The sequence below is a fragment of the Dipteris shenzhenensis genome, chromosome 3 (assembly GCF_047967505.1).
Source record: "Dipteris shenzhenensis isolate YYH24624 ecotype China chromosome 3, Dip_SZ_1.0, whole genome shotgun sequence".
Classification (NCBI taxonomy): domain Eukaryota; kingdom Viridiplantae; phylum Streptophyta; class Polypodiopsida; order Gleicheniales; family Dipteridaceae; genus Dipteris; species Dipteris shenzhenensis.
The window spans coordinates 29338031-29410119 of NC_141598.1; the positions used below are offsets into that span (position 1 = coordinate 29338031).

The 72089-nt window shown below is 40.6% G+C and overlaps 2 protein-coding genes across 2 annotated transcripts; one reads left to right on the plus strand and one right to left on the minus strand.

Annotated features, from left to right (window-relative positions):
* Positions 1-15987: 15987 nt before the first annotated feature.
* On the minus strand, positions 15988-19712 carry LOC147903628 (pentatricopeptide repeat-containing protein At2g03380, mitochondrial-like). Its single transcript, XM_087400242.1, has 4 exons — positions 19481-19712; positions 19275-19354; positions 18943-19145; positions 15988-18764 (listed from the first exon to the last, which is right to left on the minus strand). The coding sequence occupies exons 1-4, from the start codon at positions 19665-19667 to the stop codon at positions 16364-16366; spliced, it is 2871 nt and encodes a 956-aa protein (XP_087256368.1). The 5' UTR covers positions 19668-19712; the 3' UTR covers positions 15988-16363.
* A 7956-nt stretch (positions 19713-27668) lies between these two features.
* Positions 27669-48711, plus strand: LOC147903629 (phragmoplastin DRP1E-like). Its single transcript, XM_087400249.1, has 17 exons — positions 27669-27838; positions 28083-28288; positions 28426-28489; positions 28573-28677; positions 29052-29153; positions 32826-32876; positions 32968-33029; positions 38103-38193; positions 43076-43140; positions 43998-44192; positions 44314-44433; positions 44602-44672; positions 46969-47194; positions 47395-47445; positions 47576-47804; positions 47934-48073; positions 48169-48711. Exons 2-17 carry the CDS (start codon positions 28160-28162, stop codon positions 48295-48297), a joined length of 1830 nt encoding a protein of 609 aa, XP_087256375.1. The 5' UTR covers positions 27669-27838; positions 28083-28159; the 3' UTR covers positions 48298-48711.
* The last annotated feature ends 23378 nt before the right edge of the window (positions 48712-72089 follow it).

The window sequence follows — 72089 nt, forward strand, 5'->3', positions numbered from 1 at the left end:
CGTATCCTTGGAGTTGCTGAGGGACACGACGCGCGATCAAGGAACGGCTATACTCGAACAATTCATGGAACAATTTGGAGGGACGCACGACGCGACGCACCCGGTGACGACAATGGAGAAGCTTACATATATTTTCGACAGGGACTTATATGAGGAGCGCTTCGGTATTGGAAACGATCCTTTAACACCAACAGAGAAAAACCAGGGCAAGTAAATAAATGCATTCTATTATGGACATCAAACGAAAAAAAAAAGACCGAAAACCTCGATGACTAACGTAATTGTCAATGTTTATGCAGGTACGACATTGAAAGACGCGAGCCTCCAGATGGAGGAGCCTCCACTGAAGCGCCCGCGCAAGGGAATCGTGCGAGCTCGTCTACTGCATCACGTGCAAGCCCAACAATAGAAAATACATAGGGAGCATGACGGACCTGCCGCGGAGGATCAAACAGCACAATAAAAAGCCACTGGTGAAAATGAAAGAGGACTTGTAGCATTACAAGCCCTTCAAAGAAAATTTCGAAATCAAAGTTTTGGAAACAACAGACAGTGTAGACAAAGCACGAACTTTAGAGCAGTACTACATAAGGAGCCACAACATAGTAGGTCCATTAGGTTACAACATGCTCGAGGGCCATCCGGCTAGAGCGCGGAAGTACTATTTCCTAAAGCATAGGAACATAATTTGACCCAAAAAATAAACATTTGTGTCTTCGAAAAAAGGGATCCAATGAAGTTGCAAATGGTGCTGGAACTTTTGTCGTACATGCAATGCAGCTTTGGGTTTCGATTATTCCTGTCACAGTTGCATGCTTCTGTCTCAATTTGGTTTTGATTTATTATTTATACATTTCTGAAATACATCTCCCCGTCGTTCGCTCGAAGTGGAATGACAATAGATTTGCTTACAGTGCAAAGAATAGGAATTTGTCTTCCTCCGAAAAAAAGAAAAACTACGTTTTACTGTCGACATGAACAACATCAAGTGCAAGCAGGACTGGATGATAACGAAATCTCTACAAAAGGTTGCATGCAATTGAACATCAATCTTCTGCATCATTTCTGACAACGTGACTCATGTGAACCTCAACAAGATAGCAAAAGAGAGAAGTATTCATCAAGAGCCCAGGTGGCCAAGCAATCTAGTTAAATCATAAGGACCAAAAGTAGGCGGCCACATTACCAATGACAGCATATGTGGGTGTTGTCCTCGTGATAAACCTCTACCTCAATGTACTTTCTAGTACCATTAAGTGAACACCTGCACCGTGTGCTTCAAACTCAAAAAGAAATTTGATGACATGAAGAGACGACTTGCCTCGAACCCATCCCTAAGCGCAAGACAAGGAACCCTTGTCCTTACCCACTCATCTCGGGTACAGTTGTACTCAAGGTTACAACACACATTGTTCCAAAAGAGGAGTACCAAGAAGCTGCAATCTAAAGCTCTGAGGGTCATACAGCCTTCCCTCTACTCACAGTGTTCCTGCTGCAATCTCCAGTGTTCCGGCTACAACCTCCAGATGTTACTGCTATAGTCTCCAGATGTTCTTGCTACATTACTCTTGCTATAGATGTTACTGCTACACTGTTCCTGCTACAATCTTTAGATAGTTCGTGTGCCGAGAAGATGTATAACTGAAAAACTCTTATTAATATAAACCCTCATTTTTAGAAAAAGAAAAAAAAATTGTAAGGGCATTGGGAAGAAAATCATCAACATGATTAAAGAGAAGCAAAAAGGATGTAAAACTTAAGTAGCATTTGCTGTGTCTTGTTTTCCCAATTTAATTTAGTGAGGTCATTTATAGGCTAACATTTTCAAAAGTTGTCCAATTGAAAGAATGTACACATATAAGGACTTATATGTATGTTCCAAATACACATGATTAAATCCGAACAAAAATTAAATGTGTCTTGTTTTCCCAATTTAATTTTAGTGAGGCCTTTTATAGGCTGACATTTACAAGAGGTGTCCAATTTATTAGTCAATAGTGTATTTGAAGGAACGCTACACATGTAGCAGTTATATGAATGGACCAAATACCCATGCACATAGACATATTTTTAAGAGCCCCCACATGCATGTGATAGGGGTGGTCTCTAACGAGTGAGGCCCCTAGGGATACATACAAATGAATCCTTCTCCATTACACACATTAATTCCAATTATTTATTTCTTATAGTATATATGAGTGTCTCATATTCTTGAATATATGACGACACAACGGGAAAATCCAAAGCTAGAACTTTGGAACAAATAGGTTTTGCTCCTAAGTTCAAAAAATTTCCCAATCTTAAAGGAAGGGGCACTTCAAGAAGGAGGTTTCTTAGGTACCTCCTAAGAAACCTAAAACACAACGATCTCCTGTCCTGAAGAAAGAGGATTATGAAAGGGCCAATCAAGAAAATTTTTGCTTCAAATGTTTAGGCAAAGATCACGTTGCTTGGAGCTACCCTAAAAACAAACAGGTGGAGCTAAAGCTCCAAATAAACCTCCACAAAAACAAGTGGATTGTGCTTCTGGTTGAAGACATTACACAAATTGATTTTTTCCTATGTTTCACTATAGGAAATGCAAATATTTTGAAGAAGTATGATTTGGCGACTTAAATTGAATTATAGAGTCAGTATTAGAAACAACAGCTAAGGTTCTCTTTTTTATGTTTTTTTTGTGTGGAACGTTTTATACCTATAAAACAGCAATGAACTCTCTGAATGAATGAATGAATGAATGTAGTTATCATGTAGCATATCATGACTCATAGAAGCATTTTTATTATACATAAAGGCAATATTAAGATGATCATGTCAAATTAGAATATCATAGTTTACACACTTAAGGATTAGCAATTTCTTAGTTTATGGTATGTTTAAAGGTACAAGCATGCATATGCAAAAGCACACATGCACACATACTCATAGGACTTCACTTCATGCTTTCTTCTTCCCCGTATCTTTATCTTCTGCTCAAAATGTCCAATGCCATTGTTTATATATCCTTGTCTTAGTAAGCACATGTTTTGAAAAACGAACTCTAATGTTGTTTGCACAACATCAATAATCATGTTTGAATACAGATGAGATTTGTGATCGTTGCTTAAATTAATACATTTTTTCAAAGCGTAAAATACCCCTTTTCAAAATTATCTATTTGGAGTTCCTATGATGTTTTATTTTTTTATATTTATTCGGTACCTTCTTCTCTGTCTCTTTGTAAGATTTGTGTTTTGTGTCTAGATACTTATTCATTCAAACGTTTTATCAATAATATTTTAAGGCTTTTATTCAAAAAGCTACAAACAGGTTTTCAAGGTCAATGGCATCTTTTTAAGACCACAACACAATGATGTTTTAAAATGATTGTTTTTGTTTGAATAATATGGGAATTTTGCATCCTTTTCAGGGAATTTATAAGCCTAGAGTCCACATAATCCCCACAAAATTTTATTCCCTAGAAAGACTACCACACTAAAAGCTTTATAGGCTATACTTTGAATTGGTCAATGTACCATCATATGTCTTCTATAGACTCTTACCTTGTTATCATGGTGTCATGTACTCCATACCTAGAAGCTTATAGATGCTCCTTGTAAGGACCATGACCTCAAGAGGTATCTCTATATCACTCTCAAAATATGTTCCAACCATCACAATAACTCTCCTTGACATCTTGGACTCAATGCTAATGAAGTCTTTTCACAATTGATTCACATATTGGGTTTGTACCATTTTTCCACTTTCTACCTTACAACAAAACTTAGTTATTCTTTATGTTATGCATGTGTAGTGTGGTTGTGACGGTAACTTGTGTGCACAAATGTAAGAAAATTGAGGCCTAACTATTCATTAGTGTGGCATTTGGATTGAATATCCACATGTTCATATCTATGGCAAAAGATGTGCGCATGTGCATTTGTGTGTGCATAAGGGGGTTTGGCTATGAGGAGAAAATCATGTCAATCTTCCCCTTCTAAGCACTGGATAGGAAATTATTGAGCATAAGTAACAATTTTATCTTTATAAAATAATCACATTGCTCTACGAAATTGGGAGTGTCCATATCTATGTTTGGACTAACATGGCAAAGTAAAATACATGGAGGTGATTTCTATTCTAGAAACCAAACCCACCTAACTATTTGTAAGTGGGGACACCCATTTTTTGGAAAAAAAACTCCAAGACATTAAGGGAGCTAAACCTCTAAGTAGCGAAAAAACAAAGATCTAGGAAAATGATTCAAGCCAATTAAGTTAGTTTCTTAGATAAATAAACCTTCGCATATATTCATAGTTTTCCAAATTGGCCATGAAGTTCAAGAATATGTCAAGATGTAGAATGAACGGATGCAAGGAATTATCATATCTTATATTCCAATTGCTAGACAAAAACAACATCTAAAGACTCCAAAGATTCTCCACACAAAGTGGCTTTGAACTTTTTTTGACCCAACCTTATGCTCTATCATAGTCACTCCCCTCTACCCTAGATAATCCATGATGAGAAGCCATGTAAATCCATCAAATATATAAAAATACAATATTTTCTTTTCTTTTTAGAGACTGTAGAAGGTTTCTTACTTTTTTCATTCATATATTCTTTCATTAATATCATTTTTTCCATTAATATATTCTTTCCTTTCTTGCCCATGAAAACTCACATAAAATAGATTGACAGAGACCATATGAATATAAGAATCAACTTTCTCTATAATAATAATATTGTTACATTGGATGGATAGAGAAGATAAAAGTTTTCTCCCAACCAAAACTGTTATGTTATTTATAACCATTGGCTTCTATAGGTGAGCCATAGGGTATGGGGGAGCGAGCTAGATAAGGCTCTAACGCACCCACACTGATCTAAGGGTCTAGATCTGTGGATAAAAAAACACTCAAGAGACAAAGACCTATATAGGTCTATAATAAATGATTATACAAGAATAGTCGTGGACCAAGAATTCCATGAATGTGAATACATGTGTGCTACCTAATAGGGGTGGCCAAGGTCCATGTCTTATGAAAGTAAAGTAACTCCAAGTTTATCACACCAATGAGGAAATTTGAGCTTCTCTAAGTCCTTTTGTAAATATGTCTGTAGACATCTGATCCATTGGACAATACTCAACCATGATGGAAACTATCTTAACTTCAGGTCAAACATACTCATAATGGATAGGAATATGTTTTGTTATGCCATGTTGACACATTCCTTATCAAGACTACTACTTAGAGGTACAGGCTCACCAATATTTGAGAGTCGCTGCCGTAACCAAACAATTTAGTGCTAAAGAAGTCATGACGTACATGTTTTACTTCAGCACTTGAAACTGTTAGACAATGTTGTTCCTTATTGGCCAAGAAATAACACATCTATTAACAAAGAAACAATTGCCATTTGTAGACCACACTAGCCCAGTCATCATTGGAGTACCCAAAAAGGAGAGGACCAAGGATGATTGATATGGATTGAGGAAACCAAAATCTTTAGAGCCTTTCAAATACTTTATGATACAATCCAATTGCCACAAGAAGGCTTTGCAAGATGTTGTCCAAGAAGTTTTGTAGGAAATAAAATGTTATCCTAACATTTTATTAAACCAACAAATCCTAACCGAATTGGCATAAGGAAAGTTGTCCTATAAGGAGTCATATTTTGAAGGTTGGTTTTTAGTTGAATTCATAAAAATTGGAGTACATATTGGGTGTGCATCTATTAAATGGAAAATTTCAATAAAATATGTTTTAAACTTTTTTTTCCAAAGAAGTGATTAAAATTTTACTCAACAACGTTGAATTTGTATTCCAATACATGAGTGTATTTCATCAACATTCACCATAAAATTTGTGAAGGTAAGAACCTCTTGATGTATGTAAGAAAATCCAAATCATTTGCAACGAGGATAGTTTCATCACCACATAGAGCAATGATGATCAAAAGATGATGTTTTCATCTCACATGTAGATTTGGAACAAAGTGCAAGAAAAAACTTGTGACCAAAGGAATGAATCAATCTTGAGACACCAAGCACACTAGGCTTTCTTCAAACCATGTAGATCTCAATGACGATGGTGCCTAAGACTTCTTTTCTTAAAACAACAAAACCTGGTAGTTGCTCCATATATGTATAGCCTCTTTCAAATCTCCTTTAGAAAAGCCATTTGGACATCCATTTGATGAGCTTTCAAATAAAATGTATGGAAAAGGCTAGGAGAACCCTAATACAGTCATGTAAACAACAAGAAGAAATGTGTCATGGCAATCAATTCCTACTATTTGAGAGTAAGCCTTGGTGACAAGATCAGCTTTATACTTGTCAAAAGAACCATCAGCCTTGACCTTTGTTTTTGTACACCCATTTACAAAATAGGTGTTTGTCTATGAGGGAGACCAATTACAATCCATGTGCCTTTACATATAAGAATCATATTCTTCCTCCATTGCTTCTTTGCATTGTTCCTTTTGAGAGGAGGACATGGATTGTTTGTAAGTGGAGGGATCGTCATCAATAGCCATAGCATTTATTTCAAGGTGATGATCAGTGCAAAAGATCCATTCTGAGATCAAAAAATATGTTTATGTCATCAAGAGATTCATAGGGCTTAGTATGACAGTGATCAATGTTTTGAGGAGGGGAGTCATCCAAAATAAAAGGGAAATTTGTTAAGATAGTTGTGGATTATTAACAGTAGGCCAATCACCACCCATGGTTTCTTCATCGAATTCACGTCATGGTCTTGGTAGCGAGATCATAAAAGTTGCAACCTTTCATATTTTTAGATATCCACTAAAGATAACCTTTTGATTAGGAGGGTCAATTTTTATCCATGTCTGTTAGGGAACATAAATATATAAGCAATGCACCCAAAAACTCGTAAATGGGAAATGAAGGTGTCTCACCTATCCAAGTTGTTATTGGAATGCTACCTATAGAAGCATTTGTGGGGTAAATGATTATGAACGTACATTGTCGTAAAAACTGCATCTACCCAAAATATCTTCAAAAGTATAGCATGAATTAGAAGACATCTCATTCCATTGTAAAGTATGATTCTTATGTTTTGCAACACCATGTTATTGAGATGAGTATCAAATAGTGTATACATGATGAATACATTGAGTTATACAAAAATCCTCAAAAGCCAATGATGTATATTCTCCCCTATGGTGACTGCATAATATTCTTAATGGATGACCAGTTTGACATTCAACAAGCTTATGATATTACTAAAAGATGTTGAATTTATGCCATAAGAAGTAAACATGTCTAAATAGAGAGCAATCATCAATGAATGTGAGAAACTAGTGGCATTTGTTGTGAGATGGAAGAAAGACCACAAATGTCAAAGTGAACAATGTCCAACAAATTGTGTATAGTTAGAATCAGATGAGAGGAATAATGTCCACTGGTGCTTTCAAAGCGCACAATGTTCACAAAGTCCAAACCTAGGACACTCCTCATTATGGGAGGAATGTGGTCCCACGGACATTTTGTAAGCTATCCATGTCCACTTTCCATGTCCCCACTGGCATTTTGTTAGCTATTCCCAACAAAAACCATTTCCAGATGACCTATTGCACCGTGGATGTGACCTTAACTTAGGCAAGTGGTTCTATCCCTAGGCAACCCATGTACTAGCTTCTGCCTCAATCCATCCCCTTGGATTACCTACCTGCTGATGTGTCTCTCTATGATCATGCCTATCACGAGTTTAATTTGGCAATTAAAGAAAAGTCCAGACAAGAGCAAACAACCTCCAACTCCGAGAGGCAGGCTGTCGTGAGAAAATTATGTGGCTTGCTAGGCCAACAGCACAGACATTGCTCGTGTATATGCTCAGCTCCTATGCCTCATCGACAGCTTCTAGCGATCACCATCCCGGAGGCCATCAACATGTGGCACCACTTACTGAAAGTTTGCAGAAGCCCGATTACCAAGTGGACGAAGCCACAGGTGCAATTTAAAAGGTATACGTTTGAATTTGCAAAATTGGGAATTGTAGATCTGTTGTAATCCAGGTGGTCGAGCAGTGGAAGGAACAGTGACACCTGCACCTCATTCACAGGTGGTGTTGGAAGCATAGGGTCAATACCTCATATGTGAGCCCAAAAATGAGGAGAGTAACAGGGTTTGACACCAACTAGACAGTGGGTTTAGGTTGTGGGATATGTGCACAGAAAGGGACAGTGAAAGGGACTGCCATATGTGCAGGACTGCACAGGTGCTGCCATAGGCTCCGGAGGAGTGGCAGATTCGTGGGCTGGTGTAGGGCCAGAGAAGGTCAAAAGATTGCACCAGTACGTGGCCTATTATAGGCCGGGAAAGCAGGCTGGTCGGCAGTCCAGAGCAGGGTCGGCAGCAGGAGGGGTAGTAGCTAGGTCAAGTCGGCCTAACCTTAAACAGGTCAGGATGACAAACTGACACCAATCAGCCAGTTAAAAAGGGGTTCCCCCCATAAGACCCCATGCTGGGGGCTACTCATAGTATTTGCAGGAGCAGTCCTCAGCCTGTATGGGGGCAGACCTCGGTGCACACATTCAGCAAGAAAGAGAGCACAAGCCTCCAGGAGGGAGGCCAGACCTCAGCATGTGTTTGCTGCAGGTGGTGGAACATATCTTGGAGCTTCGCGTGTATGATTTTCTCTCTATAGATTCGATGTATTATGGCTGTACATCTGCGTGTTCTCTCTCAAATCTAATAATGTTCCCTATCTCTTCTGCAGAAGTCCATAAGCAAGTTCACTAAGTGTTGTACTCTGACAAACCTTCTGCATTAGATGTCTTGCTCTCTCAGTTGATGATTGCAAGGACGTTGCTATGACTACAGGGTGTATATAGCAATTAGCATTATTACCATATGAAGCAGGAGTCATTAATAGTGATTTAATATGATCTAGCAATGTTGTGTAGTTACTATCAATCATATAATAGGAAGTGGCACTGCTATGAAGTGATTAGTAACCTTTGCATTGGATTAGCAAACTTGCCATAGCAATGCTATGTTTACTACCACTTTTACCCTTTGAAACGGTATAGCTTTGTTATTGGTCACCATTGTTGTGTCATAGTAATATGTCGTTCTTGAAATTATAAGCAACAGCTATCATTGAAACAACATCACTATGTATTGATGTAGGTGGTTCTTTGGAGATTACTCTCGCCCTTCTTGTATGTAGATGTGTTTTCCAACCGGCTAACCTCAGGCTCCTTTATACTGGATCTATGGCTAGGTGGAGAGCTCACCAGCTCCCCCAAAATGGTCCTTATAAATGCTTTTGCAGATTAGGAGCTCCACAGATTAGATTGGTCCAGGATGTCATCCAAGTTTGCACTAAGCTATCCCTCACCTAGGTGCATGTTTCAATGGAACTGACGTGAAGGCTTTGAAAGCCCCTTGAACCATGAACGGAATTACTCGAGGAACCAAATAAGGATTATCTTCCTGGAGTCTGCAAATCGTCTCTCTTTCCTCTCTGAGGATCTCTGTCCCTCTATTTTTCTCACTCAAACAATACAGAGAATAAGAACACTCAGATTTCAAAGAAACTTAACTCTCTTTCCATAGCTCGAAAATGCTGAGTTTTGCAAAGCAAATCGCAGAGAAAAAGAGTGTATCAATGGAAGCGGAAGATGCCTCAAGAGAAGGATTGCCTTGATGAAAGAGAGGGCTTGACATCATAAGAGAGGATGGAGCACCATATCTCTAATACAATGTTGAAAGAGACGTGGATAAGATTCCATCCAGATGCTCATAATAAGATTACCCCTTATCTAGTGGAATTCATCCTATGCTCTAGCAGGGTAAGAGGTCCAAACATGCACTTCTTGCCTATAGATCACTCTCCTGCAGACCTTTCACAATGATTATCAAAGGACAAACACAATGCTGTGCATATCTCCATAGATCACTGTACATATCCTCCAAGCCTTTCAAAATTATCACTAAATAGATGCAAAATTGAACCAACAAATGTCTCAAGGTCCCTAACAGACCACATCAAGGAAAAACTGATTTCATATGTCCTATGGTCCATCTTGTGCAGTTGATCTTGATTATGGGGGCAGAAATATGTTACAAATTTCTCAGCAACATCCAATGGAAACCATGTGTAGGTCCCAATTAAAACACAGCTGGAAAACAACTAATTCATAAATCCTATGTGCCATGTGAAGGGTTAGGAAGGGGGAAGAAGAGCAAGAGGGAGAGAGTGTGAGAGAGAGAGAGACTCAAATGTGCGGGTGTGAAGTGATGAGCCACACCACAAACTCATTAGTTTTATTAGGATTAGGTTTTACCCTATGACTGTCATAGGTGTCCTATCTTTAATAAAGGGGTGGCAATGTGCCTTTACTCCAACAACCTCCCACCTAAAGGCCAATGTGCCTAAAGGGGAGAAAAGAATAAAAATTATAGCAATATACAGTTACTGTATACAAGACCATAAAATAAGAATGGTCTTATCCTAATCCCATGATGTGGCGGCAATGTGCAAACCGCTCTGTAGGCAAGCTCTTAGTGAGCAAATCTGCAGGATTATCATCAGTGTGCACTTTCACAAGCTCGAGTCGCTTGTCTTCCAGTACCTCCCTGATGAAATAATATTTCACATCAATGTGCTTGGTCTTTTGATAAAAGACCGGATTCTTTGCCAACATGATAGCACTCTGACTATCACAATGCAAAACTGGCATATCTCCTGTAATGCCCAAATCTCCCACCAGCCGAGTAAGCCATATTGCTTCCTTGCAAGCCTCAGTGGCTGCAACATATTCAGCTTCAGTGGTTGACAGTGCAATGCATTTCTGCAACCGAGACACCCATGATATAGCACCTCCTGCAAATGTGAAAATATAACCGGTAGTAGACTTCCGGTTATCTGCATTCCCTGCATAGTCTGAAACTGTAAAACCATGCACCAATGCATCCTGCCTACCATAGCATATGCACAAGTCTTTGGTACCCTTGAGATACCTCAAGACACCTTTCACTGCTTCCCAGTGCCTCTTGCCTGGATTTGCCATATACCTGCTGATGACTCCCACCGCAAAAGCAATATCCGGACGAGTGGCAACCATGGCATACATCAAAGAACCAACTGCAGATGCATACGGAACCTTGGCCATTTCAGCCTTATCATCATCTGATCTGGGGCTGTCCTTACTGCTGAGTTTTAAATGTGGAGGCAACAGGGTACCAATAGACTTCCCCCCCTCCATTTTAAAACGCTGCAGTACTTTGTCAATGTACTCCTTCTGTGACAGAAACAAAAGTCCCTTGGACCTGTCACGAGTAATCCGCATGCCAAGAATATGATTTGCATCACCCAAGTCTTTCATGTCAAAAGACTTATGCAGTTGTTTCTTCAAAGCACTAATCTCATGCTGAGATTTACTGGCAATAAGCATGTCATCCACATATAGAATGAGTAGCATCAAACTGCCATCCTTTGCCCGTTTGGTATACAAGCAATGATCGGTCTCACACCTATGATACCCTTGGGACTGCATGAAGGCATCAAACTTCTTGTACCATTCTCTTGGCGCCTGTTTGAGTCCAAACAAGCTCCTCTTGAGCTTACACACAAGCTGCTCTTTCCCTTTAACAGCATATCCCTCTGGCTGACTCATATAGATCTCATCATGGAGATCTCCGTGAAGAAAAGCTGTCTTCACATCCATCTGACATAAATCCATGTCGTCATGAGCAACAAGAGCTAACACTGCTCTCAAAGTAGTCATCTTGACTACAGGGAAAAAGATCTCATCAAAGTCAATGCCCTTCTCCTGCTTAAATCCCTTGGCAACCAATCTGGCCTTATACCTCGGTAAAGCATTTGAATCCACTTTGACTTTGTAAACCCACTTGCATGGCAAAACCTTTCTGCCTGCAGGTAGCTGCACCAAGTCCCATGTATCATTTTGAAGTAGGGAGTCCATTTCTGACTGCATGGCTTTCTCCCACTTCTTTTTCTTTGTTCTTCCTTGAAGCTGGAAGGCTCACCACAATCTGTCAGCATGATAAAATCAGCCACATTATTGGCTCCTGGAACAAACCTGGCAGGAGGCCGTTGTACACGGGTGCTCCTCCTAACAAAATGTTCCGGATTAGGCTGCTGTCCAGCCTGTTCGTCATACATGACGGGTGGCTGTACCACCATATCTGGCTATTCTACAGCCCCATCTGCTGGCATATCCAGTGGTGCATCATTGGCAAAATTATCTGGCTGATTTTCAGCCTGTATACCCTCTTGAACAGGGTTATCTGCAGCAGCCTGCTGCTGCATATAAATGGGCATTCTTTGCTGTCCAACATCATCATAAATAACCCTCCTGTATTCCACAGGTTGCACGGGTTCCTTGTGTACACTATCCTCTTTAAAGATGACATCATTGCTGCGTATAATCTTCCGTTTAGCGGGATCCCATAACCTGTATCCCATTTCACCTTCGTCACCATAACCCATAAAGATGCATCTGATAGACTTTGGATCCAGTTTGGTGCGCAATTCTTTGCGTACATGAGCAAAGCACTCGTAGCCAAATACACGTGAGTGCTTATATGAAGGTGGCTTACCAGACCACACCTCCTCTACCACTTTCAACTCCAAAGCCTTGTTTGGCGACCTGTTAATAATGTGAACTGCTGTTTGCACGGCTTCTACCCAAAAGCCATGGGGTAATGCAGCATAAGACAACATACATCGAACCTTCTCCTGAATAGTTCGATTCATCCGCTCACTTGCACCATTTTGAGATGCATTATGAGGGGCTGTGAGTTCCTGTTTGATGCCCTTAGCTTCGCAAAACTGCACAAAAGCATGTGACACATACTCACCCCCATTATCGGATCTGAGGCATTTCAGCCTACGACCTGTACGATTCTCAACCTGAGCGACAAACTTCTTGAAAGCATCTAAGGCATCGCCCTTATGCTTCAAGAAATAGACCCACACTTTGCGTGTGGCATCATCAATGAAAGTAATAAAATATTTTGCACCCCCTAGTGATAACTATGGCATCTCACACAAATCAGTGTGCACTAGATCAAGCGGTGCTCTATTCTGGGGAGTTCTCTTATGAGGAGTCACAGAATGCTTGCCAAATATGCAATGATCACAAGTAGGCAAATCTGAAAAAGAAAGAGACGGCAGATAACCCAAACGTGACAGTTCTTGCATTCCTTTAACAGACATGTGTCCCAACCGGCTATGCCACAATGAAACCTTTGGCAGCTCGGTTATGGCAACAACATGATTACCCACACTGGAAACATAAAGAGGGTACAAGGTATCACTCTTATAACCCTCAGCCACTACAACCTGGCCATCAGTAATCACCCATTTGGAATCCCCAAATGTGGTGTGGTAACCACTGTCATCCAACAAGCCAGTGCTAATCAGATTTTTCTTGATTTACGGCACATGGCGGACACCATCAAGCATAAATATGCGTCCATCAGGGAATACTATCTGTATACTGCCAATCCCTGCAATCTGACATGCATAGTTGTTCCCAAGATGAACAACTCCATAAGTACCTGTGTAGGAAGTAAACCACTCCCTATGAGGAGTAACATGAAAAGAAGCACCTGAGTCCAAGAGCCAGGTGTGCATGTCATGGCCATCAATAACCAAAGTATGTGCTATTACAGCAGAAGAGCATAAAACATCATGTATGTCACTGTCACTGTCCTCTGCTGCAACATTCACTGCATCCAAGTCATCTGCCTTGGCCTTGCCTTGCCTTTGCCTTTGCTTCCATTGCCTGCATCCTTTGTTTCAGCCTTCTTGGCTTTCTGATCCCGTATGAACTTGAAGCACTTAGACTTCACATGTCCCTTCTTGCCACAGTAAAAGCATTCAATATCCTTTTTACCACGGGACTGACTGCGGGATTTGGACTTACCAGCAGATCTGCCCTTCTGCTGAGTCCTGCCTCTATCCTGTACCTGCAAGGCATTTGAAGACTTGCTGCTCGCATTATTCTTCCTGCTCATCTCCTCCATAAGGAGAGAGCTCTCTACATCAGCATACATAAGAGTGACATTCGAATTTGACAGGGTGGTCTTGAAAGTGTCCCAACTCTCAGGGAGGGTATACAACAAGAAAGTAGCCTTGAACTCCTCATCAAGGTTCAATCCCTGTGCAATAAGCTGTGTAAAGATGGCATTGAACTCACTCAAGTGTGAGGTCATAGCTGTACCTTCCTTCATGCGAAGATCAACCAGCTTCTTCAACCAATAAACCTTACTGGCTGAGCTCTTTTGGGCATACAACTCTTCTAGCCTCTGCCATAGGCCATAAGAGGTCTTTTCAGCCTGAACATTGAACACAAGAGTATCAGAAATAGTGAGCATGATAGTTGCCCTTGCGGACAAATCAAGCTCTTCCCAGTCATCATTTGTCATGTCAGATGGCTTGACACCCTTCACCCTTATGGGCTTAGAAATCTTCTTTAACAGAAGTACATTCAAACACTGTTCTGTCCATAATGCATAATTGTGTGCCCCTTCCAACTTCTTTATGTTCAGAATTGATGATTCACTTCCCCCTGATGCCATATCAGATAAGGAAAGTGCCTGATTCCCTGGAAGTAAAAAGAACTGAATAAAATTCTGATTTCTCAGAAAAAACCTGCTCTATCAAGAGCCAGAAGCACTCACAATAGTGTTGTTTTTACTGTCAAAAGAATCTGCAGCAAAACAGTAAATTTCCTCCAGTTACTGTACCTTCTGACACACTGTACCGTGCTCAAACAGGCATAAAATTCTGATTTCTCAAAAAAAAAATTTCAGAATGCTGCAGTTGCTCCACAAGTGCTTTAACAGTGCATCATCAGCTGACAAAGCACAAAACACTGCTGTAAACACTACTGTACTGATCACTTCTCCCACCTCAGATGAGGTATTGCACTGATTTAATATGCATAAACCACTTGGCATACACTGTTTTGTTCACAAAAAAAAATCAGACACTTCAGCCTGTCACAAACCTGCAACAGAAAATGGGATAAATCCCAAGCAATCACCCTTCTGCCAAGGGGATAAAAGGCATCTGAAGATCTCTGACAGTAACCCAAGTGTTCTCAAGCAAAATCTGGGCAAAAGCCCCTTGATCTGACACTTGTACCAAGTGAAAACAACCTCAACAATGAGGGATAAGGCATACAATGTGCAAATCTCTCTGACAAAATCAACTAACAGTGTAAGCAAATACTGCCCTGTGTAGAAAAGGCATACACAGATCCCAACGTACAAACACTCAATGAGGAACCTTTTAAGCACTGTCAACGATGGACAGTTAGGGACCGAGTAAACTCGATGCGCCCTGGCCAAGCATGGCTCAACTGAGGTTCTCTGAGTGTTGCACAAGAAATGTGACCTGCATGAAAATGTCACCTCCACACTGCAGAAATCGAGACAAATGTGTGCTCTCTGGCACCACACTACCTCAAGGCATACAAAGCATCAACTGCCAGGCAAAAGCCCTATGATCTGCTCACCCGTAAACTGAGATTCAAACCCAGTAAAAGCATAAAAGTCCTCTGCAAAATCAAGGCATTTCCTTCATGAAAACAGATAACTGTGCAATCAACCACACACTGTGGTTCTGTTCACCTCAAGCACGAGGGAGATGAAGGTACTTAATGTACTTTCAAGAAAACACAGTTTTGAGAACTGAAAGATGATCCTGAATGAAGAGCAGAGTGCTCTTTCTCCTTCTCTTTCTTCCCCAAAAAAAAGATGTACCTGCTGTACTTTCGTACCTGTGTACCTGTGCACGGTACAAATGTACCTGCTGTACCTGTGCAGGGTACAGATCCAAGGAGAAATGTACTCCTCTGACGCAGATCCAGAAAAAAAAAATGCGTATAAGTGAGATTATAACAAAAGCTCCTAGTGCAAAGCAAATTTTACCTGTCGCATCTATTTCTAAAAACCACGAAGAAATATTTATTAACAAACCTTATTAGTTGAGTGTAAAATGTTTCCATCTCTGATATTTCGATGGCAATAATATTTACAAGAGCAAGCCCCATTCTGGAAGTGGTGTATGCAGTATGTATCTGTTACTACAATCTCTCACATCTCGATTTTAAATATTAATTTGGTGGCACTGTGGCAGTCAGCACACATTCGGAGATTCTTTGACACCCGAATTGTTGAGCCTTGTGGTGAACATATGAACCCAAAAGCTATGGCTAATTTCTCAGAGTGACCACAAAGCATCTTCCTTCTTATCATCGGACATTGAACCAAGTACCAAATCCACGTGGGGAATATACCCTTCTTTCTTCATTTGCATGCTCAATGTCTTCAGCTTTGCATTAATTTCAGAGCTTCGTGGATGCCTTTTGTCTCCTACAATGAAGTCATCTGGTTGTCTATCTCAATAAAAGCCTGTGCTGGCTTCTTCCACCCATTCCCACATCGTCTCAAAGCTTCTATTTCCTCAGCACAAGCCCACATGCCCGCATGAGAGTAGATGTTCGACATAAGCACATAGCCAGAAGAATTTCCAGGATCCAATATAATGACACGATCAAAGCATCTTCTTGCCAGGACCATACTGGAATGTGTTCTGCACGAATTAAGCAACGATGTCCACCCCACAATATTGGGTCCAAATGGAATCATTTCCAGTAACTCTTCCGCCTCATGCAAACAACCTGCATGGCCAAGAACGTCAACCATAGAGTTCCAATGCTCGATTGCTGGGATGATGCCATGGTCTTCTCTCATGGACCTAAAGTGCACACACCCTTCATCGACAAAGCCCTCATGACCGCATGCTGAAAGAAGGCACAGAAATGCCACACTATCTGGTTTCAAACCTTCACATTGCATCGCCTTAAAAAATTTCAAGGCTGAAGAGTAATCACTATGTTGGGCATACCCGGCAATCAAAGCACTCCATGTCGCAACATCTCGCTTGGGCATACTGTTCAAAACCACACATGCATCCTCTATGCTCCCACATTTGGCATACATGTCAATGACGGCATTGCCAACCAGTACATCAAATGCAAACCCACTTTTAACAATGTGAGCATGAATCTGTCTGCCTTGGTCTAGGGCTGCTGTGCTGGAACATACTTTCAAAATATAAAAGTATGTGACAGAATTTGGCTCCATGCCTTCTTGCTGCATTTGCTCAAAAAGTTGAACAGACTCTGAAACCTGTGCATGTTGAGCATAGCCTCCAAGCAATGCACTCCAGGATGCAATATCCCGTTGGACCATTTTCCTAAACACGTTGCATGAATCTTCAACACTCCCACATTTTACATACATGTCAATAAGAGCATTGCCAATAGAAACATATGATTCAAAACCACTTTCAAGAGTGCGGGCATGAATCTTCCTACTCTGCTCTAAGACTCCTAGCATAGAACATGCTTTCAGTATGGAAACAAAAGTGACCAAGTTTGGCTCAATGCGCCTCTGCTGCATTTGTTCGAAAAGCTGGAAAGCCTCTTGAGCATGTCGATGCTGGGTGTACCCTGCAATCATTGTACTCCAGGTCACAACATTTTGCTCAGGCAATGTTTCAAACACAGTGTGTGCATCCTGAAGACTCCCACATTTGGCATACATGTCAATGAGTGCACTGCCAATAAATAAATCAAGCTCCAAGCTACCCTCCATGATGCTACTATGGATCTGCCTACCCTGCTCTATGGCTGATATGCTGGAACACGCTTTCAGAACGGAAATGAATGTGACCTCATCTGGTTCCACAATCTGCTGTTGCATTACCTCAAAAAGATGGAAAGCTTCCTGAGCATACCCCTGCTCAACATATCCTGCAATCAGTGAACTCCATGTCACAACATTCCGCTTGGGCAACTGATCAAACACCCCATGTGCGTTCTTCAAGCTCCCACAACTGGCATACATATCAATGAGAGCATTACCAATGTACATGTCCGAAACAAAGCCACATTCAATGATGCGGTTATGTATCCACTTTCCCTGCTTTAGAGCTGCTATGCTGGAACATGCTGTCAAAATGCAGACAAATGTGACCTGGTCCGGCTCCGTGCCCTCTTGTTGCATCTTCACAAATAGTTGTAGAGCCTCCTCACCATGACCATGATATGTGAACCCTGACATTAACATGCTCCATGTCACAACATCTCGTTTGGGCAATCTGTCAAATACCTTTCGTGCATCCTTAAGGCTGCTGCATTTGGTATACATCTCAACGAGGGAGCTGCCAACAAATGCATCAGACTCGAATCCACCTTGAATAATGTGGGCATGAATCTCCTTTCCTTGATCCAAGCTTGCTATATTTGAGCACGCTTTCAGGACTTCAATGAAAACATACCCATCTGCTTTCACCTTTGACTTTCGCATTTGGTCATACAAGTGCATAGCCTGCTTATCCTGCCCAAATCTGACATGTGCTGAAAGGATTGCACACCATGAAAACACATTTGGTTCAGAAAGTTTGCTAAACACCTCGTTTGCTTCAAACAAATTCTCGAAAAGTGTAAACATCCGGATTAGGTGGCTCCCAAGAAAGGCATCTGCCTCCAGTCCACTTCTCTTAATAAGGAAATGCAATTCTCTTCCTGCGGCCAGGTTTTTTTCATTGATGCACCTTCGCAGGAGATGAAAGAAAAGGCTACTACAAACATGATTCCCGTGCAGTTGCAGACGGTTCACCCCCTCAAGTGCATTACTTAACTGTAGCTCACCACAAAATGTACTAAGAGATCCAAAGGGCATAAAAGATCCGTGATTCGTTGTCACCCTGCATGTCCAAAGCAATTATAGGCATGATTAATTACTAACAGATGATGAATATTACCTCGCACTTAAAGCATCCGTTAAGCATCACCCCAGGTTCTTCCGTTTCCTTCTTGTTGATTGCCCACTCACCCGCAAGTTTTTAAAATGTTCCTCTCTCAATTCCAATTTGAAAGATATACTTTTTAAAACACCTGAGGCCTGGCTCCCTATGAACTCCACAACTCTCAAGGGGATTTCTTGAAAACGCTCCTCCAACTTCAAATTGACCGATTCCTTGCTTGAAAGCAACTGAGTTTGTTTCTCCTAACGTAGGGGTGGACCAATCTATAGCTGGAGGTGGCTGTCTTGTGCTATGAACACTTTGGGGGCAGCTTGAAGTCCTCTGTCACATCAAATGGCATTTAAGTGAGGAGCGACATGAGAATGGATCGAGATAAATAGAGGAGCGTCCAGAGTTTCACCATCACAAGTATTCACTCAAGGAACAATCATCAGCAGCGGCAGAAGATACCTTATTGAGCCTATCGTAATACTTGAGCGATGGATGTAGAGAAGAATTTCCCCATGACTCTTGCGTTCCCAGCACTTTATCTGGCACGGAAGAACAGCAGAAATATCACACTCTGGCACGTAGAAAAAGCAAACCAGTGTTTGTAAATATTCAAAACATGGGTAGATCAGAGGAAGAATGGTTGAGCTGCCGGGCCAAACACGCGCCTTCTTTTGCGCTGCTTTCGATGGGGCGCAGACGGTTTTGATATATGGAGTAGTACGCTGCAAGTGCAGCAGCTCTGTCGCATTCTACGATGAAATTAACTGGGCCGCAATGCAAACAACAGCAATCAAAGCTCCTACAAGCGGGAATCCATCCACCAAGAGGGGAAATTTGCACAGGCGATAACATAATGATCGCAAGTTTGCATGTTCCCCAACACTGCAAATGGATCTCCTCCCACGATAGCTTCCAAAGGGTCCCATGCGTGCGAGGAGCCGCCCACTCCTCTCAAAGCCGGCTAGCACACACGTGTCGCATCTAGATTCCAGTCCTAGGCGCATTGCCGCGGCGGCCGCACAACATCAGAGCAGCTCCCCGTATAGCACCTGGCCCTACTGAGATGGCTAGCCCCGTGGGCAGTTGGCACGGCACGGACAAACCACATCCCAGAAGGGATCTCGACTTCTAAAGTGTCTGCAACCTGTTGGAGAAGTCTTGCGATGAATGCTTGTTGTCATCAAGTTTCTCATCTCCTCTATCCTTGTGCGACTATACTCCCATCAACTGGAACAACGAACTATGGGCCATGTGTGATCATGCCCTTAAAAGATTGACATGCATCTTGTTACAGACACACTACCCATGACCAAACCTTCTAGTCCTCCATGGATTCCTCACCCTACCATCTCCAAGCTCCTTCATGGCCAGCCAAGCAGCGATGGGACCCTTCAAGATCCCACAAATTATTGGTGGTTTCTTTTAATTACAAAACCATCCTTGGGTGGCCTTTAGGCAATGTGTAAAGGAGGTAAATCCACAATCGGCAACATGGGGTGCACCCATTCCAAACTGCCCAGGACTCTTTTGGGTCACCCACACGTTAGACTCTGCTTGTGCACTATTTGACAATGCGTAAAAAACCTGATTATACTTGGTGGTAAGTGGAGTTCCTAGAGTTCTTGATTGTAATCTTGATCGATTTGCCTATTAGTCGTTACTTAAATGTTCGAACTTGTTTGGCCCTTCGATCAAGGCCTGCTTTGAACTTGAACTATGCGAGCAAAGTTGTTATCGATGCTTTTGTTGAGCACTATGCTCACTTTGCAATCTTGCATTGATCGATTGCCATTCGATTCATCTGGTAATGCATTGCCTTGAATCATCCGTTTGCAACTCTCGAGTAGAGAAGTGTGTTTGTCACTTCAGTTCAAGCATAGAAGAATGTTTGAACCTTCATTTTTTTTAAACCTCATTTTTTGGAACTTTATGAAGGTGACATGTATAGAGAGAGAGCATCGAGTCTAGAGAAAGAACAATGTCAGTTATATAAACTATAGATAGCTCCATGGCTATTGCTTTTGTGCATATGCACGTCTCCTCTTGTGCACACTCACGTATATGTGTGTGCACTCGTGCTTGCATATCACTATATGATGTTAGCCCTTATGCACACGCACAGATACACACGTGTGTGTGTGCAGGCATACACAGCATGCACTTTTATTGCCAAAAATGTGTGTGTGTGTGTGAAAAAATAAAACCTTTTAACAACACAGCACACGAAGCTAAAAAAAGGTGGATAAAAATTTGTTTTGTTATATGGGTGTACATGAAATAAAGGTTGGTACAAAAGTGTTGAATCCATAGGTAGTCCAAGGTCAGGGTCCACTTACTTGCCACCATCCAAACCAACCAGTTGTTAAAATAATGAAGTTGAATTTGGGTAGACAAGTAATGTCTGTATCCCCTGGCTTGTTATCACTTTACCAAAGAGCATGCACAAACCTTTCAAAATTCTAAGAGAAAAAAAGGAGCCTTAAAGGAATTTAAGAACATGGCAAGGGTTTTCATTCTAAAGAATTCCAATAAAGTGAAAAAAACCTAAGGGGGGCAATCCACACCCAAGAGTGAAAAAATGCATATTAGTTAAAGAAGGGGGGTAATCCTCGTTCCTGAGTAGTAGTTGAGGGCCAAACAAATTAGTTGGATTAAACATGGGGGGTACTCCACTCCCATGAAAGATAATTAAGGGGAAATTTGAAAATTAAAGTAGAGATCTAAAAAATTGAAAGCTTTAATTACAAAGAGCATCCACATGGAGGGTAATCAATATGGGGTACTCTACATTGAAAATGGGGGGTAATCCTCACCCAAGGCAATTAACCAGCACCATTAAAACCCATTTTTAAAGTGTCGAAGCACTATGAGTGCTAAAAAGTAAATGAAAAAATAGGTCTATTTAACATAGATTGAAAAAAACCATGGTTCCCGCTCTCCAATTCAATGTATTTAAAAAACATGATTGAATGATGCAATTGAAAACAATAAGCAATTTTTTGTAGGAACAAATATAAGCACTTAAGCAATGAATAAACTTTAAGTGAGTACAAGTAGACAATTTCTACAAAATAATAAGAAGGGTTGAAGGACAAATAAAAAATTAGGAAGGGACAAGAAGGTTATTTATGGGACCCTTATGAGTTTTCAATATAGAATATAAATGCTAGCTAAGGGGGCTTTTAATAAGACCCTTAAATAATAAATCATGAGGGCCATCAAAACTCACACCAACACCATCAAAAACGGGGATATAAGTATAGCACCAACATGGAAGACTAGAAGAAGCAATATATAATTAAGCTTCCCTTTTGAATAGTTCATTAATGCTCAATCCTATTTTGCATTATCACTTCTCTTTTTAAAAAAATACACAAACCTCATTACTACAAAGGTGGGATTAGTAAGTGATGACAAATAAGTAAAAGCTTTCTTATCATATATATACATAATCATAAAGAAAAGGACAAAATGTAAACACTATACATATATCAATATATAATTGAATATATAGTCAACAAAAGTAAATAACTAAATCTATATCTAGAGAAAAAACAAAAGGGAAAAGCTTAAATCTATATATATATTTATAAAAATAGCAACACAGAGCATACCTTGGGCTCAGTTCCCTTCAGTAGCAAGATCAGTAGATCAGTCTTCAGGACATTTGAGCACTAGCTCAATCATGCTGCATTGCATCACCCTTGGATCCAGTTATCACCACCTCTTTCGATCAACAGATCATTCCTTAACATGAGGATACCTATGCATCAGTGCGGTCTTGCCCTAGTGTAGTAGACATTATCAGATTCAACCATAGCGCATCTTGGGGAGACTTAGTGTTTCAACATGCACTTATGGCTATCATATACAGTCATTGGTTGGATCCATGACTTTAGATCGGTCCCTTCATCAGCATTCGGCACCTCATATGCGTCAGGAACATCTTATGATTTCTTGGTTGTATTTCAAGCTTCTAGGCCTTTATATTGTCAGCTCCACCTTAAGTGCTACATCCCATGTTGATGGATGTTTACACACATCAGATGACCTTCATCTTATGACAGTTGAGTATGCAGGTTCGATAGGGTGCCATTTCCAAAGGAAGATAAGATGGCGATACTCTGGGGAGCCCAATTGGAGAAGAAAGACACCTTTCCCATACATGGTGACCTCTTGTTGAATGTGGGCACCCTCTAAAGCCAAGCTCACTTAGATCGAATCCCGAACTTGGCTCCTCATATGAATGAGTCCAATGATAGGCCTAACAGTACTCTATCCTGAAGAGTTGAATGGAAACCTTCACTTTTTGTTCGTCCATTGAGGAAAGTGTAACTCAAACTCCAAAAGGTGTGGAAGTCAAGGGAGCTGCTATGAGATCCCCTCTAGGTTTCAGCCCTCACAACCAAAAACAAAGGCTATGTTTCCTATCGAGAAGGAGGAAAGAAGAGGTAGGGAAAACACAAAAAGGAAATGGAGGGATAGGAAAAGCAAGTAAAGGAGGAAAAAAGCTGATCTACAGAGAGCAACAACCCCAAAAAATGGGCCCTAAAAACAAGGAAACTTGAGCAAGGAATAGTTGCCCTGCTTATAATTTCTCTCCTCTCTCTTCTCTCTTCTCTCTTTATGTTCCTCTCTCTCTCTCTCTCTCTCTCTCTCTCTCTCTCTCTCTGTGTGTGTGTGTGTGTGTGTGCACTTCTAGCTCTATTTTCCATGCTATTCATCCAATTCATTTTATTTTTCGATCTCGGGCAGAGGCCTTATGAATGATTCTCATAATTCAACTTGTTTTGAATCCACTACCTCAAAATGAGAAATTTATCCTTGCTTTCTCATTCCAAGAAGCCTGATCCCTCAACTTGGCAACTCTGGTTGCACATAATAATTAGTGTCGCATTGAGCTTGTCCTTCTGAGTTGACTTCACCTACTGTGTGGGTTCGAAAAAATTGTCTAATTTTTATGCCGAGTACTTCAAAAAGTACTTGTTTTCATGGACTGCACGGATTGGAACAGAAATCATTGATAAGTTTGCAAGCTGAGAGGATTTCCAAATTGCATTTGAAACATTTCTTCTTCTTGATTTGGGAATCAGGAGTTTTGTTTGGTTTATTTTGCTATTTATGAAACTAAACATTCAAAACTGTGTCTAATTTAGCCACACAACAATGCTCTGATTTGTACCATTGGTAGCCTTTTTGGACAACAATGGGAGGAGGGAATTCTTCTTGTGTAGGATGGCCATTGAATAACCAAAGGTTACTTATCACAAACCATTATTCACCCAATAACAAGCCCATGTGAAGGACCTAAGGAGTGGCCACAATATCTTGGATAAGACTCAAGCAACGATTGTGCAAGGACAACATTGTGGACATCCAGAAGCTCAATAAACATAGCCAACAATTCAACAAAGAGAACTAGCTCAAATAAGCAAGTGATGGCCATTTCCTTAGCATTACTGGCAAAGTACTGCAAGTCTAGTACAAGGATGACCATATATAAGGGAAGCTAAGACTTGAGTGTGCAGTATGTAACCATGTTCTATGTATGCACATTTTCCACTTGCTAAGACTCAAACGAGCATTGTGATCTCATAGTGTGTGGATCTACCAATGAAAAATAATCCATTGTTGTCAACTTTTGTCTCTCTTAGTAAGCCCTTCCCTATGCATGTCTTTCACAGGAACATAGTGAAACATTGTATTCACACTTGCAAAGCACACTTAATTTCCTTTAGCTCCAATGGTTCTTGTAAATAACTCTTACCACTCCATCTATAACTACTAGTTACGAGATATATGGGAGTGTTTATGAATTTTATTAATTCTAAAGATTAAATGGTGTTCTTTGTTTTCTAAAAGGAAAGGGAATTTAGGTGGGTGGGTGGGTGTGTGCGTGCGTGCATACATGTGTGTGTGCATGTGTGTGCGTGTGTGCGTACATGCGAGAGAGAGAGAGAGAGAGAGAGAGAGAGAGAGAGAGAGAGAGAGAGAGAGAGAGAGAGAGAGATTCTAGGGTAGAAAATAGTAATTGAAAGTTGGTGAATGTCATTCACTGGGCTTGCCTGAAATAGAAAGAAGAGAAAAACATGGAGAAGATGGTGGAGATCACATGGTCCCAACCAATCACAAAAAAAGCAATGAAAATTTACGAAAAAATGAATTTTCCCTTTCGCAAGGGAGGGTGCCTTTACTAAGGTCTTCCCTAAAGGGCAGGCCAAAAATTCCATAGTTCAAAAGGGGATCCCGTTGTTGGATTCATGCCATGCATGATGATTAGTAGTAGTGGGAGAGCAACAATGATTGCCAAGTGGAAGCACTAGAAGATGATTAGAAAATGGCTTGAGTAGTACAATCGAAAGGAGTAGCAGAAGAATAGTTCTATCCAACCAACCTGCTCTCTGCAGACCTCCTGGTAGCAAGATGTCCAGCATGATCGTAGCCATGGCAAGTTTTATGGGTTATGGTGTCTATGACCTAGAGCTCACTGAAGTACAGACAAATGTAGAGCTTCGCAAGCTCCTTATCGGGACAACAAACAAGTCAATTATTATGACAAACCGTATAGGCAACATAGATTGCTCGTTGAAGATCAAAGACGCGACAAAGGGAGTTGAAAGGAGAACTTGGTGTTGTTGGAAATCCTAATGGGGAGCAATTGAGTCATATGACTCACGAAAGGATAGTGGAAGCTTAGCAAAGAGGAGATTTCCATGGAGGTGGAGGTTTAAACAGGCCTTGTCAACAGTCGAAACTTGTCAACCCAATAAATTTATTTAAAAAACATTTAGAATATTTTTTTAAAGCAATAATAGAGTTTACCTATGGCACTTTGGTAGCCGAAACACCATGTGGCATTTGAAGTGCCACTTGGCCTTTTCATTACAAATCTTTAAAAAGCCATGTGGCCTCCCCTCCACACCAACCGAAAAAAGGAACCATTTTGTATTATTTCTTTCATTTTAGTCTCTTTTTTTGGAGTAGTCAATCTCTTTTAATGTTATGACATTTCATCTATTAATAAAAATATAAAATTATAAATGCGAAGTGGCTCTTTTTTTTTTTTAATACCACGTGGCAATGGTGTACATACACAAAGTGTGCCACATCACCTATAATTTTGATCAGTCCTTTTGGACAATGTTTTGTAAATCTTCAAAGTGCCATAACTTTTGATCCATAAACATACAATCGCTCATGGTCAAGACATTGACCATCTTAAATCTAAGTTTTGACATACTCACAATATATTTTTTTGGGGGAGGGAAGGCGACATTGTAGGGGGGAGGAGGGGGTTGAGGGGGGAGGGGGAGGGGGGGCAATTGTCAACTGACTTCACGTTGCCATTGATGGATTAGGATTCATGATCCACATTTAGAGTTCCAATTGCCTATTATTGGCTGGGTTGTTACATGATTGTAGAGGATGTCATGTTGATCATTTTGTGTTTTTCACTATGATTCCACCTACCCAAGAAATTATGATTCGACCTACACATGAAAATTATGGCTATGTCATTCCTATGGGCTATAAGGTTGTGATCGCCTTGGGTTGGTTGGATACCCAAAGTGAGTCATACTGCCTTGGGTTCTGACTTGAGGCATTAGATGGATTTGTCTTACATTAGGTATGATTCCACACTTGCGTGCTTGAATTGTGGTTGCTAGATTGGTTGTTCTTCATACTGTATTTACATGGTGTAGGATCCTTGGTTTGGAAGTGTCATCCTTCCTTATACTCTGGCACCTTTGGAGTCTCACGTAGGGGCTAGACATGGGTGGAAGACAATTACAATGAAGTGCAGTCAATTGTCTAATTTTTATATACAAGGGCGTTTGGTCTGACTATCAACTCTCTCTCTCTCTCTCTCTCTCATGATTACTCTAAGGAAAAAGGTTGTTCAAATAGAGGTTGAGTGCACTCCAATGCTTCACTCTCATTTTTGCATAAGGTGAGTGTAATGGATTGATTGATTGTCAACAATAGGGGGGCCTTCAGGAAGATCCATGGAAATGTATCATTATGTGAGAGTGTATTCAACAAAGGGCCACCTTTCACAAGTTTTTGAGCAAGTAGACAATTGTTGGAGAGAAAATTAGAACATTCTCATGTGGCGGTGGTGTTGCACACAAATCTTCATTGAGATTGAATTATAAAGTCCTTGATGATGATATTTTAGCATGGTGTGGAGTTGAAAATGATGTTGACTTTATTTTCCTTTGTTGTGGTCTAGATGTGCTAACACGTGTACAAAGTGATGAACGGCCTCTTAAATGTTTGCTCCGCAAGGTGGGCGTTACATGTATGAATGCAGAAAGCACCTCTTCCCTAGTGAGATTGGTGGCATTGGTGCTTGTCCTAGCAGTCCAACTTAGGTTGCTTACACCAAGTCTGGCAGGTAGGGGCATTTGCTTGATTGCCTGCCACATGTCAAAAAAATGACAGGTTCTGTGCTCAGGGGATGGGTAGCCACTGTCCTCCGCCCATCGCCCGTCCATATCAGAGAAAGTGTAGGTATAGGAAACGAACCCCTACCACCACCATGGTCTATAGGAAGAAGGCATTTTTAGTAACGTGTGCAACCGAGCGCATCTCTGTTTTTTTCGCCGCGCAGTGTTTGGGTGTGTTCCCTTTTCTTTCTGGGCATTGGGGGCGGGGTGTGTACACGACGCGCAAGGGGGTAACGTTTCTAGAACACGTTTGCAAAAAACAAAACGTGTCGGTTAGGAGGCGAGATGGCGTGGAGAGGGGGATTATTGTGGGTAGTAGAAAAACTGATTTTGAATTTGAAAGAGAGGCGAGACTTTTTTCCGTTTTTTTTTTTGTTTTTTGGTTTTTTGGGAGGCACCTACTTGTGAGTTGTTGAGCTGTGAGCTCTTACGTGAGCTTTCATCGCCATTTTTCATTTCCTTTCCTTGCGTTGCCCTTCCTTCCTTCCTTCCTTCCCATCAATCCATCGATCGATCTATATCTGAACACGAATTTCTTCTCTGTACCTCGTCATCATCCTCCAAACATCTCAGGTTTGATTCTCCTCGATCTCCCCTCATCCGCATCTTTCATACATCCGACCTCCATGGCTTAGCTCCTTACCTCTGCGGTGCCTGCATCGAAATCAATCTCTCTCTCTCTCTCTCTCCCCCTCTCCATAGCTCAGCATGATCTATGCTTAGCACTCCATTTGCCACGCACTTGCATTTTGCTAATATCTCCTCCCTTTTGATCTGCATCATACCTTTCTATCCAATTTGGATTCTCTGCTTCCAGTGTGATCGTGTCTTGTGCACACCACGCCCTTACGACAGTACGATCTTCCAATCGGCGCACAGACGGCTCACCCCGCGATGGAGAATGTGATTGGCCTCGTCAACCGAATACAGAGAGCTTGCACTGTGTTGGGGGACCACGGCGAAAATAGTGCTCTACCCACACTATGGGAGGCTCTTCCCTCAGTTGTGGTCGTTGGCGGGCAGGTTTGTTCGATCAGCACAAGTTTCACCTTTTGTTTCAGCTTTCAAAGGACGATTCTCTTCCTATTGTAGTAACGGTTGTCTCTTGCTCTCTGGATTGGTGCTTAAATAGTATCGTAATGCCCTTGTATTTTGCACAGAGCTCCGGCAAGTCGTCTGTGCTAGAGAGCATAGTGGGAAGAGACTTTCTACCTCGAGGCTCAGGTAGATCGATGGCTTTTTACATATCTCTGGTGCTTTATGAATCTGAGCTCAGGAGTCCTGAGCTCCTGCTGTTCTTTGGTTAGGCATTGTGACAAGGAGGCCGCTCGTTTTGCAATTGCACAAGTTAGACAGCGGGACAGAATATGCCGAGTTTCTTCATCTTCCCAAGAGAAGGTTCACAGATTTTGGTGAGTTGATCGGAAGATTTTATTAGAGTGCATCGCTAAGGGTGGTGCAAAGACTTGGAACTCGGTTATATCGCATGTTTTGTGGAAAATCTTTACTAACTTAAAAACAAGCTGCCATATCCATACACAGTATAATGCTGTCTGTATTTTTGGGGGGGGTTTGGAGAGGAATAATGCTTGTATACCCACTAGACAATTGTATAAAAACCGTTCGGTTTTGTCCAGGTTCGTTATGAAACAAATTTGAAACTTTAAAAATCTCAGTGATCGAGCTGTAACTATGTAAAGGGGGAGATCATTAATTGATTTGCTTGGCGGATCTTAATGCTGCCTTCTTCAAGTTCAGTGAACTCTACTGCGTGAAACTTTTGCAGCCGCTGTGAGAAAAGAAATCCAGGATGAGACCGACAGAGTAACAGGGCGAAGTAAGCAGATATCACCTATTCCAATTCATCTGAGCATTTATTCACCACATGGTAAGCAAAAATTCCTTGTTAATTGCAGCTCATTCTTGCTTACCACCAGCATCACGTTTTCTCAACAAGTTGGAAGATGTGGCGACAATTTACTTCTTCATGAATATGAACCGTTGGCTTATGATTTTTTAGTTAGTGATTTTTTGTATGGTTTTTGTGTATTAAATGATTGATGATTGCAATCGTGATTTTTGCCAATGGATAATTGGATTTTGAACTATCGAGTGAAGTTGATACTACCAACAAAGGAGACGTTTCTTATTGATGAAGAAAATCCACTTTTTAACGCACCTGATGCATACATACATGCCTGTGCCAATTCATGCATGCAATATTTCCAATTTTTGTGTACTTAACACACATACATACTTCCATTTATGCATGCACGTGCTTGTGTATGTGTGTGCACGCGGGCGTGCCTGTTTTGAAATTTACATATTGAGAGGCACACACCTTGAAACAATAATATGTAATTCTGAATTATGAGACTACGTGACACTGCTGAATGAGGAATCATTGAATGAGTGGTTTCATAAATGGCCAAGGCAACGTGTGATTCCTCCAAAGATACATGCTACACCAATTGACAAAACTATTCTAAACTAGCCAAGGTCATATGCGATTCATCCAAAAAGGTACTCAGAAGATCAATTGACAAGATCCTTTTGACATTCCACTAGTACTCCTACAAAAAACTGATGAGTTGATGTGACCTGGTTGCTCCAAGTCTTACAGATCTACTTGGCTTTTTTGATGAAATGCCGCAACAACCATTAGCAACAATCATGGTCAGCCATAGCTCATTCACCATTCAGCTTTAGGGCCACATTGTATCCACTTGCTAAATGCTTTGCTTGCACCAACATAAAATGGATCGTGGAAGGCTAGAATGAAATTATGATCTGGCTGAAAGTGGACGAAGCAAGGGAAATAGGAAGGTGGATGATAAATAGCCCAAGAAAGGGCTCTAATACCAATGTAAGAAAAGCAAGTATCTCATGGATGACATCCCCACTGAAATGAAATCGTTTAGACTTCACAAGCAGTTGTAGCTTGAATGAAGAGATTTTGGACTACTTTTTGATTATCCTTCTCCTTTAGTGCTAGCCTTCCTCATGGCTGAGTTTGCCCTTCACCTTTGGAGTGCTGACAAAAACTCAGTACGAAGACTTTGTATAAAAAGATGCTCAAGTATGTGTGGGTGTGTGGATTTATATGTGTGAGAGCATATTTTTATACGATGGTCTACACCCACTGTTGGGCGTTGATGACGTCAGTGGGGATGTCATAGTAGCTAGTCCCTGCCATGTGTGATGGAGTTTATTGTTTTCAATCTTATGAGTGACTATTGTGAGATTGAAATTGCACTATGTCGTGTTTTTAGAGGATGAGTTTGGGAATGTTCTTGGATTCATCTAGGTATATGCTTCTGCCGTATTAGCGGACATGCAAATTTCATTTTGTGAAGTTTTCGTCCAAGTTGCGGCTTGCTGGTATAGTGATAATTCTTTCTATCTTAATTGGTGCGTTGCCCTATCAGCTAGATTTAGATGCTCGTTTGGGAGAGACTAAAATGAAATCGTTTAGACTTCACAAGCAGTTGTAGCTTGAATGAAGAGATTTTGGACTACTTTTTGATAAGCCTTCTCCTTTAGTGCTAGCCTTCGTCATGGCTGAGTTTGCCCTTCACCTCCGGAGTGCCAACAGAAACTCAGTACGAAGACTTTGTATAAAAGGATGCTCAAGTATGTGTGGGTGTGTGGATTTGTATGTGTGAACGCATATTTTTATACGATGGTCTACACCCATTGTTGGGCGCTGATGACGTTTGTGGGGATGTCATAGTAGCTAGTCCCTGCTATGCGTGATGGAGTTTATGGTTTTCAATCTTATGAGTGACTATCGTGAGATTGAAACTGCACTATGTTGTGTTTTTAGAGGATGAGTTTGGGAATGTTCCTGGATTCATTTAGGTATATGACATCCCCACTGATGTCACCAGCACCCAACAGAGGGTCTAGACCATGGTATACACATATGCTCTCACAGATACAAATCCACACACCCACACATACTTGAGCATCCTCCTTCCATTATGAATAATTGTGTTTTTGTGGGTTGATATCTTTTCAGTTCCATGGCTATATGAATTCTAAGTGGTCATTAAGAACTTCTAAAGTCATGCTCCACATATGCACAACTCTGAAATTTCAAAGCTTGTTTTCTTTCTCGTTGTATGTTTGGTTAACCCTTGCAATCAAGTTCACTATAATTATTATTTATGCTCATGTTTACTGATCACATATGAGTTTTTGTGTGACTTATTGTTTCAACCTGCCGATTATCTTCAACAAATCCATGCATTGGTCTTCTTCAACTTTAGTGATCTCTCCATGGTTTTGAAGGTTAAACATTAAAACATACCACTAGGTGAGATCTAGGTGAAGGGAAGGCTGGAATAGGTGAGCTGAGTTAAAATATTCAGAAATGGGTCTTCAAGAAATAAGGAGAGAATGGCTGGAAAGTCAGTCACAGGTGTTGTAAGAGGTGGGTAGCAACATCAATAGGACGATTGGAGGCTGTAGAAGCTTGTGGGTTTAGAGGAAGAGGACTAGAGTGCTCAAATCTGCTAGAAAACCAGTCACAGGTAGCTTGATAGGGGTTTAATGCAGGAACAAGTGCTTGGAATGCTATGGCAAGATGGAAGCACGAGGGTGCACCTGGGCAAACTCCAAATATTGGTTGAAGATGACTTGAATAGACCATATTAGGAGTACTGCCTGAAGAAAAGCTACAAGTTGTAAGAGTTACGAAAACGTTTTCAAAAGGCTACAGGTTTTTTGAATTGAATAAAAAAGCTGAATAAATTATTAGGAATAATGAAATTACTTTAATAGTAATAATAAAGTATCGAGGCTAAACATAAATATGAAATATTAATAAAATACATTAGTTAATCAGGATTTTGAACACTTGGCTCCATGAACCCTCTACTCATATTTAAGCTAGGTCTAGAATACAATTGCTGAGAAGAATTGTCTTAGTTTTGCTGCTCCTTTTTTGAACTATTTATGCTGCACAGTGGTGCATAAGCAAGCTTCCAGTGCATTTCTCGATGGGCACATGTCTTTGGACTAAGTAAATCCTTACGAGAACAGGGAAAGTATATCAAAACTGAGATTGTTTTCGGGCTCCCTGTGTAAAACTGCTATAGTCTACTTGCCATAACATGGAGTCTTATTATGACGATTTCTTTAACCTTTGTTAGAGTGAAAGGGATATTCACATCTGATGCTGATGAAGATTGAGTCCCTGGCCTCAATACTCTCATAATTTTTGATCTTGATATTTTGGTTTATTTATTAGATTGTGCGCCTGTCTTGAGGGCATCTATGTTTCAAGTTTCTTTACCCCAATCCAAATCTAGTGGACAATCAGTTCAATGGTTTTAGTTTGTTGTGAATGAATCTTGAGAATCCATTCTACATGCCATCAGGAAATGGGAGCAGCTTATTTCATAATTTTGTTTAGTCTCTGCAGTCAAACATTGTAATATTTTTTGGGAGATCTATCGATCACCTGCTGTAGCTTTTGGATCGATCTGCCCGTCTTCAGTTTCAAAGATCTAGGCTGTAAGAGAATCTCAGTGAAGTGCGTATGTTTGTTTTGCAGTTGTGAACTTGACACTTATTGACCTTCCTGGTTTGACAAAAGTTGCTGTTGGTAAGTGTTTACGTGGTCAGATGTTCACTGTAAATAAGGGAGTGTCAGTTTTGGTAGGATACTAATTGCTAAATGAAGTTTTTGTTTTCAGAGGGACAACCCGAAAGCATTGTTGCAGATATAGAGAACATGGTTCAGTCCTATGTAGAAAAGGTATGGATTTTGTGGAAAGAATCTCAAGTGAAGACGTTTGCTAGAGGTTAAATGTTATCTATATTGACTAATGAACGTTCACGTGCCAGGGCCTTCTATAGACTGCAAGCAGTTATGCATCTTCTCTTTTTGGTTTGCTCATCAAATAATTTGTTTCTGTTTTTAAGTTTTACTGTGACCTGAAATTTCTGCCTCTCCCTCCCTACCTCTACCCCCCCACCTGCCCACCCTGCTCTGTCCGGCCTTTATTCTTTTCTATCCTTACCTTGTTATGGTTTCCAATTATTCTCAATTGAGTTTTCAAAGGACGAGTTGTTCCTGGATTCATCTAGATATTTGTTCTGCTGTATTACTGGACATGCAAATTTCACCTTGTGAAGTTTTTGTCCATGTTGCGGCCTGCTATATTGCGGTAAATTCTCTCTATATTAAGTGATGCGTTGCCCTATCAGCTATCTTTTTCACGCATCTTTCGCTTAGAGTTGCTTGTTTGGGAGAGACTCAAATGAAATACTATAGTCCTCACAAGCAGTTGTAGCTTAAATGAAGAGAATGTGGACTACTTATTGATCTGCCTTCTCCTTTCGTGCTAGCCTTTGTCATGGCTGAGTCTGCACGTCACCTCTGTATTGATGACAGAAACTTAGTACGAAGACTTGTGTAAAATAAATGCTCAAGTGTGCATGCGGTGTGTGGATATGTGCGCGCGCGAGCATTTGTTTATACTATGGTCTACACGCACTGTTGGGCACTGATGATGCGCTAGTCCCTGCTATGTCATGAGATTGAAACTGCACTATTTTGTTGCTTTTTTAAAGGAGCAGAGTAGTTGCATGCTGATTTGTGCAGTAGTAGATTTTAATCTGACACATGCTGTATAGAAAGGAATTTTTATCATGTGTATCTTTGCTTGACAGTTGTTCTGATATTCTAAGCAGTTACAAACACATGCTCTTGGGCAAGAGCAAAGATAGCCTTGAAGACAGTCAATGTATGATTGATGGAAAGTTACAGGTGTGAAGCTTTGTGTCATGTGAAGTTCCATCTTGTACTTTGAAAGCCTCTTGTACAATTGAGGCTTTATCCATTTTTCCTATATTCTCTGCAGGGGGAATTCGGGAGTAAACGTGAGCCGTTTGTTGCATTATGTATTATGAAAGAATAACAGTAAGTTTGGTGGTTCTCTGTTTCCATCCGTCAGTTTGAGGATTTAATCAAAGCAGGCTGTCTGAAAAGGTTTGAGGCAAGCTCCAAGGCTCTTTGATATGCCTATATTATCAAAAGCAGATTGGGAATCATCCTTAATCAAGAGTAGGAAGGCTAGCATGGGAATTTAAGGGCCAATCCTGTGGAATCTCCAGTCACTACAGCTGGCATAGTGGTAGCTCTGCAGCTTTTGAGAAACAGCTCAGCTTACATTTGTGTTGGAATGCTTACTGCACTAAGGTGGACCTTGAAAAAGGAAGATATTGATTAAATTTGAAGTTGAAGGTTGGTTTTCCATAACTGGCTTCAAGATCTGAAGTAAGAATGTGACAATCAAGTTAGTTTTAATTTTAGAGCCTAACAGTTAAGTTTTCTGCATACACATGTGTTGTGTGCTCATATTGAACAAAAGCATCAATCTATCAGATGTCTTGCTTTGAGCTCGTCAATCTCTAGCTTGAGGCAATGCTATGTGTATTTGACGGAATACTGTATATTCTAGTCTATGCTGTTCCATTCTCACACTTGTAACAAAGCTGCTCAAGCAATGGCACCTTTAGAGGTGTCGAAAGGCTGATTGAGGATGTTGAAGAGGGGACATAACTGGACCATCTAAAAGGTGTATGATCCCCCACACAAGTGTAGGCGGCAGATGACTACAAGTGGATAGGAAGTGTACATAACCTTGGCTCCACAGTTTACAATGGAGGACACTATTAGAACCCCTTCCCATCGCAACTTTGGAAAAAGGTATGCTTGATGGGTCCAACTAACCGTTGTGAAAGTCAGGGTCAAGAGACTTGTCCCCCCATGGAAGGTCATAGAGGGCTCACACTTAAAGCCCAATGCTACTTTGGTTGGTAGGGGTATGAAACTACAGATCCCACATTGGTTAAAGCTCAGGAAGGAGAACAGTAGAACCAGCTCTTTCTCAGGATGGCTGAGGGAGAGGAGACCCTAACCAAGACCAAGATGATATGAAATTAGTTGGCTTCCATAGGTGAGGATTTGAACATGAAAAATTTGGCAAGTCTCGTGTTCAACTAGCTTTTCCTCAGCTATGAGGATTTGTTATGACATTGGCTTCCAGACATTGGCCAGACGAGCAGCCCAATTGCATGTGAGGAGCTTAGAGCTAGTGGAAGGTGTACTAATGTAATGATGACAAAGCATCCAATGCCCCAAGGGCAAAGGAAACTAGGTGCTACATAGAAGAAGTGAAAGGATGTGAGAGCATATTTTTATACTATGGTCTACACCCACTGTTGGGCGCTGATGACGTCAATGGGGATGTCATAGTAGCTAGTCCCTGTATAGAAAGAATTATCGCAATACAAGCAAGCCGCAACATGGATGAAAACTTCACAAGGTGAAATTTGAATGTTTGCTAATACGGCAGAAGCATATACCTATATGAATCGAGGAACATTCCACAAACTCAACCTCTAAAAATACAACATAGTGCATTTTCAATCTCATAATAGTCACTCATTAGATTGAAAACCATAAACTCCATCATGCATAGCTAAATGATGCATTGCCGTATCAGCTAGATTTAAATTTAGATGCTTGTTTTGGAGAGACTAAAATGAAATCATTTAGACTTCACAAGTAGTTGTAGCTTGAATGAAGAGATTCTGGACTACTTTTTGATTAGCCTTCTCCTTTAGTGCTAGCCTTTGTCATGGCTGAGTCTGCCCTTCACCTCTGGAGTGCCGACAGAAACTCAGTACAAAGACTTTGTATAAATGGATGCTCAAGGATGTGTGGGTGTGTGGATTTGTATGTGTGAGAGCATATTTTTGTACTATGGTCTACATCCACTGTGCGCTGATGATGTCAGTGGGGATGCCATAGTAGCTAGTCCTTGCTATGCGTAATGGAGTTTATGGTTTTCAATCTAACGAGTGACTATCATGAGATTGAAACTGCACTATGTTGTGTTTTTAGAGCATGAGTTTGGTATTCATCTAGGTATATGTTTCCCCATATAGGTACATGTGCGAGACTTCGGTGTAATCTTCTTTTTGTTTGTATAATAATAAAGAACAGCATAGAGGGTAAGTTTGATAGGCAAAGTGTCAGTCTTCTTGGCAAAGGCAAATGGCTGCATGGGCACAGCCATGGGGCATGAATGCAGTCACGTATGGTCCTTAGAGACGGGAGTAAGGAGCTGCTTATAGGCCTGCACAAAGGCAGGTAGGAAGCCCCAAGTGGACCTGGTAAGAGCCCTTACGTAGGCCAAGGAAGGGGCTGGTCTGGTTGGCCAGCTCACAGACTGGCCACTTGGCCAAACCGGGGTACAGTTGGCCAGAAAAGATGGCAATGCAATCCTAAAATTGGGGGGGCATAAGTCATCCAGTCTAGCCCTCTGTAGCCTGCCAAAACAGGTCCTCAGAAGTGCACACAAGGGCACTGGAGAGAGCAGTGAAGGGCAGCAGCAAGGTGCAGAGAATTCCTGAGATGTGCTTCAAGGCACAAGAGAAGGTGGAGCAGAAAGGGTGCCGACAGAGAGTTTTGGGTTGCCACTCAATACCTCATTGGGTGGTGCGCAGCAGCAGAAGTGGCCTCTGTTCCAGCACTAGTGGGCAGCACTTCCGCTGTTCCACGTAGTATGTTTTGTGAGTGCACGTTTTGTAACCTCTGGGTCCTCTCTTTGGATTTTCTTATTCAGTTATGGGTTGCCACATGTTGCTGTCTAATCTAGGTCTGAGCGTGGTTTACATTTCTATGTATATGTGCACATCCTGAGTAGGATCTAGAATTCCCAGGTGTGATCTTGTGGACAATTCAGTTTTCCACTGCATGTTTTAATATTGTACCAGAAGCTAAGAATTGAGCTTGAAGTACATGTTCAGATGTTTCCAACATGTCTTTGGGAGAGTGTGACTTGTACACTCCACACTTTAGCCTGTTTTGGGCACCATCTTCAATTGGAAGAAAACTATCTTTGTTCATATATTGCTGGTCATCAATTTCTATGAATAACTGCTTCTGCTTTTTGCAAATGTACATGGTGAATGTCTCACATAGGGTGTGGGTCATTAGCTTTCTTTCTCATTTGTTTGTTTGTTTGTTTTGCTTTCCCTCAAAGGGATGTTGAAGAAGGGATAGATTCCCTAGTTGGGTGGCATGTCTGCTGTATCCTTAAGGATGTTTTAGTGCAAGGTGACGATCAGTAAAAAAGGTCCAGCTAGTCTGTAGTATCATGATTGCATGGGACTGTGCAGGAAATAAGGGCTTGAATACATTGTTTAGGCATATAGGCAGTTTTATGGCTGAAATACTGTTGCAGCATGGAAGCTGGAGCAACACAGCACATCCCACAGACGAGAGCAGAGTGTTAAATGAACTCAAGTGCCCATTTAAGGCCAGACATGCTTTGAATGCACACAGATTTCAGCAATTTCTTGCTTGAAAATATGGAGAATTTCTCGACAAAATTTCTCTCTTTTTCTTTTTTTTTTGGGGAAAAAATTTAATTCTTTGCTAGCTACGCAGTTACCCTAAGGGCTCCCTACAAAACTGTTGACCTGCCCCATCTTGTTCAGTATCTTTTTTCTTTAGAGGGTTTAACATCGAAGATATACAGGTATAATTCAGGCTAACGGTCAATGTATATCCCTAAAGCATGCAGTTTCCCCTTTAAATAAGTATGTTTAATCTTACCTTGTCTGTATTTAGAAACTGCTTTGACGGGATGTGTAAGGTTGGTTGAACTTATGACTATCTAGGTTTGCTTTATGGTTATGTGATGTTTGCAGGTTAGCGCTGCTAAATGTGCACCCTTTTTTGATGATTAGCTGTCTATTATGTGAATTTTCTGATTTTCAAGCCACATTCTTTTATTGGGGGTCGGGACTGCAGCCAAACACGATCATATTGGCAATTTCACCTGCAAATCAAGATATCGCCACGTCTGATGCTATCAAAATATCTCGAGAAGTAGATCCTGCTGGTGAGTGGTCTTATTGTTGCCTTTTCTGTAGAGCTATTAGAATTGTTTTTCAATGGTTGGTTTCTTGTTGTTGAGTGAAGTGTGTTGTTGGCTCGTTAAAAGAGTACGGTGTAAGGTTGAATCCCAGTGGAACTTTCCCTTATTACAACAAGTGATGACACCTATAGCATAATCTGGAAAAGCTACCATCACCCTGCCTAGGAAAAGTGCGTACTTGGTCTCTTTCTAGGTTGGAATTCCTGGTGTATCTTGTCACATGTGATGTGAATGTCCAACCTCCTACCAAACATCTGATGTACCCCCACAGTTATGCAAACATTAGACATATCTGCTGTAATGAATCTCCTATAGAGGAAGGAGTGGTTTTCTGAATATGGTGTATAGGAGATGGTAAAGGCTTGGACATTAGATGGATCAAGGTCAATTTTTATGATAATTTAAAATTTGTGTTTTTTATTTTTATTTTATTTCATTTACTTGTTGGATGGGTGTGGGAAGGTCAATTTTTAAAAATATTCTAAAACTGTTACGCTCTTCATGTTTTGAAGTTAGCGTCTTTGCATTCTACATAGAGGTTCTATATTCAATGTAGAGCTGATGTGACAACTACACACATGCATAGAGCATGTGAAAGGTGCATTGACACTTAATTTTTCCAGCTGATGCTCCACTTTTTTTTGGGGCAAATATCTGCAATACAAGGCTTCTAAAGCAAATGATGTGAGTTTGTCCAAAGTTGAGCACAGCATTACCGACACAAAAACTTCCTACTGAAGGATGTTTTGCTATTTTTGATACAAGGATAATTTAAATTAGTCAAAACTGAAAAAATCAAACAAAGGGCTTTAATTCAAGTGGGATGTATAAACCAATGCTGGTTGTCATTGTGACAGCACATGGCTAGGTAGCATCCATTTCAAGCACAAGGTTGCCAATTACATTGGTCTCTTCCTTTTGATCTTGTGTAGCTTTGAATGAACAACAACATTTAGGAGGCAAGCGCATGGCTAGCCATGCTATGTATTGGTTTCTTCCTTTCAGCACCAACATTTTAACAGAAATGAAGAGGATCGAGCACATAGCTAGATAGTAAGATTGAAATGAATTGTACACATTTGAAAATACAAAGAAATAAAAGAAAATGAGGAATTGGTCCACTCAGAGATTTCTTGGCCCACTCTCTCTCTCTCTCTCTCTCTCTATGGTTCATGTTGTGGTGTGTGTGTGTTCATTCCTAGGAATCGCTTCAGCTGAGTCATTTTGGCTCCTTAGCATTGTTGCTAAGTAAAAAAACCTCTCTCCATGTGTAAAAAATCCTTCCCCATCAATTTTGTAAAGTCCGCGTGGGTCTTGGTGGTCGAGGCTCTAGTTCATGTCATGGTGTGTGTGTGTGTGTTCAATTCCTAGGAATTGCTTCAAATGAGTCAACCTCTCTCTCTCTCTCTCTCTCTCTCTCTCTACACACTTTTTTTTTTTTGGGTGAAATCTTATATTTATGTGTGGGAAACCCCAAAAAGGTAAAAACCCACCAATAAGTACAAGGAAAAAATTTACAAGTAAAGCCTTAGAGCAAAAGTCATGAGGCAGCCAAGTAAAAAGTTACATATCAAGCTGGAGGAGGATCAAACACAACATCCTCCAGCTTCAGATTATTGCTTTGTAAAAATTGATGGAGTGTAGAAACCACACCATCAATAAAAACAAGCTGTTGTTTGCCCTTGTGATTCTTCTTAATATAACCCGGCACCCGAAATTTTTGAATCACAGGGTCAAAAACCTGTTGTAACGTGGGATGAAAAGAATCCAGTGAAAAGGGCTCTCTCTCTACACACACACACACACACACACACATATTAGTGTTTCTATGATTATGGCTATGTTGTATTCGTCTTGGGTGTGGATGGTGCTTAGAGGCTGCACCCATTTAGGTCATTGTATCAGGGTTTCTTCAGTCTCAAAGACTCTTTGGTCTTATGAAGACTTTTAATAAACTCTCCCCCCCTTTGATATCGCCACCACCACGCCAACCACAGGGAGAGACCCCCCCATGCCCCCCACGCACTCAGATCCACTTTGATCGTGGTGTGGTTTTGTTTCATGAGATAGAGGATAATGCAAGACGCAAACCAACAAGAATCCTGGACCGAGGAACAATGCAAATACGAAATCGGAAGATACCCACGGTGTTGGTTGCATGGCATGGTCAGCCTCTATCCGAAGCTACCTGGGAATCGGTGTACCAGTCGCGGAGAGTGTTCCCAAACTTTATCATCGAGGACGCTGATGTCTGAAGAGGGAAGGAATGTTACGCTCTAGCCGAGGTAGCATGACCTCGGAAGATTCAGTCGACATTTCCCTTAAAGGATCTATGTTTGTAATTATTTGTTTGCGCTTCATGTAAATGATCGGGAGGGAATTAATGTCAAGGTCCTAGGTGAGGGTTGATAGCACTAGACTAGGTGGATCTAAGGCTAAGGGCCTAATGCAAGGAATGTGCCTAGGGGCAAAGGATATAAAAGCATCCCAAGAGAGGGGTGAAATGTTGCATTAGGAAGGCCCTATGATGATGACATGTGGCATCTAGATCCATCTAGGGAGATGGGGCTTGTTGAAGCTAGAGAGAGAAGAGAATGAATTGTTCACGTATGCTTTTGGAATTCGAATTTTCTCTGTCAGCTCTCACGCTTCAGCAAGGTTGGCTGGGTGGAACAATATCGGTGCTACTCCCGTGATCTGCAGTAGGAGAAAGAGAGTTTCCGATATTATATATATATATATATATTCGTATATATGTATACATACATATACATATATACATATATATATATATATATATATATATATTCGTATATATGTATACATACATATACATATATACATATATATATATGTATATGTATATCACATGCACTGAGGATCACCATCGGTCAGTTGCAAGTCTCATCACATCAGCTGCGGATTGATGCAGGGAGAGCTGCCGTCGTCTTCTCCGTTGACTGAGGAATCTTCAGTGCACGGGCTGCGTTGGAGAGCGGCTGTAGAGAGACTAGGAGCAACTGTGGCTCGCTTGGAGATCCGTGAGCGTAGGAGGCTTTGATAGAGCCGTGGGCGTGAAGGAGCCGAAAGATGAGGGTGCGAGCGTGCTCTTCTCATCCACAACGAATAGAGAAGGTGTTCTTTTTAGCTCCAATCTTGTCCGAGAGTGCTGTTAAGCCGCCGCCAGTATGTCCTCCAGTTGCTATTCGCGACCCTTTCAACGCGTTGCTGTAGGTAGGCGAGAAGAGTTTTCCCATCTGCACGTTGTCAAGGCTGCCCTCGCAGAGTTCCTGGCGACAGCCATTTTCGTCTTTGCTGCCGAAGGATCTGTGGTTGCTTATAAAAAGGCATCCGGTGCTACTGTGTTAACTCCCGCGGGCTTGACAATGCTGGCGCTTGCCCATGCAGCTGCATTCTTCGGTGCTGTAGCCATTGCGTTCAACGTGTCGGGTGGGCATGTGAATCCCGGTGTAACTCTGGGCCTTATGTTAGGAGGGCACACCACTGTGTTCCGGAGCCTTCTATACTGGATTGCGCAGCTCGTTGGAGCTAGCGTAGCTTGCTTGCTACTGCTTGTAGCGAATGAAGGGCTGGGAAGTCGTTGCTGTTGAAGGAGCCTTGCAAGAGGCTATTGTTGCGCCATTGTCGAGCGTTGGAAGCCGTAGGCTTAGAGCCTTAGAAGTGCTAGTTGGAGTAGTCGATCAAAGCAGGAGCAGGGCTGTTGATGGCGAGTAGGGCCAAGTATGTTGAAAGCTGTAACTCGTAGTTTTGAGCTTGTAGGAGCTGCAGAACGTGTAGATAGGAGCCTCTTGGAGGATTCACTTTGACGAGGCTTTTGGACTCAAAACTCGAACTTGTCACTCAGAGACCTTACAGAGAATCCTCACAAACTTAGAAACTATCACTCAAACTTCTCACAATCTATCTCTCTCTCTCAAACACTATGAAATGACACTTTTCCTCTCTCACAAACAATGAATCAAATGGAAGGAGATTAACAGAAATCTCTCATGGACGGAAATTTCTCTATCACTCAATGGAAGTGAAAGAAGAAGAAGAAGTTCTTTCAACAGAAGAGAACACTCGATCTCTCAATCTCTCGATCACTCTCACTCTCTCAAGAATCGCAATGCCTCAGTGGAAGGCAAGGGAGCTTTGATACCATGACAAAATATGAAGAGGGGAGAGGAGAAGAGTGGAGATGAGGAGAGAGGGCACAGCTAGAGAGCACACCACAAATGACTAATTGTACACTAGATTTAGTTGAAAAAATAGAATATATACAAATCCATTTAGGGTTAGGGTTAGGGGATCTAACCCTTTCCTTTATAGCACTCTATAAGGTTAGTGCTATGCACATATGATCACGTGATGGTGCTATGCACACATGATCACATGATGTTGAGCGTGAACTCTCAACACAGTCTCAAGTATGAGGGGGGAAACCCTTTCTATCTCTAAGGTGAGTCTTATCTCTGGTGAATTTGGTGATGATTATTCTCTTTATTCTTTCACTAATGTGAGGACTCATTGGTGTTTGCATTTAGTGTTAAGCCATGACTCTTTGTATACATTGTTCCTCCATGGAATCACTATTTTTGAAGATGAAGGTTAAATCAGATTCCCCATTAAAATATACGTATCAAAAGATGAAGAGTCATAGCACAAATATTGCCCGAGATTTTGCTGAGTTGTGCTACATAAAATGTTTGCAACTCAACAAAATTGTTTGTGCTGGAATAGAGTTTTGGGCATGGGTTGATTATAAATTTTGTTGCTGCATTAAATTGAGAAAGAATTGTTGATTTCATGAAAAAAAAAGATTTGTTGACATTATTTTGTGCAGGTGAGCGCACTTGGGGAGTAGTGACAAAGCTTGATCTAATGGATAAAGGCACCGATGCCGTGGATGTAAGCTTTTGTGTGTTGTTCACTTCGTCTCCAGTAGCATTTAAGAAAGAGAATCACACTACTGCATGTGAAAATAAATAAAAAGAGCAGTAGAATTGTATTGGATGCTTCGTATTTCACGGCTAGCTTTGGGCAGGGCCATAGGTGCCTCCTTATCACTGCAAATCTGTCAATGTCTCTCTCTCTTTTGTTCTGGGGTAATCAGTATCCCTTGCCATTGGAAAGAAAATGATTTTGCATGCAAACCAGTATGTCTCCCCATACATTGAAAAATGGTAAATTCCCATTAATTAGTTGTGAAGAGAAGAGGGGTGAAAAGGAAGAGGGAAAGGCCATGATTAAACTAAGGGATAAAGGGGGGAGGGAGGAGTTTCAATTAAGGACCACTTAAGAAGGGGGCATTAAAGAAGAAGGCACGTGCTAAAGGGGGAGGGGGAATGGGGACCATTTGAAGGGGGCTTTAAAGAAGAAGGCACGTACTAAAGGGAAAGGGGGAAAGAGGGACCATTTATAATATTTTAGTTAGCATTAGGTATGCTCTTCCTCTCTATAGCTTAGTGGTAGGGCTCACATTTGGGAAAGACAACATTGTGGGTTCGAATCCCAGATTCTTAAATAATGCTCACTCCTCTTAGACATAGCTTAAAATAAACTAATTAACCCAAATAGATTAATTAATCCATAGACAAACATAAGTTAATTAACCTCCATGGTCCAAAACAAATAGGAATATAATAAAGTTGAGCGAGTATGTCCCCCCATAGTGAGAGTTAGAACTCATTGTTAGGCTGGATGTATCTTTAATCATTCAATGTGAACTTGATTTTTTCAAACTATATACACTGTTTTATTTGCAGGTGCTTGAAGGTCGTTCATATCCTTTGAAGCATCCTTGGATTGGAGTTGTCAATCGTTCACAGGCAGACATAAATCGGAACGTTGACATGATAGCTGCACGACGTAGGGAGCGTGAATATTTTGCAAGCAGCGCAGAATATGGACATTTAGCCAGTCGAATGGGTTCAGAGTACCTTGGAAAGATGTTGTCAAAGGTAGACTGCTTGACTATGGGAGCATATTTGCCTATAAAATAAAGCTGTGTACGGATCAATTTTGAGGCAATTTGATGTGCAAAGCCATTTGAAAACTCAGATACTCAAGTTGTTCTTGCAGCATCTGGAAGCAGTAATAAGGGCACAAATCCCAAATTTATTATCTTTGGTGAACAAAACTATTGATGATCTGGAAAGTGAGATGAATCATCTAGGAAGACCTATTGCTGTTGATGCAGGGGTAAGAATTGGATGGCTTCCACTATTCTGATATACTTGTGGCTTGTTTGGCGGAATATGTTAGGTGTGTTACAATTATGGAACTAATGCTTTTGAGGAGCAACTGGAGGGAAATTTCAGAGCTTATATTTTCTGCGCCCTTCCATTGTATTGTTTGACAATTGTGCAGGCCCAGCTTTACACTATATTGGAGCTTTGCCGAGCGTTTGATCGCGTGTTCAAAGAGCATCTTGATGGGGGGTACTTACTTAAGACCATGCATATCATTCATGAATAAATTACATTTACAAATTTTGTCTAGCTAGAAGCTTCAGTAGATAATCTCACGTTACGAATCCATCCAAGGATAATTGTGTGACATGCAGATAGGATGTTGTATAGATGTGAGTGCAGCTCAACATGGGTATGATGCAGTTAGTTCTCCCAATTCCTTTTTTGGTAACATGAGAATAAGGCACCAAAACTGGCTCTGTTTTGCTGCACGCTCCGTAGGAAACTTTTCCTTTCTGCCATGCACCTCTGTGGTAGGCTTCAGTAGCTGCTCGAGCCTGAGCACCCCTGCAAATTTCTGCTCCTGAGCTCACTGCTGGTAGGGCTCCCTCCTATGCACCCTCTTAAGCTCACCTACAACCTGTAGGTATGCACCTTCTGGACTGCTGGAACTTCTATTTCTGTAAGAACTCCTTCAGTGTTGTGAACTGCCCCAGCCCTTCCCCTTACAGGTACTACTACCCGTAAGTATGCTAAGGTTTCAACCCACCCCCTGAGCTCTCCTCATGTGGGGGTCACAGGTGGGGCATTGACCCTATTTCTCCATCACAAACAGCTCGTATGGGAGTGACAGTTTACTTTGTTGGCAACTTGTAAAGATTAAACTGCAACGTATGCATGTAAACCAAAGGCCACACATGCAGAGGGAAAAAGTAAAGCCTGCTAGAGTCACAACAAGTACACACACCTTCCTTTTGAGGCATGCAGCCCCAAAAGGTAGGCGCATGCACCCTCAGCTTTGCCTTTACATACAGCTACAGCTTTGCATGTGCCACGATTTGAAGCCTGCACAGCCAGGTGCCGTTCCAAGTGCAGTTCTAGCATCTACCTAACTTTCGTGAAGTCATAGCGATGACAGCCCCAGCCTCTGCATGCGACTACATGCAGATTGTTTCAGCAAACCAAGAGTGCTGCCAACTACCAAAGTCCGTTGCTGCTCCATGATAACAGCACATCCACTAGAACTCTGCAGACAGCATAGTCTGCTGCACCAAAACAACCATGAAGGCTGTTTGCAAATAGCTTCCTCTCCACACTCAGCTAGCACCATTCTAACCTTGCAATGTTTGCAAACAGTTGCAGCACCTACAACAGGCAATGGGAAAAGCTCAAACAGCTATTCATCACTAGCAAAACAGCCGGACAATCTTGAAATTCAGAACCTGAATGACAAACGAAAACAGATCTTGTATCTTTACCCTCACCCAGCAAAGAACTGCCCTAACAAAAACGAAATTTGTAGCCTAATTCTACATTCTTATACTGGAAAAACCAAAAAAGAAATTGTAATTCTCAAGTACGTACAAGAAACAATCAGACATCCAAAGCAAGCACATAGAGTAGCTTATGAAACACCCCTCAGAGGTTAGGCTAACCTCGGGGATCTACGCAAACCTCTATCCATGAACTACTTGCAATCAACAATAGGAGTTAGAACATGTAAAGGATACACATGGTGTAGGGTAGTGTGTCACCACCCAACCGTAAATCCTTGCAAGGGTTTACTTGATCTCTAGCTCAGAGGCGGTCCTGGACCAGTGATCTCTCAAGTAAGATTATGTATCCCATACCACATAGCCCCATATGTGCATAGATGTTAGGGTATCACAAACTTGGACGGGCTCCTTCCTACTTGGGTATTCTCAGGAGGCCCCACTCGCAAGAATATCCCAAACTAGAGGCTCGCACTTGTATAGGCAGAGGGTGCCGTAGGTGTTTCAACCGTAAGAGTACCTGAATTGTACCAAGGGTACGTCATGTCCTAATTGTCCCAACGGTAGGTTACATTAACTTGACCTCCATAACACTAGACACGTTATGTCCAAATTTGGACATAACAATCAGCCAAGTCTCCACTAGGCTAACTTGCAAAGTTCTTTATATTACTAGTATTTGTGTAAGGGGTGACGGTGGATTCCTACACCATGTTTTGATCATCCCATTTGTTCTTGAAAAACAAGCAACCCAATAGGTCTGTTCAAATGAGCCTTGAACAGATTACATAATTCTAAGAAACAAAAGATAAGATCAAAAGCATGAGAAACAAGCATCAAGGCTGGAAACCTCTTTGACGTAAGCTCTGTCTGCTTTGAATGATGGGAAGTGTGTCTGGATAAGATTCATTAAACTTTTATATGGCTTGATCAGAATTAGTTGAAGATAAGTAGCTTGCTTTCCTCCAATAATTGTGCAAGGCCTCTTCTTGTTTGTACCTTGTTTGTGCAAGCTTAAGCCTTGGTGGTTGAATTTTAATTCCTTGTTCCAGGCGACCTGGAGGAGAGCGAGTTTACGGAGTCTTCGATAATCAACTTCCTGCAGCCCTGAAAAAGCTGCCTTTGGATAGACACTTGTCTTTGCAAAACGTTCGCAAAATTGTCTCTGAAGCAGATGGTTATCAGCCTCATTTGATAGCTCCTGAGCAAGGATACAGAAGGTTGATTGAAGGTGCTTTAACATACTTCAGGGGTCCTGCAGAAGCAGTTGTGGATGCAGTAAGTATCTCATCACTCCCAGATTTGGGGCTAGAAATGGATCTGTGCATGGCCTGAAGGCACTTCGTGTGAGTAGGGTTGTGCAAATTGTGAACATAGATTCCCCTTTGGCTGTTTCTTTGATGACTTTTTACTGTTTTGTTGATCTTTTGAGAGTAGCCTGCCAGTAAGAGCTCAAACCTTGAATAATTTTTTGGCAGGTGCATTTTCTCTTGAGAGAGCTTGTTCGCAAGTCTATTGGTGAGACTCAGGTAGGGGCTCTGAATGCTTTTGAAAGCATGGAGTTCTATATTTGTAATTTGATATGTTCCTGGACCTAATCTCACAGACACTTGCTCCTGAGTTAATGAGTAGCTCTTATTTTTCCTTAAACGTTACCAGGAATTAAAGAGGTTCCCCACCCTTCAAGGAGAGCTCGCAGCTGTATCAACTGAAGCACTGGAGAAGTTCCGTGATGATAGCCGCAAGACAGCTTTGAGACTGGTAGATATGGAGGCAAGTTATTTAACTGTAGATTTCTTCAGAAAACTCCCTCAGGAATTGGATAAAGGTGTGAATCCATCCGCCTCGACGACTGAGCGCTATTCAGACGCACATTTCCGAAGGATTGGTAGGATTCATTTGCCTGCTCATTTTTTAGCATCACAATTTCTGTACATTTGGAGCTGGTTTAGAGTGCTCATTCTGGAGCCGGTTTTTTGGTGGGCCTGATTCATTGGATTCTTGATTGTTTTTTCAGGTTCCAATGTATCAGCTTATATTGGTATGGTTTCTGAAACCTTACGGATTTCTTTACCAAAAGCTGCTGTGCATTGTCAAGTACGCGAGGCCAAACGTTCGCTATTAGATCATTTTTACACTCAGCTTGGAAAAAAAGAGGTATGTGGTCGCTTTTTATGGTCACAAAAATTACTTTGATGTATTTAAATTGTAAACATGGTTGCTTTATTCATGCTTTAAGTTCTGAACAACAGGGGAAACAGCTTGCGAAATTACTAGATGAAGATCCTGCCTTGATGGATCGCAGAGCTGCATGTCTAAAGAGACTAGAACTGTATAAGCAAGCCCGGGATGAAATAGACACTGTTGCTTGGGCAAGGTAGGTAAAAAAAGTAACGTTGGAGCTATAATCTGATGTACGCATAAAAGCCAGAGAGTCATCAGGTGAAGTGCTTTTGCTGAGCACAGGGGTCATGAAGGCTCGAAATGACAGGCCAAATGAGATGTTCTTTTCATATGACCTGAGGCATTGCCATATTTTTTTAAACTTTAATCATTCTTTTGTACAGTCGACACATGTAAGGTTACCTTTTTCCGGAGGTCTCTGAGGACCTTGTGACGTAGGGAAAGCAATCAATAAGTTGTAAACCAGCCTGGTTCCAATGGATTACTAGAAATTCGATTTTCAATGTTGACGAGATCTTTTTATAGACACTAATATTTATGGTTGGACCTTATCAATTGTAAGTTTTTTGTATCATTAAGGAAAATGCATTTCCTTTTTTTATTAAACATCTAAGGAGCAAACTTATTTTGGTGGAGTTCATCTACCATCTATAGGTTTTTTTGCTCTGAAAGATTTAATTTAAAATATACCTTTAGGAGTATTTATTTATGTACATGAAACTTTTCGAATGACTTTTGGAGGCAAGTCTGTAGCTCCTTTATTTGCATGATTGTTTTAGCTCTGTGATCCCTCTTGTAATCACACATCTTCTTTGATGCATATCCTTTGCCTAACCCTTCTAAATCATTCCACATCCAATGAGTACACTTGGTATCGCTTCTTGCCATTATAAATTGGCCAATACATTAGCTTGCTTCAATATTCTTTTACTATGTGGTCCTTTGGTGACAATTAAATAATTCCACCTTGCCTTTGAACGTTGTCTTTTGCCTTTGCATTGGAGTGAGGAGGTTGATAACGTTGATTGCATTTCTTATACCTAACTTGAAAACAAATCTAAAATGTTGGGCATTATGTTGGGGCGTCTCCCTTTTTGAATTCATACTACACCGTCTTTGGAAGTATTGCTAGTCATCCATTGTTTTGTTCTATCTCAATCCTCTAAAAGCCTAAATAGCTCATTAGATTTGATTGATCTTCAATATTGAAAGCTAAGAGTTGAGATTGAGATGGGGTGAGAAGGTTCTTACTCTTAACACTGACCATAATTAAGTTACCATGGATAGATGCACCACCTAGGCAAATATAGTGTGCTTTAAGCATGCTAAGAATGCGTGAATTCAAGTTTCATTTAACTCATCATACTAGTACAAGGTAGTAATGAAATGATAATAACATTTCTTGACTTTCATTTACCAACGTTCTTTTCCATTGGTGAAAATTGCTTTTATTAAAAATGAGTAATTGCATTCATAAAATTTTCTACTAAGGTTATCTTGATGTCTCCATAGTTTCACCTAGAGAGAAATTTGAACTATGATGCATAGCTCTAACCTAACCGTTGAGCTATATAATTTGCCTCGATGCTAGTGAGTACGGTCTATGTTCTAGTGAGTATGGCCATATCTGTCGCCTAGACTTTTAAGTATGGTTTATATTCTAGCTGTTGCTCAATTTTAGAATGTCACATGCAGTGGGGGGCGGAGTCCTCTCTCCCTTGTCATGTCTTTATACTATTGTGTTGTGCAGAAGGTTGCCATTGAGTTTGCTTTTGTGCCGCGTTGTTTCTAGGAGTTACATATTCATGTAGCCACAAATGACTTCACAAACGTCATCTTTTCATCATAAATATTCTAGAAAAACTAACTTCATGTCCTCAATGGAAGACCCTTACTCCAATCATGTTAGATATCAATGCTCCACTCTCGTGTAACTACGTAGGAACCAACTCACTCTACTTGTAAGCCCCCCATATGAGGAGAAGGCATTTGAGTAGCTAGGTTATCCGGTAGGTCTTGGTTTGGACACCAGATAAGGGCCATGTGTGGCGTGATGGCTGGACGGCTTCAGATAGAGTTGGCACACTGTCAACTAGGCTACATGCAAGTGCGGGAAGGCATCCCATGACTGACTGCACTGAGGGTAGACGGAGCATTTCTCGGGGTAGTCCACTCTCGGGCTGCGGGGTCCGTTTAGAGCCCCAGATGATCCCGGATTGCTCTGGGGTTCTATCGAGTAGTCGGTGGCCTATTTCGGGACCGACCTCTAGTCGGTCGTTTTGAGCGGACTGGGTCGGTCTCCCAATTGGGTCTAACCGACTACGACTGGTGGCTATATAAGAGCAAGCCCATGAAGCCCATATTCATCACTGGCTATAGCAACCCTGATTCCTTAGCATCCAGCCTCCGTCCTCTACTGTTTTCAGCACGCCATTGAAGCGCATGGCTGGGAGGCAGCGCCATCTATTGTATCAGTTTTACAGTTATCAAATCTTTGATTCTCCATACTATCTGCTTTTCTCTCTTGCATACGAGATCTTGTTATCTGTTGAGCACAAACGTATTGTTTTCTTACAAATCATGGGTGCAAATATGTGCAATGACAAAAGTTCATTCCCTAATAGAGGTTCCGAATATCTATCATAATTAATATGTATTGTCTTGTTTATTCCCTAATCTTACAATGAAGTTTTATAATGTTTCAAGACCTTTAATTTAATTAAGGGTGCATGCTAATGTTTAAGGGACTAGGCCAAGACATGGTGTCTTTTAAGATTAATAGGACAAGCTACGTAAGAGAACATGTAATATAGAGGACATGAAAAGAGAGGAGTTGATTAAAAGAGCGATGTAGAAACTAGGGATTTGTGGTAGAAGAATGTACAAGAAGGATTGATAGTCAAGACAATAAAGCAATATCATTGGAGAATATACGATATTGCAAGGCCATGATGAAATAAATATGTGAGACAATGTTGAGACAAGAAGGGACGTCAATGCTTGCCTAGAGGGTAAGGCATGATTCTCTAATGATCTTGCATCACAATTGCAAAGGCTAAGGAGATTACAAAGATAAGAGATGGCGAGAGCTCAAAATGACCAAAAAGCGAATAGGTGGCCAAGAGACCAAAGCAAAAGAAAAAAGGAACAAGCTCAAGAGGAGAACTAATGACATGCACCAAAGTGATAGGAGCACAATGGAGAACAAGGCAAGGGATTGAGCTTGTAAACAGAAAAAAGAGGAACAATAGGTAGCAAGAAGTTAAGAGCATCATGCACATGTGACCAGATAGACTATTAGATGGCTGAATTCACTCAACACAACAAATGGTAAAAAAGAAAAACAAGGCACAAAGGGAGAAAGAAAGGTTTACTAACGACATGGAAGGACAATGAGGGCGATACGACCAAATCTGATTACGTCATGTGAAAAAATACCCTTGATATGGAAATACCTATGAAAGGCCAAGAAGGTTGATGAGACCAAATTAGATTACATCATGTGGGAAAATACCCTTAGATGTGTCTTGTACACCTCTAAACCTCGCGTTGAAATTGAAGCTCGATCTAAGAGAGGCATACATTACTCCTATCACATGTCATTCATCAATAACACGATCTCTACATGGACCCAATTGAGGTTTTGAATTGGAGTTGTCTTGGAACATGTATGAAAGCTAATGTCACCCTTCTCTACGAGACACACTCATTGGGATCATAAAGTAAGCTCTCACTGTGATGCAACGATGAGGGTACCCTGCCTTGGGCAAGCTATATGTCCAATCTCCTACATCCAAGGAGGGGACGAATAAATAGGTGCACCATTCATGACGATAGAACTCATAGGAGCATGAGGCACAAGAGCAAAACAAGTAGGTACATTAGGCACAAATGGTAAACAAGAGGCAAAAGAGCTAGTCATACAAGGCACATGTGATGGTCACGTAGGCACACAAGGTGAAGAGCAAAATCGACGAGGTCAAAGTCAAGATGAAGATCAAGGGTAGGTCAAATAGAAGGGTGATGAGGGCTAGGCCATGAAGATGGCAAGGAGCCAAGAGCCATGACTTGTGTTCACCAAAAACATTTTTGGGTACCAATATGAAAACCTTCAACTTCAAAATTTTCAAGTTTTTAAAAAGATTTTGGAGGTTTTTTCACAAAAATATAACTAGAATGGCCTCAAATTTACAAATTAAAATACCTTCTCTCCCAAATTTTCAAGGTTTTGGATGCCCACGACAATCGAGAACACAAACTTTTGGAACTTAAGGCGAGTGTGAAGCCAAAGCCTACAAAACATCTCCATTGGAGCATGCTGAGCAAAACTAAGAATGTTGGCTACTAGAGGATTGAACATGAGGTCAATGAGACCAATCAGTAGAGCATAATGTCTTACCGCGCCCTGAGGCAATGCACAAAGATGAAGCCGACAAGTGGATGGAGGCAACCTGGCTGTAACAAAGGCAACTTTGAGTCTAAGGATAGTCACACCCACAAACTACAATCAAAGATAAAGGGGTGGCGAAAGGATAATTAGGTGCACAATGCACGCATGCACACACATTGCCACCTCGCTCACCCCAAACACACACAATATGCATACACAAATGTATTCATGCATTTTTTATCATGATGTCTTATAAATGATGTACATAACAATATTAGCATTCTCATCAAGCTTACGTAGAAATCACAAATTGGTAACTTCACTTTCGAACCAATAATTCCAATTATGATTGACAACATTGCAAGATTACAAGGCCGAAAATGCCTCGCTACCCTCACAGCAAAATAGGGTTCTCACAGCAAAATGCCTCACTACCCTCACAAAAAAATAGGGTTCTCACCATCCACAATAGCGCCAAATTAGACTCTCATTATGTGCACACAAGCAAGTCTACAAAAAAATTTGGAAACAAAGCCAGTAAAGTTATATTACTGTGCTCCATAGAATGTGGATATATACTAGTGCAAAGCATGGCACAAAAATAATTTGTAGATAGCCAAGGGCCCAAGGGCCTGATCTATCTACAACATGGAAACTACAACTAACCAAGCACCAAGCAGGAATGTTGAATGCTCCTACTAGTGGTCTGTTCTCCTTGTCGGATGCCTTTGGACCTCGATGCTTTAGTGGATCTAGACTCGGTTGTAGAGAATGAGCCTACGAGCTCCTTTTAGAGAGGGAGGACTAACTTGAACCAACTGACCTGATATGCCTATCTAAACTTAAATGGTTGATCATGATTGGGATGAAGCCCAACCCCTAGCAAAGTTCTATGGCATAGCCATGCCTACCTATATAGGCCCACTACCCATGTGGCAGCCATAGTTGTTGCCATGTGACAAGCTACATGCAACCTACATGGCAATCTTTGATGTTGCCCACGTGGCAGCCAGTCCATGGCTCCTTTAAGGGCAACCATGTGGCTATCCATTGTGGGGACAAGCCACTTGTGGGCTACATGCATTTCCACACATGCATCTAGGGCATTGACCCTATAGCTCCAACATCTCCTTGGTGTCATAAAATTGAACCATTTTCTAGAAACATGACAAATAATAAAACTAAAATATTATTTTGATTGAATTGTTACTCTCCACCACCACTTCATGTGCATTTACTTGTGCCCAAGCCAAAAGAGAATGGATGCCCAATTAAAAATATTGCTATATTTTTCATAGACTAAAAGAAACAAGCCTTAATGAATGTAAGTGGGCATTTGGACATATTGATGTGGCACAACCAAATTTCTTGCACTGCCTAAGAGGATACAAGAGCACAAGTGATGACCCATCGAGGTGATACTTAAGGAAGTAGAATATAGGTAGAGATTTAGTCATCATAGCAAAATCCCTTGGTTAGTCACTAGGGCACCCAAATTTTTAATGCTTTGGGGAGAAACTACTTGTGTTTTTCAATTTAGCATATGATATAGTGTTGTCTCCATCTCATTTGCATTAATTACTAAAACAGATTGGCATTTGATGAGTCTCTCATTCCTCCTATTTCTTGCGATCATCATTTGAGGTGCTCTTTCCCAAACACATTAGGGGAGTTTTGGACTCAATGACAGCCTCTCGGATCAAGAATGTAAACAACCCCTTAATCTAGATATTAGGGAACTAACCAATAGGAAGGCCTAGGCATTTAAACTTTGGAGGAAACCACATTGGTGTCTCATTAGGGAAGAGGCATCTGCTTGTCCCCAATACCTCCTCTTGTCCCCACCACCACATGTGGCATTTACTCACATTGTGGGTCTCCACATCATTTTTGGGTGGGCTCCCATGAAGTCTCCCTCTCTTCTTGGTGGGCCCTAATCTCGTGTGACTTTTTCCCTCCAAAAAATGAAACATTTCCAAAAGTCCTTGAAATAGCCTGCACATCTCCCAAGTACTCTTCTTCTACTATAATGTCTCAATGAACCTCTTTCTCCTCTTTTCTTGTTCTCATTCTTCTTACGATCTCCTAGAAAAATGCAATTACATTCTCCTAGACCAAAGTAATCACTTCAATCTTGTGTTTTCACTTTGGAGCAAGCTAAACATCATTTTCATCCTTCAAGCTTATCATTGCTTGGCTATCATGTGAAAGCCAATCCTTTGAGAGTCTTACAAGAACATGTTAAGCTGTCCATGTAGATTTTGGGGAGTTAATGGCCTCAATGCAAAGTCTTGCCTCTTTAACAAAACATGGGATTTATTTCTATCATGCATGTTATTGTGAGTACCTCGGAGAGAAGGGGGATATGTAAGCCTTAAACCTTGTAGACCCATTTGCAACCAATGCCATTCTTTCCTTAGGTGCTTCCATCGACTCAGGAGCCTCATTGTTAATTACATTATATTTTTATTCCATGGCATCAACCCATTCCTTGGATTGTACTTCCTCTCAAAAGTGGTTAGGTTCTTTGTCTTGTGCATACCTAAAGACTGCTTGTTGTCTTCTAAACTTCATGTCCTTGATAATTTCCTTTGCATAATTTGTCAATACCTCTTTCCATTTTGGCATTGGCCTAGAGGATGTGGCTTCTTGGTCATGCTAACCACCATGAGACAAATTTTTTAGCTGAGCATTTGTACATTGCCTAACGAAATGCTACCTGATTCCATTGAATGCTGTAACTCACACCATTGTATATTCGACATTTTGTGGATGTTTGCAATTCTATATCTATGACATTTTCAACCTTGTTTGTCTGCTCTTCCATCTCATTTTTTGTAACCATGATTGCAAATACCTTGTTTTACTTTATCATCAAACTTCACATCACAAGAAGCAAGCATATTGTGAGTTGTAGGGTGTATAGATTATAAGGTTTACGTTCGTCTACATGCCCAACCAAGATGTACTTCTCACTCTTAAAAACCAACTTGTCTCATCCTTTGATACACGGGCATAGGCAAATGATCCAAAGAACCTAAGATGATGGACATTTGGCTTATGTCCATGCAAGTGTCATGTCTTGTAAAGCATTAGTTGGGGACTGGTTCAATGAGGAAACCACAGTGAATATTGCTTTTACCCAGTACTCATTAGGCATGTACTAAGTGTGCATCATGCTCCTTGCACAACCACAAATAGTGGATTCTTTCTTTCAACTAGTCCATTTTGTTGTCGTGTCTTAGACGAGGAAAAATCTATGCATTCCCTATTTTTTGGAAAAATCACTAAATGCTTTGGACATAATTTCTCCCCCATCTTTGGATTGAAGGCATTTGGTTTGACAACTAGTTAAGTTGTTGCCATTGTCTTGAACTCTTTAAACCTTTCAAGAATTTCAAATCTTTTCTTCATAAACTAGAAAAATACTTTTTTGGCATCTGTAAATGTGGCAAAGTATTTGCACTACGACTAAGTGATGGCATATTGGTCATGTACCCTGCAATGCCATTGTGCACCAATTCTAATGATCTCTTGGCTCTAATGGCTTGAACCTTCAAAAATGACTTTGTGCTATTTTCATAAAGGCATCCTTCACACAAATCTCCCTCTTTGATATATGGGAGTCCATTAACCATGTTTGGGCATTCAAGAAATCGCATGGATCTAAAGTGAAGATGTCCATACCTTTGGTGCAAACTTTGGAATTTTTGTCCAAAAAAATTTAAGTCTTCTATTTTAAGGAATTCTTAGTCACTCTATCCTTGAGGACCTTCATCTTGTTTAGATGGTCCATCATTGCATCGCCATCTCACATTCTATGATTTGCCAATTGTGTCTCTATATTGAGACATATGACTAATGTCTTTGGCCTCATACATGGACATTAGCATAGTTCACTTGGGAAAACACTATATTATTAAGATATGCTATAAAGATGTCTATTTCTTTGGCATTGATCTCATCATAGCATCCTTCTCTACTTGTCTGGAATTTTATGTTGGAGAAGGAATTTTCTCATCATCAAGTGCCCATAACTTCCATCCCATGAAGAGGTTCTTTATCCATAATTTGCAAATATGGAATTTATTGCCATCAATACCAATTGAGAATGACCTTTAAAGAAATAACTCAAGAAGAGAAGAAAAATTATAGTTACTCCTTTCATATATTAAAATTGCACCATTGTATCATGGAGCATATGTACATCATAAAAGTTATTATTAATCTTTATGTAGCCAAATGTGCATGGTCTTTGATTTGTCCTTTTTGTGTCATCTTGTTGGTTCTTTTTCTTTTGTAAAATTTTCCTCTTGGTGGCTTTTTTATTTTTGTTCTACATGTCTTGTCCTTTTCCCTATATGTGCTTCCTAACACCATGGTGTTTGATATGTGCAAGAATCCATATGGAAAATCTTGGATAGTAAATTAGTCTTCCTCCTTGATAATATATTATATTTTGGTCTCGGTAACAATGGGTTTTGTAACCATGGTCTCTTTCAAGAAAAAATTGTAATAGCAAAATGTCCTTGCCTACTATATGCCTACAATATCACATGCATAAATGACTTTTGATGGGTCCACTACGTTTCCTAAAGTGAGAAAACCTCTTGCATTATGAAACATTGTGATGCATGCTATCTTGGACCCCCAAGGATGAAAATGTACTTTGTCTTCTTGGTTACACTCTTCAAGTATCAAAGTTGGTCACATGCATATCTTAAAGTTTCTTTTCAAATTCCTCTAGCATGATGATGTTACATGTAATAGAAAAGCATGAGTTACTTGTATAACATACTTTACACTATAAGGGAACAAAAGTACAATCATTTGAGATATAAACCATGTAACTTGAGCTCCATGCTTCCTGGCTCCACCACTAGCTACTACTGAGAACTCCATTGGTTGCATAGGTCTAATGTAGGATTGTAACCAAGAGGTATGATTTTAATTTTATAACCAAGAGGTATGCTTTTAATTTTGTCCAATTTGGTGGCTAATGTAATTAATCATGTTTAAGGAATATATTTTCTTGCAACTTGTCACTGCTCAGTATTGTAATGATCTTTTCTATCCTTTCCTTAGCATAATTATATTTATGGATCTCAAGTTGACAATCCATTGTATGTGCAAAGGCTACAACATGCTATTTCTTCTTGTGTTAGCGTCTCAAGCAATTGTGCATGGTACTTGTAAGATTTTTAAAAGATTATTTCACCAAAGGCAATTGAAGCCTTGCAAAATGGGCTTGTGCATCATCACAATGAATGCGATTCTAATAATCAAGTAATCCTTGATGACCATCTCCTATGTATTGAATCAAACTTGATACATGTTCAAATGTGGGAGGTGCACCTATCAAAGGGTCTATTGCATAGTATCTCCCATAGGTCGACATGCCTTCTTCCTTACTCCTATAGTTAACGTAATTTTCCATCTTTGCATTCTTATTGCCATTGCATTGATCATTGTTTCACTAATGAGTTGTATGACACTCATCTACTGCAAGTTCAAGGCAACGATAACTTTTTGGCTTTTTGTTGATAATATTGTCAAATAGCACCATGAGAGGATATGCAAAAAAGATTTGAATTTGTTGAATAAAGCCATAGAGATTTGAGATTTGAAATTGGGGAGGTAGAGCAACAAAGATTTGAGATTACAACATGGCAATAGATTGAGAAGAAGGGAATTAAAGCAACAAACATTTGAGATTAGAACATGGTAATAGGCAAAGAAAAGAAGAATTTAGGGGTTATAATATGATTTGGATGCATAGGAGTGGCTTCGGGAAGTTTTGGGAGGGTTTCAATCGTTTTTTAACATTTTTGGAAATGCTCAAAATTTCGGAGGGAGTGCTATATGTGATATACTTTTGGGAAGAGCGGAAACTTTCAGTGAGAGAAGTGGGGTAGCATGAGAGAAAAACCCACTGAAATGTTGTTTATTTTGACTCCTGCAATTATAGTCTCCTTGAGGAGTTTTGAATTCAGACCCCCCCTGCACTATTGCATGTGAATTCAAGATAACCTCACCTCATAGATGAAAAATGGTTCACTATATCCCTTCTCATTGTGACACTATAAAGGGATTCCCATTATCTCTAAGAAGAATAATCTAAGAAGAATCCTCTAAGGAAAAAAACTAATCTAGCCCTAAGATCAAATAATATAGTCTACTACACCTATCCTAGTGTGAATAATGTTTGTAAAGTTTATCCATTTTGAAGTCGTCCCTTCCCTTCCCTCCTTCCCAGTCCATTTGCAGCCCTACTGCTCCAATCTCTGATGTAGATGAAGGGAACATATGTTTTTGTTAATGTGCTTTCAATCCTTCTTATCACATAGGGATCCTAGGTTTGTAGCATGTAACTTGATAGGGAGCTGATGTAAATGGTTTGTTTTGCAGGATAAATTTGTTGGCAAGCTATGTGGCATGATGCAGTATTTATGAGAAGACATGGATTGTTCGGGTGTTACTCTTGTTTAATTTTTAGTTTTTCTAGTAAACATTCAAGATGCATTTTATGTTTTCTACTCTATCAAATTTTTGTTTAGATTCATGGATTATTCAGGTGTTACTCTTGTGTAACTTCATATTTGCTGCTATTAAACATCTGTGATGCCAAAAGTTGATATTTTTAATTTGGCATTGGTATTGTTTTTCTCTATGTTTGATAAGAGTTTGAGTATCAACTGATAGCCTAGCGGCTCTCACTTATTTCTATTTTCTATGATATTGTATGGGATGGAGAGGATGAGTGGAATGGCTCATTGTAAATACCATAGGTATGAATTATAAATACCTTGGTATGGGGTGAGAGTTATTTGTGTATGGGATATTATGGAGTTTTTTTAGAAAATAGGAAGAGTGAGTCATATAAAGAGGTGGGCTCATGTCCATGTGTTCCAATAATATAAGAGAGGCCACATGCCAAGCGTGTGGAAGGCATGTGGAGGAGTGTGAAGTCAAGAGGAATCCTTCTAGAACTCCTATGTGGAATAAGGAGGATGTGGACATGTGGAAAAGAGAGGGTCCCTATGGGCTCCATGTGAGGAGACTCTTGACTTTCTCAATATTTTAAGAGTCTTGAGAATCTTGTGATGGGACACATGGCAAGAGTAGCCAAAAAGGACATGGATGGTGACATACGTGCTTATGTGATTGATGGGGAAAGGAATCTACAGGCAGCAATTGTAAATGGGTGAAGGAGGGTAACAAAATCTCTATAAAAGGAGCCCTCCTCTCCCTTGTTCATCAATCTCTTCCACCATTAGGCCTCATGTTGCTGTAGCTCTAGTCTCCCCAAGCCTCTTCCATGAGCCTTCTCTCCCTCTTGTAGATATTCTCTTATGTAGACTCTTGAGTCCATCTCTCTCTAGTTTATTCTCTCTCTATGAGTAGTCTTGGAGCTTCCGCTCCCTCTTGTATGTATGAAACCTCTTCTTCTCTCTTGTGTTTATAGTGTTGGAGTGGATTCTCACTCTATTTGTAACGAAGGTCACTTCAGGTTCTCTCTCTCTTGAGTGTCTCTTCCCTTTTCTTTCTTTCAAAGCCTTAAAAGTTCTTTCTATTCGGCTGCTCACTGTGCACACATGGTCCATCTGTTTCCCGAGCCACCATGCAAGCTTCTTACCCTCTTCTAGGCGAAATCCATGAGGGGTAGATCGTTGATAAAGGTGGAGTCTTGAGGGAGCATCCTGCTCAGGCGAAATTAGCTTGGGTGGAGGGCAGTTTTCATGACAATTTGACCCCCTATTAGTGTTTTGCTCATAACTTTCTGCTCGGTAGTCCGATTGTAATGAAATTTATATCAGCACGAAGCTCTCTTTAAGGCGCATGTTTGTATATAATCAGATCTTGAATCAGATACTACTGCAAAAAGTTATGATTCTCTATGTCTGACAGTCTATTTTCATGATAGTTTTTACCCCCGTATAGTAAACTATCCATAACTTTTTGGCCGCTTCTCTGTTTCTTATGAAACATATATCAGCACTAAGCTCTCTTTAAGGCGCATGTCTCTAGGTGCTTAGATCTTGAATTAGATATTACTGCAAAATGTTATGAGTCTCTGTGTCTGACAGCCTATTTTCATGACAGTTTTTACCCCCTTCTAGTAAATTGTCCATATCTCTTCAACCGTCTGTCTGTTTTCAATGAAACTTATATCATCACGAAGCCCATCTCAAGGCGCATCTCTTTGTGTGATTGAATCTCTGATATCATGTCTCTACTAAAAGTTATAGGCCTCTGTGTCTAATGACAGTTTGTAGAGTGTTTTGAGCTAAGTATAAGGGTGTTTATGAAGGAGGTGCAATGTTTCCTCGGAATCTACCCATCCGACCCAATCAGCCCCTTCAAACTCCTCGATATATATCAGTTCATGTCATGTTGAGCTACAAGATCTTCTTTCAACAACGTATCGCTCTTCTCTTTGGCACAGACCGGCTCGCTGAGATTATGGCCTCTGCTGATCCTTTCCTTCTCCCTATGCTTGATTACAACATCACTTGGGATGTTACCATCTGAGGGAGGAAAGTATGGTGTGGTATCTTGGCATAAAAGATTCTTTCTAATTCCCATTCTCAATGATAAATATCTTTGTCAGTCAGTTCGAAAGCAGCAGGAAGTGAAGAGGTGCGTGAAGTTTATTACCCCCAACTTTATCACATCTTTTGGCGGAGAATAAACTTCACGCACCTCTTCACTTCCTGCTGCTTTCGAACTGACTGACAAAGATATTTATCATTGAGAATGGGAATTAGAAAGAATCTTTTATGCCAAGATACCACACCATACTTTCCTCCCTCAGATGGTAACATCCCAAGTGATGTTGTAATCAAGCATAGGGAGAAGGAAAGGATCAGCAGAGGCCATAATCTCAGCGAGCCGGTCTGTGCCAAAGAGAAGAGCGATACGTTGTTGAAAGAAGATCTTGCAGCTCAACATGACATGAACTGATATATATCGAGGAGTTTGAAGGGGCTGATTGGGTCGGATGGGTAGATTCCGAGGAAACATTGCACCTCCTTCATAGACACCCTTATACTTAGCTCAAAACACTCTATAAACTATCATTAGACACAGAGGCCTATAACTTTCAGTAGAGACATGATATTAGAGATTCAATCACAAAAAAGATGCGCCTTGAGATGGGCTTCACGCTGATATAAGTTTCATTGAAAACAGACAGACGGTTGAAGAGATATCGACAGTTTACTGGAAGGGGGTAAAAACTATCATGAAAACAGATTGTCAGACACAGAGACTCATAACATTTTGCAGCAGTATTTGATTCAAGATCTAAGCACCTAGAGACATGCTCCTTAAAAAGAGCTTCGTACTGATATATGTTTCATAAGAAACAGAGAAGCGGCCAAAAAGTTATGGACAGTTTACTAGACGGGGGTAAAAACTATCATGAAAACAGACTATCAGACACAGAGAATCATAACTTTTTGCAGTAGTATCTGATTCAAGATCTGATCACATAAAACATGTGCCTTAAAGAGAGCTTCGCGTTGATATAAATTTCATTACAATCGGACTATCGAGAGCAGAAAGTTATGAGCAGAACACTAAGAGGGGGTCAAACTGTCATGAAAACTGCCCTCCACCCAGGCTAATTTCGCCTGAGCAAGATGCTCCCTCAAGACTCCACCTTCATCAACGATCCACCCCTCATGGATTTTGCCTAGAAGAGGGTAAGCAGTTTGCATGGTGGCTCGGGAAACAGATGGACCATGTGTGCACAGTGAGGAGCCGAATAGAAAGAACTTTTAAGGCTTTGAAAGAAAGAAAAGGGAAGAGACACTCAAGAGAGAGAGAACCTGAAGTGACCTTCGTTACAAATAGAGTGAGAATCCACTCCAACACTACAAACACAAGGGAGAAGAAGAGGTTTCATACATACAAGAGGGAGCGGAAGCTCCAAGACTACTCATAGAGAGAGAATAAACTAGAGAAAGATGGACTCAAGAGTCTACATAAGAGAATATCTACAAGAGGGAGAGAAGGCTCATGGAAGAGGCTTGGGGAGACTAGAGCTACAGCAACATGAGGCCTAATGGTGGAAGAGATTGATGAACAAGGGAGAGGAGGGCTCCTTTTATAGAGATTTTGTTACCCTCCTTCACCCATTTACAATTGCTGCCTGTAGATTCCTTTCCCCATCAATCACATAAGCACGTATGTCACCATCCATGTCCTTTTTGGCTACTCTTGCCATGTGTCCCATCACAATATGCTCAAGGCTCTTAAAATATTGAGAAAGTCAAGAGTCTCCTCACATGGAGCCCATAGGGACCCTCTCTTTTTCGCATGTCCACATCCTCCTTATTCCACATAGGAGTTCTAGAAGGATTCCTCTTCACACTCCTCCACATGCCTTCCACACGCTTGGCATGTGGCCTCTCTTATATTATTGGAACACATGGACATGAGCCCACCTCTTTATATGACTCACTCTTCCTATTTTCTAAAAAAACTCCATAATATCCCATACACAAATAACTCTCACCCCATACCAAGGTATTTATAATTCATACCTATGGTATTTACAATGAGCCATTCCACTCATCCTCTCCATCCCATACTATATCATAGAAAATAGAAATAAGTGAGAGCCGCTAGGCTATCACTTAATACTCAAACTCTTATCAAACATCGAGAAAAACAATACCAATGCCAAATTAAAAATATCAATTTTTGGTGTCATAGATTTCCCCCCCTGTAGATCCTCTCTAGTACAAAGAGGGTCTGTTGGCCCTCAAGGTGGTCGAGCATAGAAGAATTTAAGGCCTCGAGATAGGAGTGGGGTCACTTGCTATGAATGTAATAAAAAAGGTCACCTAGATTGAGAAAGAAAGAAGAAAAACAAGTATCCTTGTTAGAGGCTTCTTCAGGGGATGAGGAAAGAGAGGTAATGATGGCTAAACGGGGGCATGGTAAAGCAAAAGAAGAAGAAGAAAGCAAGGAAGAAGTAGATGAGGAACATCAAGAAGAGGAACACCGTAGTAAGAAAAAGAAGGCATCTACAAGGAGAATTAGCCAGTTAGACTTTCCTTTAGGACAAGGAATTGGAAGCTATGACTTGTTGTCCGACCTTAAAGAAAAGGAAGCTCATATCACCTTTGGTCAATTACTTGCTTTGTCTCCAAAACTACGGAAGGAATGGGGAAAACTAGCAAGCACAAGAGTGTCAAAGAAGAAAAAGAAGAAAAGTGCCATTCTAAATGTTCAAAAGGTAGATATAGATGTTGGTGATGATGTACCTATGGTTGATGTGATCATTGATGGTCAAGTGATTTCTAATGTGTACATTGATGGAGGTGCATCGATTAATGTCATGAGTGAGAAGACCATGATAGATGCTGATTTAAAATACTCTAGTACTACCTCTCCTTATCGCATCAAATTGGTTGACAACACTAGGGTTAAGACCTTGGGAGTTGTGAAGAATCTAGAAGTGGATGTATGTGGAATTTCTGTGCCGACTACTTTTCAGGTGATCCCTACCAAGCCAAATGCACGTGCCTATCCATTGATTTTGGGAAGGCCTTGGCTATGCAAGGTGAAGGCTGTTCAAAAGTGGAATACTGGAGAATTGATTTTGCAGGGAAATGATAAGAAGGTGCGCTACAACATCAGAAGCCGCAAAAAGGAAGTTGTCAAGGAGGAGTCTTCAACATCAGAGAGTTCAAGCCTGACTTAACCGATGAAGAAGAAGAGACAGGGTGTAGCTCCGAGGAGTCCAACTCAGAGGGTGAGGTGGAAGGAGTGGCCTTTGGTCTTTGTCTTGGTGCTGATCGGGATGAGTCAAGAAGGAACAAGGTGGTGGTGCAAGAAGATCCTGTAGAGACACTTCATGTGGAGGATGTGGAGCACACTAAACGACGCCAACGCAATGAAGAGCTTCTTGGTGATTCTCTATGAGGTAGTGAGAAGCTCCAGTACTTGGATATGCTAGATAATTTTCCATGTCTCTTTGCAACAAGCTATTCACAGGTTCGACCAGTCTCTCTTGTGGAGCACAAGATTGAGTTGAAGCCAGAAAGCAAGCCAATCGTGCAACGCTTAAGGCGATTGGGGGTGATCCAAGCTGAGGCACTAAAGAAAGAGGTAACACAACTACTTGAGGTGGGATTCATCTTTCCTGTTGATGATTCAGAATGAACGAAATAAGTGGCGAGTTTGTGTGGACTTTTGTCCTTTGAATGCATGCACTAAGAGGGATCATTTTCCTTTGCCATTCCAAGATGAAATACTAGACCAAGTAGCAGGGCATGAGATGTATTCTGTATGTGATGGGTATTCTGGGTACTTTCAAATTCGTATTCGGGAGGAAGATCAAAAGAAAACATCAGTTGTCACACCTTGGGGAGTTTTTGCTTACAGAGTGATGCCTTTTGGGTTGACCAATGCACCAGCTACATTTCAAAGGTTCATGAGTCAAGTCCTGGAGCCTTACTTGGGAAAGTTCATACGGGTGTTTTTGGATTATTTTTGCATTTATTCTCGGTGCATAGATACATGGAGAAGTTACAGATGGCCTTAGCTGAAGCAAAAGTGTGTCTAAATCCTAGCAAGTGTCATTTGGCTCAAATAAAAGTAGTCTTGTTGGGGCATATTGTGTCTCAAGAAGGCCTGCAAATGGATCCTCACAAGGTTCAAGCAATCATGGCATTGCCAAGTCCTGAGAATGTCACTGGTGTTCACAGAATTCTAGGAAAGAGCAAGTATTATCAACGCTTTTGTGATGATTTCACAGAGATAGTACATCCCATGAACTTGTTGACAAGAAAAGGACTTTCTTTCCAATGGGGTGTGGAGCAACAAGAGTCTTTCCAGCAACTTTAGGAGGCCATGAGTAAGGGCCCAATATTGAAGCCCCCTGATTGGTCTCAAGACTTTTATGTAAATCCAAGTGTATCTTTGCATTGAGTTGGTGTTGTATTGCTACAAAAACGAGAGGCAGGTAGAATGCAACCCATCTATTATGCTAGCCGACAGCTTACAGATGTGGAAACAAGGTATGAAGAAATGGAGCAGCAAGCTCTCTCTTTGGTGTTTTCTGTCAGAAAGTTTCGCTCCTATTTATTACCTCGACCATTTTTCTTCCTTACCTCTCAGTCTGTATTAGCATATCTAGTTCGCAAGCCTAATCCTGGGGGGAGATTTGCAAAATGGTTGTCAGAGCTTCAAGAGTTCTCTTTCTCTTTTGTCACTGAAAATACCACTAGGTCCACTATGGCAGATTTGCTCACAGGACGGGAGGATCTAGGAGAAGAAAAGAAATGTAAGGAGAACATTAAAGATGAAAGGGATACACCACCAACAGCTTTTGTTTTGTATTTTGATGGGGCTTTTAGTCCTTCATGCCAACAAGGAGCCGGGGGGATAGTCTTGATGAATCCTGAAGGTCAAGGGGTATGGGCAAGAGGACAAGAGCTTCCAGGTATCACAACTAACAATGCAGCTAAGTATAATGCTTTGATTCTTGGTTTGGAGGGTTGTCTTCAAAGTCAAGTTAAAGAATTGGAAGTAAGAGGAGATTCTCAGCTTATTATAAAGCAAATGCAAGGGCATTACAAGACAAGAAGTCCTCATTTGAAGGAGCTTAATCAAAAGGTTATGGCACTATGTAGTCAGTAAGTTTGTTAATATAAACAAAAAAGAAAATCAAAGGGCAGATGAGTTAGCTACTCAAGCCATTGTAGTACAAGACCGGGGGGTGGTTTCTTTGGTAGGCACTGGATGGCTAGAACTGCAAGATGTTCAGCAATATGTGGAAGAAGGCATGTTTCCTCGAGGGTTAACTCCACAATAGAAGCAAAGATTGGTAAGGAAGGCTTGTCCCTATACTATTGTTGATGACATTCTTTATAAATTGGGAAAAGATAAGGTGCTCCGTTGGGTGGTCCATCCCATGGAGACTAGGAGAATCCTAGAAATGTGTCATGAATGCTCTGGTCATTTTGCTTCAGCAAGCACAGCTAGGAGAATTCTTAATGCAGGATACCTTTGGCCACGCCTCCATAAGGATGTATATGAATGGTATCGAAGTTGTAAAGTATGCCAAAAGTTTGGAAGGCGACAGTTGATTCTTGAAGCCTATTCCAGCATATGGACCATTTGAGAGGTGGGGGTTGGACTTTGTGGGACCACTCCCTCGCTCATCTCAAGGCAAGCATTATTTATTGGTGGCCACAGATTATGTGACTCGATGGGCAGAGGCCGAGGCCACAGTCAATAGCAAGGCAAGCACAGTTGCAAAATTTCTCTTTGATCAAATTTGTTCACGCTTTGGTTGTCCTTTGGAAATTCTCACTGATGGAGGAACCTCTTTTAGAAATGAACTAATTGAAGATGTGGTGCATAAGCTAAAGATAAATCATAGCATGTCCAGGCCATACTATCCCCAATGTAATGGCTTGGTTGAGAAAACAAATGGATTGTTGTGCAATTCAATGGGAAAGCTTGTTGACATGAAGAAAAGGCATTGGGATAGGCACTTGGCAGAAGTTTTATGGGCTTACAAAACCACACACGAATAGCTATTGGGTTTACACCATTCCAACTAGTGTATGGAATAGAAGCCATTTTACCCATTGAATTGGAGGTACATAGTCTTTGCATAGCTGTTGCAAGAATAGAAGGGCAAGAAGATGCCTATGCTCAACGCTTGGTACAGCTAGAGGCCTTGGATGAATGCAGATTACAGGCCTTACAAAACTTGGAATCTTCTCAAAAAAGGCGCAAGGCCCGTTTTGACACCAAATTATGCAAGAAGAAAGATATTGTAGAAGGAGATTTGGTAATGAGATTTGATAGCCATTTGGACAAGCGGCTAGACAAAAAGTTTATCGATCGATGGGAGGGACCATATCGAGTCAAAAAGAAGTTCACAAATGGAACCTATCAGCTTGAGGATGTTGATGGCATGGTGATACCTAGACGCAGACAAGGCATAAACCCACTGAACTAAAGAAGCACAAAGAATGGCATTCACATAGGCACAAACAATAACATAGACATATAGAAACACCAATACAAACATAGGCATAGACTATAGAAACACCAATAGAAACATAGGCATAGACTATAGCATAAATAGCATAGAAGCATGTAGAAACATAGGCTTGCATAAACATAGGCATTCATCAATGGCAAAGAAGGCATCCATAAACATTTAAAGAGTAGATTCATAAAGCATAAAGCATAAAATTGCATTTAGAATTAGGCATATAGGCATTCACATAAGCATATAGACATATAGAAGCATAGACTAAAGAAGCATAGGCAAATAGGCATTCACATTAAGCATAGAAATAGGCATTCACATAAAGCATAAACTTAATAGGCATAGAGGCATAGACTAAACAAGCATAGACTAATAGGCATATAGACATAGAAGCATAGACTAAAGAAGCATAGACTAATAGGCATTCACATAAAGCATAAACTTTATAGGCATTCACATAAAGCATAGAAATAGGCATTAAGCATAAAGAAGGCATCCATAAACATTTAAAGAGTACATCCATAAAGCATAAAGCATAAAACATGCATATAGAATTAGGCATATAGGCATTCACATAGGCATATAGACATATAGAAGCATAGACATAGGCATACATAAACATAGATGCATAGACATAGACATTCACATAAAGCATAGAAATAGGCATTAAAGCATAAACTTAATAGGCATAGAGGCATAGACTAAACAAGCATAGACTAATAGGCATATAGACATAGAAGCATAGACTAAAGAAGCATAGACTCATAGGCATTCACATAGGCATATAGACATATAGAAGCATAGACTAAAGAAGCATAGGCAAATAGGCATTCACATAAAGCATATAGATAGGCATTCACATAAAGCATAAACTTAATAGGCATTCACATAAAGCATAGAAATAGGCATTAAGCATAAAGAAGGCATCCATAAACATTTAAAGAGTACATCCATAAAGCATAAAGCATAGAACATGCATATAGAATTAGGCATATAGGCATTCACATAGGCATATACACATATAGAAGCATAGACATAGGCATACATAAACATAGATGCATAGACATAGACATTCACATAAAGCATTCATTAAATAGGCATAGAAGCATAGACTAAAGAAGCATAGGCAAATAGGCATTCACATAAAGCATAGAAATAGGCATTCACATAAAGCATAAACTTAATAGGCATGCACATAAAGCATGTAGAGACATAAGCAAGCGTAGACTAGTGCATATAGAAACATAGGCAAGCATAGGCAAGTGTAGAAGTATAGGCATAGGCACACATAGAAGCATAAGGCTAAATGAGACCCCATCATTTAGCCTTATGCTTCTATGCGTAACAATGGCATTCGCGTAGGTATATAGACTAGAGAAGCATAGACATATAGAAACATAAACTAAAGAAGCATAGGCATATATGGAAGCATATAGATATGGATATAGATATGGAGGCATATAGATCTATATAGAACATAAAGCATAAATATCATAGAAGCATAAAGATATAGAACCATATAGAAACATGCGCAAACATAAACATATTATCTATATAGAAGCATAAAGAAGCGTAGGCATATAGAAATGTAGACATATAGAAGCATAAAGAAGTGTAGGCATATAGAAACGTATAGAAGCATATAGAAGGACATATATAAACGTATAGAAACATAAAGAAGCGTAGGCATATAGGCATATAGAGCCATTTAGGAATTTACATAGGCATATAGACATATAGAAGCAGGCATTCATAAACACTCTAGACATACACTTAAAGAATAGGCATATTGCATATAGAAGCATAGACTAAAGACATAGGCATACATTAACTTAAAGAATAGACTAAAGTTGCATATAGAAGCATAGACATAAGCATACTTAAACTTAAAGAATAGGCATACGTTACCTCATAGAAGCATATAGATATAGAAGCATAAAGATATAGGCATACATTACCTCATAGAAGCATATAGATATGGAAGCATAAAGATATAGGCATACGTATATTGCATTGCAAGTATGGGATGTAGGACGCATGAGGCTCGAGCAGCTACGCTAGGCCCAATTAGGGATGTGTAGTACAGCAACAGATCGAATTAATTAAGCAACTTACCAGCAAATATTGCACGTGCTACGTCATACGTCATCGTCGGGCCGGATGCAGTACTGCAGGCAACAGCAAAGTAGATTGCTGTCTTTGAAAGCCCGCTTGCCCAAGTGCACGATGGCATGACCCTCTGTGTGCTCTCTGCTGCAAGTCACGCACCGTCACCAGCTAGCTACAGACCTTCAGCAACCTTGAACCGCACGACAATTATGCGCAGGACAACGTCGACAGAGTAGTACCTTCGACATGACCCGAGCTGCGAAGCAGTACCTTCGCCACGACCCAAGCTACGAGTTGTCTGCACGAATTCGAATTGAATCTCTGCACGAAATATATCAATATTCTATCATGAATGGTAGGGCACTGCGAAACTCGAGTTCCAGGCTATGGGACAAGTAACGTGAGCAAGCTGGTGTGTATACTAATGCACGAGAGCAGAGAGTAGAAAGCATTGAGAAGCTCGAGGCAAGTCGACAGTTCCGTTAGGTAGAGCCGTTCGAGGCTAGGGTAGCAGAGGAAAAATTTTGGGGGGATTTTTCCCCCCAAAATGCATTTTGGTGCCTTCCCCCCTTTGCCCTTTACCCCTTTAACCCTTCCCCTTCCATACTAACTAACTAACATAGTAAAACCAACAAAATCAATAAACCTTGTGTCCCTATAACTTAAACACTTAATTAACTTAATATTAACCTTAAACACTTAATTACCTTAATATTAACCTTCAACACTTAATTAACCTTAATATTAATCTTTTTAACTTAATTAAGGTTAACACTTTCAATTCACCATAGCACTTACACCTCATAATCCTAAAATTTACATTAACTTATTAAAATTTTCAGTATGACGATATTCGAGGTAACGGGAGGTGGGAGATATTCAAGGTGGAAGGTACAATGGTATATAGCAGCAGGCTACCTGCTAGGGCAACAGAGGTTGGAGAGGCAAAAGTACAGGGCATAAGAAAGATAGTCTTCCATAACTCCATTTGTGATTCAATCCTCTGTTAGATAGTCTCTTTGTCTTTTGGGTGATTGGGCAATTGTGCAAATTGTGCAAAGCAAAGTGTACTAGAAAGATAGAGTGAATATTTACTAGAAAGAAAGTGCAACAAATGACAAGTCCACTTAGAGAAATATTGGTTCTAAAAGGTGAGGGACTCAAAATCCTAAATATACTATCGTGAAATTGAATTAGGTAGAAGGTACTACCCACCTCCTTTACAACAATAAAGGGCTTTGACATTCACATGTTTACTGTCATGCCTTCTCCATTTGGCTCTAACATCCCACCACCTCTTCCTTGGATTTTGTGCTCCTTTCCATGCTACACCTTAACTATTCTTGAAAGGGGCTCTACAAGGTGATATTCATGCAACTCTCCAACTATAGCATGCATCCACCATAGTGTGATCATTTGATAAGTTCATGCAGGACTTACCTTAGGGTCAACGATCGATACACACAAATTTCCCGTGCATAGACCCACCAAAATGTGGGATCATTTGATAAGTTCATGTAATATCTAGCTTCCTTGTATCCACCATAGTGGGATCATTTGATAAGTCCATGCAAGACATTCCTTAGCGTCAACAATCCATACACCCATAGTTGGATCATTTGATAGGTTTATGCATTCACAAAACATGACAAAGTATCTCAAAGTGGCATTACAAGTTTCAATGTAGTGCCACAACATACTGAGCAAGAGCATCTCATTATGCGCTTGCCCAAGCTGCTTACAACCCTATGAGATGAACAATAAGTTCAACTAATCAATGTGATACATCCTCATCATGTGTCTGTCAAAGCAATCTTCATGTTATGGCACATCCCTAGCTGCGAGTAGCATATTGTGAAAAATGCAACATGCCACTATCCTTGCGACCAACTTGGGCTTTGGGTTTAGGGACTTCTAATTATTGAGGTACTTCCACTCAACAAAATGCATGCTCCACAACATTGCAGGTGGAGGATAGATAAAAGTTGAACTTGCATTGTAGGTTCATGCAAGGGGTCTCATTTAGCCTAATGAACCATGGCGTAAGTGCATAAACACCATCTCCAAGGATGTCATACTCTCGAATGCAAAAAGCACCATCAACAAAAGCAAAACTTTGTAGGGATATGAAAACTAATCATGAAGACTTATGCAAAGTTTATTACCAACAATAAGATGATTGGGGGATGATTGGAGGTATCATTGTTGATGATTATTACATATTTTTTGCTCACATAATAGGATGCACACAAAAATTTGGGATATTATGCCTCCTTAGCCACCATTCGGTGTCTGATGAACATTGGAACTTTGCAAGGACATGGAACTTTGCAAATACATGCAAAATTGGTGCAACAGTATTTTATTTAGTACCCCCTCCTGGAGCCATGTGTCAAAATTTCATTCCACATATGTATAAAAGTAGAAGTTAATCAACCGAAAGGCTCTAAACTAAACTGATTCAT

Excerpts from the sequence above, each read along its gene's own strand:
- LOC147903628 (XM_087400242.1), bottom strand. The coding sequence starts at position 19,667 with ATGTTATCGCCTGTGCAAATTTCCCCTCTTGGTGGATGGATTCCCGCT. Across the intron at positions 19,146-19,274 it reads ATTACGATAGGCTCAATAAG|AGGACTTCAAGCTGCCCCCA; the intron begins GTATCTTCTGCC and ends TTGATGTGACAG. Across the intron at positions 18,765-18,942 it reads GGCCTCAGGTGTTTTAAAAA|GGTGACAACGAATCACGGAT; the intron begins GTATATCTTTCA and ends TTGGACATGCAG.
- LOC147903629 (XM_087400249.1), top strand. The coding sequence starts at position 28,160 with ATGGAGAATGTGATTGGCCTCGTCAACCGAATACAGAGAGCTTGCACT. Across the intron at positions 44,434-44,601 it reads CTATTGCTGTTGATGCAGGG|GCCCAGCTTTACACTATATT; the intron begins GTAAGAATTGGA and ends ACAATTGTGCAG. Across the intron at positions 48,074-48,168 it reads CTCAGCTTGGAAAAAAAGAG|GGGAAACAGCTTGCGAAATT; the intron begins GTATGTGGTCGC and ends TCTGAACAACAG.